The sequence below is a fragment of the Castor canadensis genome, chromosome 3, assembly GCF_047511655.1.
Source record: "Castor canadensis chromosome 3, mCasCan1.hap1v2, whole genome shotgun sequence".
Taxonomy (NCBI): Eukaryota; Metazoa; Chordata; class Mammalia; order Rodentia; family Castoridae; genus Castor; species Castor canadensis.
This window is the reverse complement of record NC_133388.1, coordinates 144,295,235-144,367,323: the sequence shown is the minus strand read 5'-3', so window position 1 is coordinate 144,367,323 and position 72,089 is coordinate 144,295,235. Positions and strand designations below refer to the sequence as shown.

General features: G+C 35.7%; 1 protein-coding gene across 6 annotated transcripts; it reads left to right on the top strand.

Moving 5' to 3' along the window:
* The first annotated feature begins 32,324 nt into the window (after positions 1 to 32,324).
* Positions 32,325 to 67,301, top strand: Snx16 (sorting nexin 16). 6 transcript variants are annotated; one of them, XM_074068774.1, is made up of 9 exons: positions 32,836 to 32,975; positions 33,942 to 34,417; positions 40,577 to 40,663; positions 47,367 to 47,515; positions 57,451 to 57,520; positions 63,587 to 63,624; positions 64,408 to 64,476; positions 65,064 to 65,183; positions 66,189 to 67,301. In XM_074068774.1, the coding sequence occupies exons 2-9, from the start codon at positions 34,043 to 34,045 to the stop codon at positions 66,283 to 66,285; spliced, it is 1,005 nt and encodes a 334-aa protein (XP_073924875.1). In that variant the 5' UTR covers positions 32,836 to 32,975; positions 33,942 to 34,042; the 3' UTR covers positions 66,286 to 67,301. The 6 variants fall into 6 exon arrangements, with proteins under 6 accessions (XP_020032311.1, XP_073924875.1, XP_073924877.1 ...); XM_020176722.2 differs by lacking the exons at positions 32,836 to 32,975; positions 63,587 to 63,624 and adding an exon at positions 32,325 to 32,463 and having other exon boundaries at positions 64,408 to 64,544; XM_074068776.1 differs by lacking the exon at positions 63,587 to 63,624.
* The last annotated feature ends 4,788 nt before the right edge of the window (positions 67,302 to 72,089 follow it).

Below are 72,089 nucleotides of genomic sequence, written 5' to 3'. Positions count from 1 at the left end.
GAACAGAATAGAGGACCCAGATATGAATCCACATAGCTTTGCCCATCTTATTTTTGACAAAGGTGCCAAAAACATATGATGGAGAAAAGAGAGCCTCTTCAACAAATACTGCTGGGAAAAGTGATTATCCATCTGCAAAAAACTGAAACTAGATCCATATTTATCACCCTGTACTAGTATCAACTCAAAATGGATCAAGACCCTAATATTAGACCCAAAACTGAAATTAGTACAAGAAAGAGCAGGGAATACACTGGAAGTCATAGGTATAGGCAAAGACTTCCTCAATAGAACCTCAGCAGCTCAGCAACTAAGAGAAAGGATGGATAAATGGGACTTCAGAAAACTAAAAAGCTTCTGCACAACAAAAGAAATGGCCTCTACACTGAAGAGACCACCTGCAGAGTGGAAGAAAATATTTGCCAGCTATACATCAGACAAAGGACTGATAACCAGAATATACAGAGAACTTAAAAACTAAACTCTCTCAAAATCAATGGTCCAATAAAGAAATGGGCAAGTGAACTAAACAGAACTTTCTCAAAAGAAGAAATTCAAATGGCCAAAAAACACATGAAAAAATGCTCACCATCTCTGGCCATAAAGGAAATGCAAATCAAAACCACACTAAGATTCCACCTCACCCCTGTTAGAATAGCCATCATTAAAAACACCACTAACAACAGGTGTTGATGAAGATGTGGGGGAAAGGAACCCTCGTACACTGCTGATGGGAATGCAAGCTAGTGCAACCACTCTGGAAAAAAAATATGGAGGCTTCTTAAAAATCTAAACATAGATCTGCCATATGATCCAGTAATCCCACTCCTGGGGATGTACCCAAAGAATGCAACACAGGTTGCTCCAGAGGCATCTACACACCCATGTTTATTGCAGAGCTGTTCATAATAGCCAAGTTATGGAAACAACCAAGATGCCCCACTACTGATGAATGGATTAAGAAAATGTGGTATTTATACACAGTGGAATTTTACTCAGCCATGAAGAAGAATGAAATCTTATCATTTGCAGGTAAATGGATGGAACTGGAGAACATCATTCTGAGCGAGGTTAGCCAGGCTCAGAAGACCAAAAAATCGCATGTTCTCCCTCATATGCGGACTTTGGATCTAGGGCAAATACAGCAATGTTGGAGACTTGGGTCACATGCTAAGGGGAGAGCACATGGGGATAGGGAGGAAACCCAAAACATGAAAGTGTTTGATGCCCCCACTGAAGAGGAACTGATACAGAAACCTTAAAGCGACAGAGGTCAATATGGAAGGGGATCAGGAACCATTGTAAAGATCAGTTAGAGATGAATGAACTTGGGTTGTAACACATTTGTACATGGAAGCAATGCTAGGAATCTCTCTGTATAGCTATCCTTATCTCAATGAACAAAAACACTTTGTCTTTCTTATTATTGCTTATGTCTTCTCTTCAACAAAGTTAGAGATAATGGCAGAACAGGTTCTGCCTGTAAGCAAAGGGTGGGGAGAGTGAGGAGGGTGTAGGGGGGAGGAATAGCCCAAACAATGTGTGTACATGTGAATAAATGAATTTTAAAATTTTTTAAATAAAAATAAAGGGCAGGTTTTTCCTGGGGATGGGTACCAGTGGGAAAGGGAAGGGCATAGGGAAAGGGTGAATGTGGGTGAATATAGTAGATGTATTTTGTATTCATATATGAAAGTAAGAGACTGAAACTTGTTGAAATTGTCTTAAGAAAGGGAGAGGGAAGAGGGATAATAATGAAGGGGGTAAATCTAACTAAGATATATTGCAAGCACATATGTAAACATCACAATGTGTCCCCTTGTACAACTATTATATGCTAATAAAATATTACATGCTAGGAAAATTTTTTAAAAATAAAGATCTAAATAAGGATAATGTTTGGACTTCCATCTGCTTCTTGGAGAAAAGAAGGAATATTTATTTCTTCTCCTCAACAAATACTAATTTGAGTCTTTCAATGACCCCCAAAAATTTAATTTAAGAGTCTTTCAAATTAAAGTCCATATTTTTCAAATAGAATGTCTTTAATAAAGCATAAGATAAATAATATCAACCTATCACCAAAGGTAAAGTGGTGATTTAATTACTTGTTTCAAAAACCAGAAACTACAATACCCAGCAAAAATTCAAATGATTAAAATTATATAGTACTAAGGAAAATAGCAAAATAATAGCTCTGCTGTTGTTTGGAGTACTTCAAAATATGTAGCAAAAATGGATATGTACATTTTAAAAACTACTAAATTATAATAGCTGATAGAATTTCTTCATTATGATTATCTATCCTGACTCCTCCATCATTTCTGTTTTTTCTGATTATCCTCAGTGTTTAAAGGTCAAAATCTGAAAATATCTCCTTGTGGTTAACTGTATATGCTGATTATTGTGTCTGGTAAATTAGCGACTGACACCAGGTCATCATGAATGATAGAAAGAAACATTAAACTCATAAGGGAATAAGACTCTCCTTGTTTTGTGTCATGTTTGATTTACAATGAGACATTTAAAGTATTTCTTGACATAGATATAGTATCCAGTGAATATTATTAGAGGTGAAAGACAGAAAATTATATTTGAAAGAAATATTTCTGTATTTACCTATTGAAAAGTTGCCAGAACAGTCAACAGAATTTGTACTGAAAGATATGTTCAAATAAAGACATGCTAGATAAGGGAAATCCTAACACAAAACACCACGCTGAACCTGGCATCATTCTTCCTACTTTTGTGGCACATATCTCTCTTGGATTTCATTCACCAAACAAATGCTCCTTTCATCAAGGTGTGAGCTAATCTGAAGCTAAGAACATATGATCAGTTTGTCCCAGGAAGGAAGCTATCTTACAATGAAAGCAGCATGGGCCTAAAGGACAGGGCATTGAGTAGATGAGACAGCTACATGGCTCTGCCAAGGAAACCTAGGATTCAAGGAAGATTCTATGCATGAACTTCTGTCTTAAAATGTGGAAACCATACTAAGAATTCTTAACAACCACTGCCCAAATTATGACCACACCTGTAGTCACTTCTTGGCTCATTCTTTGGCTTGCATTCAGTCTGTCCCCTTTGACAAAAACCTATCATTTGCATGACTCCATAATTCTCAGACTTCTTCATGCCTCAAATGCCATATGGTCCAGAAAGAGACAAGTGTCCCCTATACCCAAGTTCTCCACCCCACCCTCCAGTTTCACCTTTCTCAGGATGATTGACAACCGGAAAACTCCTTTCTTATGAAACTTCCTTTCCTTAAGAATATGAATTCTCAGTAAAGTCTAATCAAGAGTTATCATAGTCTCAGCTGCATTGTGCATAATTAAGGTTGGCCTGGTAATAATGATGCAAGTGAAAGAAGTTTCTCTTCCAAGAGCCCAGAGAGGATGTGAGTGTGAGAGTCAGGAGGAAAGAGACAGAGTTGGGAGAGTTGGTCATTGTGACACTAGGTGGAGTGCCAGGTTCATAATAACCAGTGGTCAGGAAGGCAGACATATAGGATCAAATGAGAAAGCCTGAACAGAAGAAACTGAGGGGTTTGTACCTGAACAGATAAAAGAAACCCAACACTCTGGGGACAGCCAAAAACAGCTGAGAATCTTGTTGATGAACCTCAATTCCTGACCATTTAGTTGATGAGAAATTTGCCATAATAATTTGTGTATAAGGACAGTGTTTGCTTTAATTTGGCAATTTAAGGTTTGGTAACTTAAGGCTTCATTATACTAAGGTAACCACCTGACCTTTTGCCCAAGCCTGTCCGGATGTATGCCTGTTGTTACAGTGTAACTATCAGTAGCACTAATTTTCACTACCAAGAGACCCAGCTTGAATGGTTGAGAATGTGGTCACTGTACCTAAGTATTGCATCGATGATATTGCTTCAATGACACAGAAAAGAAACACACAAATTCAGACCAAAGACGCCACTTATGAAGGATGACGAGTATATCCAAAATGAGTCTTGAAGAAAGAAAGGGCTCAAACAGAGGGGAAAAGTAATTATTTCATAAGAAAAAAGAACAGTATGTGAAAATAAGCCCAGTAAGTCATACATCATTTATGCTGACATATACTGAATTTTTACCATGTGTCATGCACAATTCTCTATGTTTTTACATGGATTACCACCTTTACTTCCTTAAAAATCACAATGAGGTAGATAGTATTACTAGTCTTTTTTTAGTGAGGTGCAATTTTTTCAGTTAATTTGAAATTTTAAATAATCACCTAAGGTACACAATGAGAAGGTTACAGAGCAGAGATTAAACACAGGCAGTCTGGCCCCTCAACATTGCCCTGCGTGACAGGGAATAAGGAGCAGACTTAGTCTGATAAAGTTTTTGATGAGTTAATAACGGTAGATAAAGTTGGTAAAATGGATTAAAGGGTCCACAATGCCTTGATACAGCATTTGTGCTTCATTCATTAGTGTGGAGCTAGTGAAAGGTTTTAAGGAATTTATTTAAGCAAGGCTTTCTTTTTATAAGATTTGTGTTTGAAAGTAGTGTACAAAAGGAACAGAATGAGACTCATGAGGTTGTTCCAATCACCAGTTTATCATCTCCAATTTATTTTGTTGCCCCTGCTCTGCACAGTATATGAACATATAAGACAACTTTAGAAACTGTTTGCAATTAAGATGTAGAAACTAAAATTAACAATTAGAAAATGGGGGAGGGGGAACTAACCAGGAAGGGGGTATATATGTATATTTATGCACACAAATACTTCTTGTTTACAGATAGGTATCTAAAACAAAGCTCCAAAGCAGAACATGAAAGTCATAGGAGAGGATTGGTTTAAGACAAAAGTGAAAAAAAAACAGCAGGCTTAAGACGTGGAATCAGTATTACAGGAAACATGAGGTTGTGCTTGCTAAGAGAAGGTCCAGTGGGTATGTTTTGAGGCTTTTATCCAAACCAAGAACAAAGATTTTCAAACAATCCAAGATGGTTCTATGATGTGGTTCTATGAGTTTGTAATCCTCAATGCCTCTAATTCTAAAAGTTCAACCTATTGAATACTAAACAAAAATGATATGGTTGAATATAAAATGTCCCCCACAAATTCATGTGCTGAAGGCTTGGTGTCCAGCTGATGGTCCTATTTAAGGAGGCTCTGGAAACTTTAAGAGGAGGGGCCTAGCAGGATGAAGTAGGTCACTGGGGCCATGTTCTGCCCCCTGCCTGTTTCCTCTCTTTGCTTCCTGGGTCCCTTGAGTAAACAACACTCCTCTGCCATGCCCTTCCTCCATGATACTTCTGCCTTGCCACTGCCAAAAAGCCATGGAGTCAGCTAACCACAAACTAAAACCTCTGCAACTCTGAGCCAAAATAAATCTTTCCTTCCTTAAGTTGTTTTCTCAGGTATGTTAGCAATGAAAAGTCTGCCTAAAACTATTTTCTCAGGCTGGTTTCGTGCCACAATCCTCCTGATCTCTGCCTCCTGAGTAGCCAGGATTACAGATACAAGCCACCAGTGCTCAGTTTATATCCCTTAAATTTTAAATCATATTAAATTATAAACTTAAAAGTAATTTACTAAAATTTATATGAAAATAAATCAAAATAAAATTATAAGCATTTTATTTAATATACATGTAAAAATAATAATAGCTTCACTTCCCTTGCCTGTATTTCCTTATAGACCAAAAGTAAAGAATAAGGCACCTGTCTTCTAATGCTTACATCTTATGTTAAAAAAAATTCTGCAGATGAACAATAAGAATATTTTCATTTCTGAATAATTTATTTTAGCAGAAAAACATCTAAAGGGTTTTCTTAACTTGTAATTTTAGGCTATATAATGAGATCATTATTTCTAGAGAATAATTCCTCTTTCCAATTGCCTGAAACCACTACCATAATAATTTGATTTAGAATGGAAAAAAACAATCATAGTCTCTTTTCAATTAAAAGACATATTTCATTTTCCAATAACTCCAATCATTTCATTTTTGCAAAAACTCATTACAAATGGAACAATTTTATTCAGCACAAGAAACTTTTATAAAAACAATCAAGGGTTATCATATAATTTGTAAAGTTTCAATGTTGCCCAACTTTTTCTTGGGAAAATTTTATATTAGCAGGTAGAAACTCCAACTTTGGGTATATTTCTGGAAACAGTACATCTGCTACTAAAATATAAAAACCATAGCTTATCTTCATTATTGGTGATAGAGCACTGACAAACTGTATTTTGTAAGACCCAAATTTATCAAAAAACTTAATGATTAATGTTATATTTTTAAAGAGAGAAATCTAAAGGAGGTTTCAAAAAATTACTATAATGCCAGATGTATAGATTTTTAAAGTCAGCAAAATCAAAATGCAATCTTCCAAATACATATTATTTTAAATTCAACCTATAATTTCTGAAGAAACTCTATTCTTCTGAAAATTTACTATTAAAACATGATTTAATAATAAGGTGTGTAGGGCCAAACAGGACTTTTACTTTAAAGTAATATATTAAAATAAAAATCTGATGAAGGAAAAGAAAAATAATCTAACTATAACTTTTTTTAACTATAACACTTAACTTCAAGTGTTTTATCAAACACTTTACATGTGTAGTTATCTCCTTTACTCTTTTCAACAATCCAAAAAGGTTGTTGTCATTGCCTTTATTTTATGGATGATATTTTTATAGCTGAAACAGAAAGACAAGTTATTTACCCAAGATCACACTACTAGTTAGGGGAACCTAGAATTCTAAGCCAGATATCAGTGAATGATCCTTTCTTATTGACACTGAAATTCTTAACAAATTACGCTACAATTTCCTCAAGTCAAAATTCCTCAAGTCAATCACATCAAAGTCAACTTTTACAGGGATGTAGGGAAATACTGTAAGGAATAGATCCATATGCCATTGTCAGTATCTGTAATAATTTTAAGTGATTATATCTCTTTACCCAGTAAAGATTAGTATGGATTAGAAATCCATACTAATCCATTAGTAAAGATTAGAAATCCATACTATAAAAATTTCTGCTATGCATAATTATCTTATTGCAGCATTACATCTGCTTGCAACAATAACTAATAACAACTTAATGTCTACAAATAGGGGAATATTTCAATATAATATAGTGTGTCATACCACAAATATCAACATTATAACAATATGTGGTAAATCTATATGTACTTACATAGAAGTCTCTAAGATATATTTTAAAAGTAGAAGCAAAACAGAATACTAATTTATTAGATCTAATTTATGTAATTACTTTAAAATGCAGGTAGACAATGAATGACAAAAAGATGATACCAGGGAGCCAGCCTGGAGATACCCTCCTAATGCTGCTCTCAAGTATTGCAACCTTAGGCCCAATAAAAAGCTTCTAAAAAAAAAAAAAGGAAGAAAAAAGAAAGATGATAAGAGATAGATAAACAGAACAAAGAGACCATCTAATGCTATATTTATTTTCATTTTGTAAGCATGATTTTTATTTTATTCCTAGAATATCAGCCTATGCTGCAAGTCAATGACCAAGAATGAAACAGTTCCATGTCTTCTTCTGTGTCAGTGATCCATAAGCCTTGAACTTCAAGTAGTCTTCTGTAATTATCATAAATTCTGAATTTAAGTTATTCATATAACTGCTCCAGTTTTTTTATTGATTTGTTGGGTGGGGTACACACTGTAGCATTTACAAAAGTTCTTACAATGTATCAAATATATCATATTTGGATCTGTTCTTATTTTTCAGCAGTCCTTTTGAAATCTTACTGCTTCTACAACACTCTACTGTGCAGTGTGACCACGTGGCAGGGCCTATAAGAGCTCCAGGACTAAATCCACCACTACCAAATTAATAACAAAGTACATTTGACATTTCCCATTTTAAAGCACTTCCACTCTAATTACCCAATTTGGCCCATACCATAACTACAACCTGTGTTATTCAGAGAAATTCAGCAGTGACAGAGTTATGGTATTCCACCATTTTGTTCCAGTATGAACTCAATTTGTACATTTGACAAGCATTTACAGAGGGTTTACTATAAGCCAGGTTCTCATAATAGATGTTGTCAGGGTAGAAAAGATGAAACAAATTAGACAAAGATCCTTCTCCAAATAAAATAAGCAGCCAAAGTATATTGTTGGAGGGGGTTGAGTATTAATATATGTGCATAAATAACATTATTTAAACAAAAGGTAAATGAATGTGATTTGAAAGGTACAAAAAAAGCAAAAATTATGTGTCAGTGATCTGTAAGTCTTAATTAAACTCAGGGAGCCTTAAAGAATATTGTAACTTCTGAATTTAAATTGTTCATATAACTGTACTTGCTTATTTTACAATAGTTATTTTGAAATCCTATTAATTGTACAACATTCTACTGTGCAATATGATCAAGTCAGAGCTATTCTACTCACTAGCCATTGACCAGAGGAGTTGATCCTCCCTCTAAGGATCTGTGTGGTAACTGTAACTTCTAACAGTGGCCACATCAGTGTTTCTCCTCCAACTTTGCCATGTGCCCCCATCAAGAGAAGTCAATTCAAACACAGCCCAATAGTAATTCATTTAATAGAATATAGCAAAAGTTAGTACTGCCATTATGCTCAAGACTATTAAAAACTGACACCTCTTCCCAAATCTTGAGAAAGATATTCCCATACAGATGCAAGAGGCATCCAGAACACTAAACAGACCCGATCAAAATAGAACTACCCCACAGCATATCATCATTAAAACAACAAGTACACTGGAGAAAGAATATTGAAGGCTGTAAGAGAAAAAAAACAAATAACATACAAAGATAAACCCATCAAAATCACAGCAGACTTCTCAACAGAAACATTAAAAGCAAGAAGAGCATGGGGTGAGATCTTCCAGGCACTGAATGAAAATAATTTCAACCCCAGGATACTCTACCCAGAGAAACTATCATTCAAAATAGATGGAACAATAAAAGTCTTCCATGATAAGCAGAAACTAAAATAATATATGAACACAAAGCCACCACTACAAAAGATTCTTCAAGGGATTCTGCACACAGAAAGTGAAACCCAACATAACCATGAAAGGACAGGCAGCACCAAACTACAGGAAAAGAAAAAGCAAGAAAGTAGACAGTAACCTCAACTTAGGTACACACAATCAAACCTTCAAACAACTAAGACAACTAAATGACAGGAATCACCACATACATATCAGTACTAACACTTAATGTTAATGGACTTAATTCATCCATCAAAAGGCACCGTTTGACGAAATGTATTAAAAAGGAAGATCCAACAATTTGTTGCTTACAGGAGACCCATCTCACCCACAGAATTAATCATATGCTTAGGATGAAAGGCTGGAAGAAGATTTACCAAGCCAATGGGCCCCGAAAACAGGCAGGAGTAGCAATACTTATCTTTGACAAAGTAGACTTCAAACCTACATTGATCAAATGAGATAAAGAAGGACATGCCATACTAATAAAAGGGGAAATAGACCAAAAGAAAATAATAATTACCAACCTATATGCACCCAATGTCAACGCACCCAATTTCATCAAACATACCCCGAAAGACCTAAAAGCATATATTAACTCCAACACACTGGTTGTGGGTGACTTTAACATCCCATTATCATCAATAGATAGGTCATCCAAACAAAAAATCAAAAAAGAAATTCAAGATCTAAAATATACAATAGATCAAATGGACCTAGTTGATGTCTACAGAACATTTCATCCAACTTCTACACAATATACATTCTTCTCAGCAGCCCATGGAACCTTCTCCAAAATAGATCATATCCTAGGGCACAAAGCAAGCCTCAGCAAATATAAGAAAACAGAAATTATACCATGCAAACTATCTGATCACAATGCAATAAAACTAGAACTCAACAACAAAAGAAGAATTAACCTAGAAGGTAACACACATGCACAGGAAATTAATGTGAGTCAACTCCCTGTATAGCTATCCTTATCTCAACAGCAAAAACACTTGTTCCTTCCTATTATGGCTTATACTCTCTCTACAACAAAATTAGAAATAAGGGCAAAATAGTTTCTGCTGGGTATTCAGGGGCTGGAGGGGAGAGGGAGGGGGCGGAGTGGGTGGTAAGGGAGGGGGTGGGGGCAGGGGGGAGAAATGACCCAAGCTTTGTATGCACACATGAATAATAAAATAAAAAAAATTTAAAAAGACAAACAACATGCAAACAGCTAGAAACTAAATAACTCATTACTTAATTAACAATGGGTCATTGATGAAATAAAAGAGGAAATTAAAAAGTTCCTGGAAGTCAATGAAAATGAAAACACAACCTACCGGAAACTATGGGACACAGCAAAGGCAGTCCTGAGAGGAAAGTTTATAGCCATGAGTGCATATATTAAAAAGACTGAAAGATCCCAAATCAATGACCTAATGATACATCTCAAACTCCTAGAAAAACAAGAACAAGCAAATCCCAAAACAAATAGAAGGAGAGAAATAATAAAAATAAGACCTGAAATCAACAAAATAGAAACCAAAAAGACCATACAAAGAATTAATGAAACAAAAAGTTGGTTCTTTGAAAAAATAAACGAGATCAACAGACCCCTGGCAAACCCGACTAAAATGAGGAGAGAAAAAAACCCAAATTAGTAGAATCAGGAATGGAAAAGGGGAGATAACAACAAAAACCATGGAAAGTTCAGGAAATCATCAGAGATTACTTTGAGAATCTATATTCAAACAAATTTGAAAATCTTAAAGAAATGGACAAGTTTCTAGATACATATGATCATACAAAACTAAACCAAGAGGAAATTATTCACCTGAATAGATCTAAAACACAAAATGAAATTGAAGCAGCAATCAAGAGTCTCCCAAAAAAGAAAAGCCCAGGACCTGATGGATTCTCTGCTGAATTCTATCAGACCTTTAAAGAAGAACTGATACCAACACTCCTTAAATTGTTCCATGAAATAAAAAGGGAAGGAAAACTGCCAAACACCTTTTATGAAGCCAGTATTACACTTATCCCAAAACCAGGCAAAGACACCTCCAAAAAGGAGAACAATAGGCCAATCTCCTTAATGAACATTGACGCAAAAATCCTCAACAAAATAATGGCAAACCGAATTCAACAACACATCAAAAAGATTATTCACCACAACCAAGTAGGCTTCATCCCAGTAATGCAGGGGTGGTTCAACATACGAAAATCAATAAACGTAATAAGCCACATTAACAGAAGCAAAGACAAAAACCACTTGATCATCTCAATAGATGCAGAAAAAGCCTTTGATAAGATCCAACACCATTTCATGATAAAAGCTCTAAGAAAACTAGGAATAGAAGGAAAGTACCTCAACATTACAAAAGCTATATATAACAAACCTACAGCCAGCATTGTACTTAGTGGAGAAAAACTGAAAAGATTCCCTCTAAAATCAGGAACTAGACAAGGATGCCCACTATCTCCACTCCTATTCAACATAGTACTGGAATTCCTAGCCAGAGCAATTAGGCAAGAAGAAGGAATAAAAAGAGTACAAATAGGTAAAGAAACTGTCAAAATATCCCTATTTGCAGACAACCTGATCCTGTACCTTAAAGACCCAAAAAACTCTACTCAGAAGCTCCTAGACACCATCAATAGCTACAGCAAGGTAGCAGGATATAAAATCAACATAGAAAAATCATTAGCATTTCTATACACTAACAATGAGCAAACGGAAAAAGAATGTATGAAAACAATTCCATTTACAATAGCCTCAAAAAAAATCAAATACTTAGGTGTAAACCTAACAAAAGATGTGAAAGACCTCTACAAGGAAAACTATACACTTGTGAAGAAAGAGATTGAGGAAGACTATAGAAAGTGGAGAGATCTCCCATGCTCATGGATTGGTAGAATCAACATAGTAAAAATGTCTATACTCCGCAAAGTAATCTACATGTTTAATGCAATTCCCATCAAAATTCCAATGACATTCATTAAAGAGATTGAAAAATCTACTGTGAAATTTATATGGAAACACAAGAGGCCACAAATAGCCAAGGCAATACTCAGTCAAAAGAACAATGCTGGAGGTATCACAATACCTGACTTCAAACTATATTACAAAGCAATAACAATAAAAACAACATGGTACTGGCACAAAAACAGACATGAAGACCAGTGGAACAGAATAGAGGACCCAGCCACACAACTATAACCAACTTGTCTTTGACAAAGGAGCTAAAAATATACGATGGAGAAAAAGCAGCCTCTTCAACAAAAACTGCTGGGAAAACTGGTTAGCAGTCTGCAAAAAACTGACACTAGATCCATGTATATCACCCTATACCAATATTAACTCAAAATGGATCAAGGATCTTAATATCAGACCACAAACTCTAAAGTTGATACAGGAAAGAGTAGGAAATACTCTGGAGTTAGTAGGTATAGGTAAGAACTTTCTCAATGGAACCCCAGCAGCACAGCAATTAAGAGATAGCATAGATAAATGGGACTTCATAAAACTAAAAAGCTTCTGCTCAACAAAAGAAATGGTCTCTAAACTGAAGAGAACACCCACAGAGTGGGAGAAAATTTTTGCCAGTTACACATCAGACAAAGGACTGATAACCAGAATATATAGGGAACTTAAAAAACTAAATTCTCCCAAAAGTAATGAACCAATAAAGAAATGAGCAAGTGAACTAAACAGAACTTTCTCAAAAGAAGAAATTCAAATGGCCAGAAAACACATGAAAAAATGCTCACCATCTCTAGCAATAAAGGAAATGCAAATTAAAACCACACCAAGATTCCACCTCACCCCTGTTAGAACATCCATCATCAGCAACACCACCAACAACAGGTGTTGGCGAGGATGCGGGGAAAAAGGAACCCTCTTACACTGCTGGTGGGAATGTAAACTAGTACAACCACTCTGGAAAAAAATTTGGAGGCTACTTAAAAAGCTAAACATTGATCTACCATTTGATCCAGCAATACCACTCTTGGGGATATAACCAAAAGACTGTGACACAGGTTACTCCAGAGGCACCTGCACACCCATGTTTATTGCAGCACTATTCATAATAGCCAAGTTATGGAAACAGCCACGATGCCCCACTACTGATGAATGTATCAAGAAAATGTGGTATCTATACACAATGGAATTTTATGCAGCTATGAAGAAGAATGAAATGTTATCATTCGCTGGTAAATGGATGGAATTGGAGAACATCATTCTGAGTGAGGTTAGCCTGGCCCAAAAGACCAAAAATCGTATGTTCTCCCTCATATGTGGACATTAGATCAAGGGCAAACACAACAAGGGGATTGGACTATGAGCACATGATAAAAGCGGGAGCACACAAGGGAGGGATGAGGATAGGTAAGACACCTAAAAAACTAGCTAGCATTTTTTGCCCTTAACGCAGAGAAACTAAAGCAGATACCTTAAAAGCAACTGAGGCCAATAGGAAAAGGGGAACAGGTACTAGAGAAAAGGTTAGATCAAAAAGAATTAACCTAGAAGGTAACACCCACGCACAGGAAATCAATGTGAGTCAATGCCCTGTATAGCTATCCTTATCTCAACCAGCAAAAACCCTTGTCCCTTCCTGTTATTGCTTATACTCTCTCTACAACAAAATTAGAAATAAGGGCAAAATAGTTTCTGCTGGGTATTGAGGTGGGGAGAGGGAGGGGGCGGAGTGGGTGGTAAGGGAGGGGGTGGGGGCAGGGGGGAGAAATGAACCAAGCCTTGTATGCACATATGAATAATAAAAGAAAAAGGAAAAAAAAAAGAAGAATTAACCTAGAAGGTAACACACATGCACAGGAAATCAATGCGAGTCAACTCCCTGTATAGCTATCCTTATCTCAACTAGCAAAAACCCTTGTTCCTTCCTATTATTGCTTATACTCTCTCTTCAACAAAATTAGAGATAAGGGCAAAATAGTTTCTGCTGGGTATTGAGGGGGTTGGGGGGAGACGGAGGGGGTGGAGTGGGTGGTAAGGGAGGAGGTGGGGGCAGGGGGGAGAAATGACCCAAGCATTGTATTCACATATGAATAATAAATAAATAAATAAATAAATAAATAAATAACTGACCCCTGTGTTGAAAGAGCATCCACTTTCAACAAGAGCACTCATTTCTATTATAAGCACTTTTGTAAATGTCAGTGATCTGTCACAATAATATGCTTATTTAAAAAAAAAAAAACCACTCACTTTGTAATCCATCCACTGTGCTCTCAAAGAATGCAAACTCACCAGTGTGAAAACACCACATAGAGACCTTGAGCATCTGCTTGTCAGCATCAACTGCTGGACCTGTGCTGGCAAGGCTTCAGGTGATTGCAGAGCCTGCCTTCACATCTCCCAACAGGGTGCCAGGTACTGTGGTGTAGAGACAGGCCATCCCTGTCTAAATTCCTAACCCACAAAATCCATGAGCATAATAAATGGTTGTTTGATGTCATTTGTAAATATATATATATATATATGTATATATAGTAACTGAAATACTTTATTTTCTCATCTGTAAAAGCAGAATACAAACAGTATTTGGAGGATTAAATGGACAACACAAAGTGTTTAGTATTATGCCTGGCACACTGTAAATACTAAGTGAATGGAATTAGTATTACCATGTTATGATCTTAAAGACTGTCCTCTTTACTGCATCCCACATCATTTTACTACCTCCTCTCTCCTCTCCCTATGTCCCTAGTAGAAAAGTTGACCACCATTCTGAAACTATGCCCCTATACACGTTCCAAAAAAAACCAGTTCTCATTTCATTAGGAGCCATGTAGATATTATCAAGAAATGTATATATCCCTAATACCTTCTACTAAACCTTAACTCTGAAGTTAAGAATTAACAGAGATGAAGGAAATAGACACAATAACCAATAATGGACAAAATTGGTAGGCAAAAAACTCCTTTGTGATAAGCCTACTAATTTTTTTCTGTTGTCATTTAAGCCACTGTGCCAGTGTATAATTCTCTCTGTCTCTCTGTCTCTCTCTGTCTCTCTCTCTCTCTCTCTCTCTCTCTCTCTCTCTCTCTCTCTCTCTCACACACACACACACACACACACACACACACACACACACACACATACACACGCACCATTTGATTTGAGCACATATCAGAAATCATGCTGATTGGCTGATTGGTATTCAGAGCATAAGTAAACATTTCCCTCTTTGTCCATTCCTTCCTTCATTCATTGGACAGACTATTTCTTAGCACTTTGTATATGCCAGGTGCTGTGTGCATACTACTAATTCAGTGATACATTCTACATAGTCTCTAGCTTTGAAGCTTTACAGTGTAAGGGTGAAGGGATACATGGCATGTGAACAATTAACACATTGAATGAAAAACACTTTTCATCCAATAATAATTTATCTTTCTGTAAGCAGAAACATATACTTGTGCCATTTCTATGGCTACATCTTTACATCAGCCTTTTTTTTTTTTTTGAGATGGGAGTCACATTATATTGCCCAGGCTGGACTGGAACTCTCAAGAGATCTTCCTATCTCAGCCTCTTGAATAGCTGGGACCAAAGCATGTACCACCATGACTGGTTATTACCATCTTTTAGTTTGTGGGTTGAAAAACATTTTAACTGCTCTCTTAGATTCTCTTGTTTCTCTTCTTCCTTCCTTTCTGAATCTGTTCTCCAAATAGCAACAAAAGGCATTTTTTAAGTAAATTGAAAAAAATAAGTAAATTGAGATTTCTGCCTCCAAAAAGAAAAGGTGGACTTACTTTTCCCTATTTCTCCTGTTAAGTACAACTAAAACCCTTGGACATTATATATGCAACAAACAAGTAGACTCAAGGACAGAGAGAGGTGAAATCAGCTAGGGTCGTTGAGATCCAAGGAAAAGACAGCAGTGAATGCCTCAGGTTTTCTTTATGCCTTTACAGCTGTTACATTAAATAACCAGAAGGCCATTCACCCGAGGTTATCCCCACATGTTGAATTTCTACATAAAACTGCAACCTAACATTAGAAGTATAATGAACAGTACAGTTTCGGCCAAACGCAAATAGCTAGATTTTAGCCAATCCAGGCAGCAAACTGATCCCATTAGACACAAATAAAGCAGAGAGGTCCAGCTCTAACCAATCAGGTAGTTTTTCTACTTTATCAATAAGCACAGGACAAATTTGGAGACCAGTAATGAAGGGAATGAGAGATCCAGAAGGACTGGACAGATCTTGGATGCTGAATTAGCCTGTTGCTTCTAGCAAGTTTTCAAAGTGCCAGTAGAGGAGGAAAAAGAGCAGGAGACCCCTGCAACTGCATGGTTACTTATACCTTGGCGTACATTATTGCTCTTCTTTAAGGGCTGTGTATTTGCTACCTTATTCAATTAAATGGGGAAGTTTTTATGAAAGACATGGCAGTTCAGGAATTAAAAGGGAAGTTTATTGAACTGCCAAGGAATCAGATGTAAAATTAAGAAACACTGCTTAAGGAGTCTATGTAATAATTGAACCAAAACAGGAAACTTAACTATTCTCAATGACATGATTACAATTAATGTTATGAAATATGTTGAAATATATACTTCAACTAAAATATATACTCGAAATTAAATACTGTATTAAGAAAAATCCAAATTCAATGCACCTTTGAAATTTTTATTTTCAAGGCCCAAATTAGCCCTGAAACTGAGTATTGGGAGACAACTGGGGCCTCAAAATGAGAATTATAAATTCACCAGTGACTGTCTCTTGCATATTTTAATCTAAGCTTTTGAAATTCTCAATAAATACCTTTGAATAATATTTGCCAATATTAAAAATCAACACTATATATTTCATAAACTATATTATGTGACTTTTATGCAACACCAATACTTTTCATTTTGCTATCCAATGGATTGAGCTGCTATAATTGTTTCTTTTAAAAAACATAAATATGATATGCTAAACTTTGTCACAAGGCAGCTCTAAATTAGCTATCATGTGAGCCGCTCTAAATTTAGAAATAGTATTTCTAAATACTCTTGAAATAAAGCCAATTTGGACAAAGGAAGAAAAAATCTGAAATATATATATATATATATACACACATTACATGTAAGTTATATACATACTATACATATTGTGTATAGTATGTATGGGGTGTGTGTGTGTATAGGGAGAGACAGAGCGATTGCTATCATAACTTACCTATTTAGAAGGTATCTATGTTCATGAGTACCTGTGGTAGAATATGTTACCTAAGGCAGCTCCTAAATTGAAGGTACCTTGAATAGGCTCTTTCATCACTATCTTGCAAACCCATTTTATCTCCTTCAGTTGTAAAATAGCATGTCTTCCATTTGAAGTCTAAAGCAGGGTATCATATAAAATTATTAAGGGATAACTTTACTAGCATTTGAGGGAAACCCAAAATACAAAACATTTATTCATTCACCCAATATATATTTTTCTAGTCTATATTCCAGACCCAACAAAAGATAGTATACTGTGGTGGTTAACAGCACAGACCCTGATAGCTATTTGGGAAGTGGAAATTGGGAGGCCAGGCAAAAAGTTCGTGAAACCCCATCTCAATTAACAAGCCAGGCATGGTGGCTCATGTGGTCCTAGCTATATGGAAAGCATACATAGGAGGATTTCTGTCTGAGACCAGCCCTAGGCAAAAATACAAGATCCAACCCAAAAAATAACTAAACCACAAAAGGGTTAGGGGTGTGGCTTAAATGTTAGAGCTCCTGCCCAGAAAGTGCAAGACCCTGAGTTTAAACCACAGTACTGCACTCCTCCAAAGAAAACAAAACTAGACACTGAAGCCAGATTATCTAGGCTCCAATAGTAGTTTCACTTTTGATTGCCTGTGTGATATTTGGTAAAATGGTAAAATACTTGTTACACCTAGATTTCTTCATATGGTAATGTAAGGCTGTCATGAGAATAAAATAACAATATAAGTAAAGGTCATAGAAGAGTGCTTGCTGTATATAAGTAATTTGTAAGTGTTAGCCATGATTACTAGGCACTGTGATAGATTTAAATCTCATCTGCAAATTCCCTCATACTCTCTCATTAAAAGTATCTTATTCCCTTTTCTTTCAATATGGCAGGGCTTAGAGAGGCATGCCTTATGAATAGAATTTAGTGACTTCCAAGAGTGGTTAAAAAAAAACAAACAGCTTCAAAGTGATCCTCCTTCTCTCTTAGAATGCCCACTCTTGGAGCCAACCCACCATGCTGTAAGGACACAAGGACAGAACACCGGAAAAGCCATGTGAAGGTGCTCTAGCCACAAGCCCCAGCTTGGGTTTCAAGCAGTTTGAGCATCAACTGGCAGACATGCAAGTGAATGAGACTACAGGTGCTCCCAGTCATAGCCTCCAAACCACACGCACCTATCTGTAAGGAGAACTGAACTGAGCTGTGTCTGCCAAGCCATACTCACATGGCAGATACAGGAGCAAAATAAGTGCTCCTTATTGAACCCATGCCAGGCCCTGGGTTCAATCCCTAGCACCACCAAAACTATTATAGTATTTGTATATAACTTATGCAATCCTACCATAAACTTTAAAATGTTAATTTAAAGCATAACAGTAGTTATGCTGTATTGTTTGGGGAATGGGTTCAAGGAAAAAAACCTGTACATGTTCAGCATGATTTCATTTTTTTAATACATTTTATCTAAGATTGGTTGAATCCATGTACATAAAACCCACAGATGCAGAGGGCCAATTATAATAATGCTTGCCATCTACTGACTGCTATAACCCCCACAAATCATCTCCCTGACTTCAGTCTTGCCACCCTTTGATTTATTCTGAACACCAGAGATGGAATAATCTGTCTGAAATGCCAATCTGATGTTGGGTTCCATTCCTTGTCTCTTTACTGTCCATTTTCAACAGTTAATTCCTAAACTCCTCACCCTGGCTTTCAAGGCACCTAATGGCATAGTCCTTCTTTGCTTCTGCTACATCCAGAACCTTCTCACTCTATACTCTGTGGGGTGGGCTCTGTAAACTTTTTCTATCTCTCTTTACAGCTCCTTCTGAAGCTGTAAAGTCTCTATGTGGTATCCCAGCTACTACTTGTCTCTGCAAGTTTGAATGTATACAGTAGATCTTAACAATGGGATTCTTAAAGGATGGTACTGGAATGGTGCAGAGAATCCCAGAAAAAACTACCTCTATCTTAGAATCTACATTATTCTCATAGTTATTGATTTAATGCCTATCTCTACCTGACTGCTTAGTGAAGCCAATTAATTACGAAGTATATTTTGTCTGGCCAGCACCATTATTGTACTTCACACAAATAAAATACTCAACAGTGTGGACTGTCACTGGGCACATTGGCTCACACCTATAATCCTAACTATGTAGGAGGCTGTGATTGGAAGGGTTGGTGTTCCAGACCAGCTGGAGCATAAAACATTTGTGCAAACCCATCTCAACAGAAAAAAGCTGGGTGTGGTGGTTCATGGCTATCATCCCAGAAATGGTGGAAAGACTAAAATAGAAGGATTGCAGTCCAGGTAAGACCCTACCTCCAAAATAACCAGACCAAACAGGACTGGAGGCATGTCTCGAGTGGCAGAGCACCTGCCTAACAAGCACAAAGCCCTCAGTTCAAACTCCAGTGCTGCAAAAATAAAAAAGAAAAGAAGAGGGAAGGAAAGAAAGAAAAGAAATGTGAGCTACCTGAATCAATGGGGAGACAAACGTGAGCAATTTTAATACACTGATTTATAATGGCCAAAAGTCCTACACAAAGAACAAACAGAAGCATAGATGAAGAAGTGTCAAATAAGATTAAGAAAGTTTTGAAAAAACATGATTTTTAATGTGAGTTTTATGAATAGGGTTTTTCACAGAAGGATGAAGTTCCTTTTCAGAAGGAACAAGGAAAGGAGGAATTTCACATTTATTGCAAATGATTCGGTAAGACCTAGACTAAGGAAACAGAAAAAGAAAATTAGGAATGATGATGCTAGAGCGATAGGCAGGACCACATCATGAAAATTCTTGGGTGACAGCTACCAGGCTAAAGAACTTTGCATTTCATCTCATAAGTGACTGAAATAATAAATAACTATGAGAAGATGAATAATAATTCAGATAGATTTATGTTCCAGAATGTCACTCCAGTAGCAAAGTAGAGAGAATGGATGTTCAGTGTCAAGGAGATTGATCTGAGTGTGAGTGACTAAGGAATGTATTTTCAGTGATGATGGAAGAGAAAATAGCTTTAGAAGATATTTACAAAACAATTCATTGGAATTTTTTCTGACCAGGGTAAGGAATGGATAAAGGGAAATCTAGGACAATCCCAAGTTTGGGGTTTTGGGTGACCTGATAGATAACAATATCACTATCAAGCACTATAGAAAGAAGAAGGAATACCTAGGTAGAGAGGACAGAAACACTGTAGAAATGATGACTTTAAAGAGCTGAGGGACATGCAATAGAAATGCTCAACCAGCTTTTGAAAATAAGCCTCAATCATGTGCTCGTTCTATTTTCTTTTCCACACAGTTTATCTCTTCACTCATTTCCAGGGAAATGGAAACTGGGGGTGGGGGTCTACATTATATGAATTGTTGTCAGCAGGCAGACTACAGATGACTGTTGTCCTCATCAGTAAGCAGCCATGATGTAGCCAGTACCTCTACCACTGGATCCTAGAGAGAAACATGCTTCCACAACCTGTTCTAGACACTACCTAATCTTACTTTCCACACATGTATACAGATCCCAATGAAAGTACAAAAGGGTCACTATTGAAAAGAAAATTTTCAAAGCTACTCCAATCTTTCTCTAAAAGCAGCATAATTTTACCTGTCAACTGAAACACTGTCCAAATTCTTCTGCCTCTTCTATAGGATTGAAGTATATCCCCGTTATTATTTACCCTTCATTAGGTCATTAACTCTCCTTGGAGAGAACATTATTTATTGTTTTCCAGCATCTATTCTCTGTTCTATGTTCTGAATAGCTTTCTTATTTCAATTTAGATATCCATCTCCATGCCCCATGTAACCATGGGTAAGGCTGATTCAAAGCCTCCAAACTCAACAGTATACCATGGTTAACTGTATGCTCTAATCCCCTAACCACAATCGCTAGGATATTGATGGACATGTGACTTAAGTATTCAGTTGGAACAAATATTAGAATTCTCCAGAAAGAATGTATTTCTCTTACTAGAAAAAATAGGGGAATGAATGTACTTGATTGCTATTAGCATCATCCTACATCCACAAGGCTAAATAGCCTAATGACACTGAAATCAATGCAGAACCAAAGTCTTGCAATCAACCAAACCTGAAACGTGCCATACTTCTGCATTTTCAGGTAATTGAGCCAATAAATTTTCTTACTTCAGTTTCAGCACGTTTGGGGCATAGTTTCTATTGCGTATGTCCCAGTGCTAATTCAGAACCTGGTATTAAAATGTGAAATGGACTGAGTGAGAGAAGTATGGGTGGAGCGCAACATCTCAGGATAAGCTGGCCATCCTGATTATAAGACTGACAAAAACGTTGGTTAAAGTATTAGCTGTTGTGATGAGAAGGAAATAACTTCTCTTTACAAGCACAACATTCTCCATAAGGGCACACATCCTCTCTCCTCAGGTCTCTTCTGATAGTGCCCAGGTGGTTTGGTGGTTGGGGCAGTTCCTCTCATAAAAGAATGTTAGAAAATATCACTGGCTTTAACTACTTATGCACTGTACCCTGAAGATATACAGTATTTAGCAACTTATATCCTCAGTTTTGAGTTTTAACTGCCATTTAAAGACAAAGTAGAGATCTGATTTTTCACCCAGTTGCAAATCCTTATGTTTATATCTATATCTATATCCATATGTATGCCTTTGTCTATATACACATCATCTGCAGCAATATGATTAAGTCTAGGTGTAAGTGTACAGATGCTGCTGCACACATAATACTCCATTGTTGAATCATTAAGTTTATTATAATGATTAAATGCATTCATATATGTAGGTGTTCAATAAATACTTGGTTTTTTTAAAAAATAGTACTTTATTGAATTGAGTTTTATTCATAGAAAAATGAACTTTAATCTACAACAAATGCCAGGTTATATAGCAGAAAGCAATTTTCTTATACTAATGGAAACATTTCTACTAAATGAAAAGATCCTTAAAAATATATTCACAAATATAGTACTCTATCTCAAAACATGACTATTCACAATACTAATACAAGGACATAACAATCAATCACTCTGTCAGGTTAAGAATAACAGTAATAAAAATATACAAAATCTAACAAATTACATTGAAGCCTTTTGTTACATCAAATCAAAAATGTAAATTTGTTACTAAGTATAGACAAAATGGTAAAATATACTTACATTGTAATATTAAATGTTACATAATGATAGACAATAAGCTGTAATAAATGCCAAAAATCTGTATGCGTATCTGAAAACTTCAGCCTTCAAAATAATCTTACCACCCAAACATTCCAAACATTAATGCTGTATTGTTTAATTTGAAGACATATGTACTTAAGACTTTCCTACTGTATCAGTTATAAAGTGCCATTTAATATGTAATGAAAGTTAGGGTGTAATGGAAGGAACAGTTGAAAAATCAACTTTGAGACTTCCCAGAACAGGTAGTTTGAAGTTTTTCACCTTCAAACTACGTCCCAGTCAGAGATCTGCAACTAATAAGCTATACAGTTTGGACAAATTACCTCTCTTTTGAGCCCCCTTTGCCTCAACTATAAAATGAGGGGGATGAATTAGCTACTGTCTTAGGTTATTTCCAGCTCTGATATTCCATGATTCCATTATATTGACAAAGAAATCCACATCACATTACATGTCTAAGAGTCTAATTAAAACTGATTATTAGGGTGGGAATAAGTCAACTGTTTCTATTAGGAAAGCTCAACTGAATTTAATAAGAATAAATGTTTTTGATAGGACTGGGGTTTGAACTTAGGGCTTTGGGCTTACAAAGCAGCTGCTCTACCACCTGGGCCACACCTCTACTCCATTTTGTTCTAGTTATTTTGGAGATGTGGTCTCAAGAACTATTTACTCAGGCTGGCTTGGAAACTAGATCCTTCCAATCTGATCCTCCCAAGTAGCTAGGATTACAGGCATGAGCCACCAGTACCTAGCTAAATTTAAGTTTTTTAAGAAAGAATTTAAATATTTCTAAGAGTTTGACCTATTTATCTATTGTTCAATAAATACTTGCTGAACAAAAAGTTCTTCAACATTTTAAGTTCTTTGCAAAGGCTAGGGATTATTACTTGTATTTATTATAGTAAAACTAATATCAACAGAAAATCCCAACTTAATTTTATCAATAGGAGATTTATTATATCAGGCAATTTCAAGTTCAGAAACAGTGACTTCAAGATATAGCACAATCAAAAGCTCAATGTTATCATCCAGATGCTTTATCCCTCTTCACTCTGCCATATTCAGATTTGCTCCATTACAGAGTGACTCCCTCAAAGTTCAAACATGACTGCCAATGGCATCAGAGCTATTTAATTCTTTGTTTATATGCAGTTGGAAAGAAGAGAATATTTTCCTCCAAGGCCAAGAAATTAGCGCTTTTCTTCTCTTTGTCTTTCTCTTGACCTGTTTCTTCACATGCCTATATGGCAAGCTCTGTCCGGTTTTTTTTAAATGATATTTTTCAGAGATACTGACTAGCTCACAGACATTCTAGGAACAATGGAGCAGGGAACAAAGCTTAAAACTAAACCACAAAGATAGTCTTTATCTATACATTTGCTGCAAGGGAGGCTAAGAACACAAGCATATGACATTTTAGAATTTTATAAAGATATGTGGGCTCTAACCTTTTACCAAGATATGCAGGGCAGGAATGCCCTAGAAAAGAGAGTTGGCAGCCAGTAAAGTCGGCTATGTAATAGTCACAAGAGCTTCTAGCAAATGAGCTACCCACATGGTATGGCACTCTCTGGGGGAAAGAGGACTGTTAACAAAACCAAAAGGGCTGGCTCACTAAATTCTGTTACATTTTAAGATTCAAGCAAAAGTGAAAAAGGCTTTTTCATTTCAATTAACAACTGACGGCTGCACTGTGAGTCTCTGAATCAACGGAGTCAGGTAACATTGCTGGAAGATCTCCAGCTTGCAGCCATGGTGTCAGAGTTAAAGTCAAGAGACACTGCACGTTTAATCTCTGTTAGGGCAAAGGCTAGTGTATCACTGTCCAGGCAAGCATGACTCAGCCAGCGGCAAAGACAGTGACAGCAGCTCATCCAGCAACAGAGACAGAGACCAATAACCAGAACAGGTTCCCTGGAGCATTGAATGTACCCCTAAGGACTCCAAGAATACTCAAGGAAGGGAAATTTTATGAGACCAGTATTCCTTAACAAGGAAGACAGGATTTGAAACCAGTAGAAATTAGGTATTAATGTTAAAAATCCAGTGTCTCAAGAACATATGGATCACATTTACCATTAAGGAAATATCTGGCATCTTATTTCCTGGAATCAGAGTTCTTAAGGAGTAGGAAAAGGGAGGACTTTAGCTAAGTAGCTTTGTTTCCTTTCTTCTCTTATGGAACATGTGAAATTGATTTCCTGGAAGGCTCAGCCACCAGGTATTTATAAGGTTGTTTACTTTGGCATTAGAATCTCAGCAACTCAAGACATATTTTCAGAGGAACTTGATTTGATGCCCCAACTTATAATTGCTTCACTCTCACCTGCCACTGCCACTCTTACCATATTACTCTATTTATTGTTTTCAATGAATATAACTGTAGCTAAATTCTTAAAACTTATTTCTTATGTTTATTGGCTATGCCTGCATAAAAGAATCTGAATTCCATGAGAACAGTGACCTTACATTATCTTATTTCTAGTAAATTCCTACACTTAGAACAGTACCTGACACATGTGGTAGGCACTCAACAAATATTTGTATTACATCCTCAGGCCAGAACCTTCCTTGGTTGAGGTATCTCTCTGTCCCCAATCCCAAACATATCAGTTTCACTTTTGCTCTCACAGCTGCTTACCTGTTGAGCCACTCCTATCAGGTTCAACCGCCCAGCCATAGTTTTTGCCTCTTCCCACAGTCTTGATTCTACTCCTGCCAATGGCTTCCACTACCTTGGGACCACTTACTTGCCCGCTGCTGCTCTGGCTGTCCCACTACTATCACCAGGTCTGCTTCCTAACCTGATAACTGCAATTAGCCCAACACAGCTCAGGTGATCATTCTGCTATTTCGAGAACTGCCTGTCAGCTGCTGCTTTCACTGTCAGTTCTGATCCCTGCTGTCAGCTCTACTGCCAGGGTGGCACCAGCCACCCCCCTGCCACTGTTGCCACCCCAGCTGATGCTTCTCTTCTGCATGTTACCAGCTCAGCTGTTCTACCAATGATAAGAATCAAAAGTAAGCAAGAAAGACCATTAAAGAGAAATCTATTGGACCTGCTGTTGCAATACCAGAGTGCAGTATAGGAGGGTATCTCCTGGATGCCACATCAAGTGAGCCAAGCAGTCTGCTTATATGTAAGAATGTGACAAGAGTGACTGCACCAATCATGACAGTTTCCTCATGCAAATGAAGGATTGTGGTCACACCAATCACGGCACAGTTCCTGTTACCAGTCATGGCAGTCCCTTATGCAAATGAAGGACTATGTTTTTACCAATCACAGGAGTCTACTGGGCCACCAAGAATTGCTTCCTCTCTAGCCTGGGTGAAAAGGGTGCAGGGTCATCTAGAGTACACGGAGGCTTGCAGTGGCAAAAAAGTCCAGCACAAGCCACTTCCTGGGGCAGTGCCATCAGGGGCCAGAGTAGTGACTTGGGTTTAAAGCACCCAGTGCTAAAATGCAAGCCAGTCTGACTGCCTGGCTGGCAGTCCTTCACTTGCAGTAGAGAAAAAGGAAAGAGTATAACATCTGTTAAGAAGTTAAATATCCAAGCCCCCAACATCTCAGCACACTTAAAGGAAAAATAAGCTTTCAAAAGGATTTTTACAACGAAGGATTATCAATAACAGTGCTTTAACAGTATTTAACAGTGCTCTAATGACATGGAACTCCTGACCTAGTGCCCTAGGGAGAGTTTGGTCCCTATCATCTGTTTTTAAGGTTATTTACACAATTAATACAACTTTTTATGTCTGCAAGCCTTTATTTCAGGTCAACCAATGTTGTCTTTCATTTTAAGTAATTTCTGTATAAACATAACTTACACCCTTTTGCTTGGGATATACCTCTACACAACTATGTTCAATCTCTGCTCTGAAAATGTACTTTACCTGGTCAGTTACTTCCCAGTCTTTCTGTTTCATCCAGTCTCTCAACAAGGAAAATGAAAGTAGCATCAGACCAATACCAAAGTGAGTCAGTATAGCAATAGAAAGCTGGAGAGAAAACAGTCACAGGATAACATTTATACGTTTTAGGAGCCAAGCCATAGTCAGGATGAATAAATCATGTTACAAGTAGCTAATGGTTCACAGGAAAGAAAAAAAGAAATAAAATCCCTTAGGCCAAATTGTATGTATATAAATAGATGTGAGAAACCCAGAAATTCCTGGAAGTAAGTACAGAGAGTTAATGTTCAACCAATGTCTTGCCAGCGTGGCTACTGAAGGGCCAGGGATGAAGAGTGTACAGTGGAGTAAGAATTTTAGCACAGGTTTTGGGGACAGACAGAACTGGGTGCGAGTCCTAACCAGGCCCAAGAGCATAACTTTTTTTCAAAATAACTTTCCCTAAAAAAGGACAAGGGACACAATCCATAAAATACCAAATATAATAATACTGTTTTGTGGAATTATTGTGAGGATTAGGAAAATTAATGCAATGCATTCATTAACTTTCACAATATGTAAAAATGTCAAATCATCACCATGTACACCTGAAAATTATACAATGTTATTTGTCAATTGTGTCTCAATAAAGCAAGACAAATAAATAAGTAAATAGAAGTCAGGAAAAGAAACAGAGAAATATGGGTAAAAATATTAATACATGCAAAATCAATATAGCAGTTCTCTATACAACTAATTGCTATTCAATAATTCAACATATATCTAAATATATTATTATTATCACTTACATCTTTTAAAAGTAGCTGATCTGCCTAGTTGACTCAGGAGAAAGTGATAATAGCAATTATTCCTTTCAGTGTTCCAGATAGTATACTTACCAATCACTTAACAAGCATGATCATTTTTATATTTCACAATAAACCCATAAGGAAGGTCCATTATTGCCCCATATTGTAGATGAAGATGTTCAGAAGTAACCCAAACAAAAGACTCAGGAGTAACACAGATGTTTAAGACCTCCCTGAGAACCCAAGCACTCTTAGAAGACAAGCAGGAGGCCTAGTGTTGACAGATTAGAGACTGACTGCCCTTCCTGGGCTCTGGCTTTTACATGGAAAATTCATTTCATTTTTGGAAGGATCTCTTATAAACTGAAATATTGAAAACCCTGTCATCAGGAACTCAGATAACATATTTCATTAACCACCCATATGCCAGGAGTTAAGTATATCTCAAACTTAAGATAAAAACTTAAACAATAATGCCTGATTCAGTGGTCTATTTCATTTCAGGAGCCAAGTTTCTTTTTGTTTTCATTTTAATTTTTCTCTGTATATGCCTTTTATGACTCTTAGTGCTGCTAAATAGACTATGGCATTTGTTTTCCTATTTGCTTCAGATTTCAAGTAATAGATATAAAGTGTTCCATCTTAAGTGGACCTTAGAAATCATTTATCTACTTCAGCAGTTACAAATTACTCTCAGCAATTAAAGAAATTCTTTATTTCTAACTACAGCTGTTTCACTTTTGTTTTATAGAGTCTCTATGTAATGCTTCTTCAAAACAAAATTCCACTGAGAATGTGTGTGTGTTTATATTAAACCACCAAGTCAATCTAATAAGAAAATTTTATTCACTCATTTTTATTCAGTTATTTATTCAGTTTGTTTCCACTGTGTGCCGAAGGTTCTGCCAGCCAGCAGAGAAGAAAAAGACACTGGCTCTGCTTGAAGGAGCTCATGTTCTAGTCAGGGAGGCAGACATAAAAAAAATAATCTATAGCAGAGGTTTGAGAAGGTTAGTATGGTACTTGTTGGAGGGATTGGGACAAGGATTGGAGAGGAAATGACTTAGAGCTGAGCCTCTTAAGAAGGGTGAAGCAAGTAGAATTACTGGCAAAAACATTAGCAAGCAGTAGAAAGAAAAAATAGCTCAGAATGGGAAATAATTGTTACAGCTGGACTTTGAGGTTCATTGCATACGGCAGAGCCTCAATAATAGCTGATTAATTGATTAAATAATTATTCTGGAATAAACATAAGACAATTCATGAAGGAGTTAATAGGCCCACTCAAAGTATGGAGTTTCTTTTCTTTCTTTTGTTTTGTAGTACTAGAGTTTGAACTCAGTACATACACCTTGAGCCTCTTCACCAGCCCTTTTTGGGTATTTTCAAGATAGAGTCTCGAGAACGATTTGCCCATGCTGGCTCGATCCTCCTGACCTCTGAATCCTGAGGTAGCCTGGATTATAGGCATGAGCCACAAGTGCCTAGCTTTCTTTAGGAGGTGAAATGCAAATATCAGCAAGGAGTTTGTAGGAAATGTAAGCAAAGGAGGACAGATGTAAAACAATAGAAATTATGGTGACTATATCTAATTCAGGTATCAAATAAGGCATATACTAACAAATGACCCTTGGGCCACACATAAATAAGTATACAGAATATTAAGTGATGATTGCCTTCATTCATGAACCAAATACAATAGGATCATATTTAATTCCATCTTGGATAATCTGGAAGGTATTACTGATGGGATTATATTTAAGATAGACTAAGGATAAGAAGAAGCTCATCTCTCTATTTCCAGCTATACCATAACATACGCCTTTCAGTCCATCCAGGCTGTCTCCTACCTGTCCATTCCACACTTCGATATATCCTTTTCCAAGCCTTTCACTGTCTGGAGGTCTCAGCCTCCCTCCTTTACTTATCCAATTCCTACCACCACCTAAAAGCCCAGTGCAGATGTTCTACACATAAAAATCCATGAAGATTAACCAGGCATCAAATGCTAATTGAGAATGTACCAGAGGCTAAACATATCGAAAAGTTGAAAGACACATAGGACATGACAGACTATCATTGTGCTCACAAAAATGTGCCATACTGTGTATACTGAGAAGGTTGCTAGTTTTGGAGCAAGGATTAACAACCTTCATGACCTCTAGAAAATATTCCATCTACCACTTTCGTCAGTTACTCTTGGTTATAAAATGGAGGCTCATCCTTACGATAATTGTTTCTTCTCATTCTAAAGTTATGACTCTATGATTTTGAGGAAGACTTTGATCACTCGGTTAAGTTCACAGGATTTCCACACACGCTGTCACAACTCTCCTTACATAATACGGTGAGTGAAAGATCACTAATTAATTATGGTTGTCATCTCTGATATTATAAATATCACATAGTGTCTCCTCTGGCTATTTCTCAGATTAGGATAAATTCAGCTGCCATGTTGCCACATTACTACTTTGGTCACCTCCTGTTACTCTGTAAGTAGACTATTTGTGGTTTGTTCTCTGGGCTCACACTTCGTAACAGTGAGAAAAATAAGGGCAGACAGAGTACAGATCCTAAATATTAAGATTAAATATTGCTTATGGAAAACAACATGCATACTTCTGGGAATCTATGATATTAAGCCAAAATAATTGATGGAGTAATTTTTCTGTTACTTTAGCTATAAGTTATTAAGCAATTATTTCTTCATGTTATATGTTTCTTCATTAACATGTGAAAATTATAAAATATCACACTCTTTTAAAATCTTAAACTATGAATTATTGACAGCTATTTGAAAAAATAGTAAGGCAGTTTATCAGCATCTATGACACATTTTTAGTTTGTCTTATTTCAAATTGCTGTATCACTCGTACTTTTAGTTTTAAGCAAATTATTTCTGGCTAGATGTAAGTAAAAAGTGAATATACTGAAAGAATATTAAGTGATCTCATAGAGTCCAGGGGAAGTTCAAGAAAGGGGAGGGAGCCAATCAATTCCAGAGAACTTAGCAGTGGAATTTTATGGGACCTCTCACCACAGAATTTTCTGTGTTTTGTCCTTAGCTCCTTGACTTTCCACCTGTATCTTTCCTCAACACTATCCCAAAATTTTTAACTCCTAGGAAAGCATGTGTAGGGCACAACTTAGGTCAACTATTCTACTTGGGCACAGCCAACTGTGATAAAAAAAAGTGTTACAAGAGTGATATGCTATAAATATGGCCCACCCTAATAGAGAAGACAGACCAATTCCTAAGAAGGGAGAAGTCTTTGGATCTAAAAAGCCACTTCAAAAGATGCCTACCCGTTGCATATGTCTTTTTCTGCTGTGGTTTTTACTTCTTCTTTCCCCCACCCACCAACTCTAATTTGCAGTATCTATATATGATGGAGTAAAATTATATCTTGGGTAAACTTAAAATATCCTGTAAAGGATATATAACATGTAACATGGCTCAAATGGTAGAGTGCCTACCTAAAAGGTATGAGGCCTTGAATTCAAATCCCAGTACCACAAAAAAGATATATAACATATAAAATTAAAATAATGAAAGGTACATAAAAATACTTTATGCTATCCTACAAGATAAAGTGCACACAATTTGATTGTGTGCATTTTATAGAGGCATCAGGAGCTGAACTAAAAAATATCCCATAAATAGAGACACACAAACAGATATGGTCTATGATAATGTAATAACTTGTACATTGGCCACCCACCCAAAAATATTCCTTCTTGATTATTGAATCTGAATCTGCTTAACCATTTCTGAAAAAATCTGGACACTTATCAGTACCAGAAAACATGTAGTATGTACATTCTCTGAGGTTCTGCTTAATAATCTGTGAAGGAAGTTCTTGGATGACTTCCATGAACTTTTCTAGATCTTTATCCTGCTTCTAACAGTGGTATCTGTACACTCTTCTTGAAAATTTTATTTTCCTCAGTTTATCAGATATTGGACTGTCAGGTTTTCCTCATCACAAGTCTCTTTTGCTACCACCTACAACTCTGTCCATAATTGAGGAAAATATCCCAAGGCTCATTTTACTTTGCTTTTTCGCTTTTCTCTTACACTTATTCACTGGCATAACTTAGGCCAAGACTGCCTGAAAATATGTTTCAGTCCTCTAATTCTATTTTTATGTTTAATTCACACTGAAAAGATAATATTTCTCAAATGAAAACCATTATTATATCACAAATCAGATTATCTTCATTTTGAAATTACCACTACCACTTTCCCACTCTTGGGACTGCTCCAAAGTCCCAGAAATCATAGAATGATCTTTAAATTAAATTGTGTAATTCTAATAATAAACAGCCCTGGACACTGATCTGAGTCTTGGCGCTCCTGCCAGGCACAAGTGACTCAGACCTCTAATCCTAGCTACTTGGGAAGCTGAGATCAGGATAGCTGTTTTAGGCCAATCTGGGAAAAATGTTCAGGAGACCTCCTATCTAAACCAATGGCTGAGTGCAGGCCTGTCACCCCACTGATGGAGGTGAGCTTAAAATAGGAGGATCTTGGTCCAGGCCCATCTGGGAAGAAATTTGACCCTATCTCCAAAATAAGCAGAACAAAAAGGACTGAGTTGTGGCTCATTCGGTAGTGGCAAGCTGAAGCCCAGTATCACAAAAAAAAAGTGTTGTTTTTTTTTTTTAAGAAGTTTTCCTATAAGCAAGTCTAGCCAGCCTAATATTGTATTATTTGGGATAAATTTGGTCCCCAGGTAGAATTTTAAAAAAAGAATTTCAGGACTCTCTACCAACAGGACTTGTGACTTAGGTAAAACGGATGGTAGTGTGGTGTTCTATCTGCCCACTCTATAAATCAATTCCCAGCCCTTACAGCGCTGCTAATTCTGGAAAATAATCTATAACCTATTAGAAAGCAGCCCAGCAGGCAAAAACTACAAGTCCCATGATGCAAAGCAGGAACTCGGGCCAATGTTGCTCATAATTCCTCCTGGGAATTGAAGTCTTCTAGTCCCCTGCTTGACAAACTAGATATCCAAGCCCCACTTCTCGGAAGTTCACTTCTGAAAAACAAATTGAGTGCCGAGGATGTTGATCTCCTGCCACAGGATTAGATTTAACCCGGCTACTAGACCGCCGGGGGCCGGACACTCCAACCTGCGCCTTGGGGACGCGCGTCCTGGCGTGACGTCACTTCCGGGAGCGGCGTCCTGGCCTCCCCTTCTCTCCTGCTGCCCGGGAGCCGGGCCGGGTGGCGGGACAGAGACGAGGGGAGATAGGGAGCAGCGACTTTCCTGACGGAGGCTCATAAGCGGTATCCCGGGGCTGCTGAGTAGAGTCCGGCTTACCTGTCGCGGGGAAGCGTACTTGAGTAGGACCACGGAGTGCGCTGAGGTAGGGACGGGGAGGCGGGCGCTGTCCCGGGCTGCTGGGCGGGTGACACCTGCACTCCCGAAGGCTGGCGGGAGGGTGGAGAAGCGCTGCGGAGAGACGACCAACCCCACCCCCAGCCCGGTCAGGCCACCTCCGACTCCCAGGGACGTCCGGGCGGCGGAGACGGAGGATCTCGGGCCCCGGTTGCTGCAGGTCTGGCCGCCCTCAGAGCCCAGGACCGTGGCCCGCGTTGACCCCGCCATGCCCTCCAAGGGTCCATCTGTGCCAGGTTCCTCCACTTTCTTCCCGCCGTCCCCCGGCTTACTTGCTCAAAATCTTGACAGCCTTATCTGCCTAGGTGGGATCCTACCTGGAGCACCTCCCTGCAAGGACGCTCCTAATGAGCACCGTGCGTCCTGACGTCCCGGCAGCGTTCACTCCTGAGGACGTTAGTGTTCCTTGGTGTGCCACCTTCCCCAGCTGGTGGCCTCGTGGAGTGGAGTGGAGTGGCGGAGGGCCTGGCGGTGCCACAGGCATGGAGAAGTTTCACGCTTTTTAATTTACGTCTTTTGAGGGGAGGCCATCGGGAGGAACCTAGGAGCAGTGAATCAGCAGCTCGAGTTTCTTGAGTCTTTGGTAACAGGGAAGGTTACCCAGAGACACGTGCTCGGTTAAAAATCCTGTTTCAGCGTCTTTCCAAGTCCAGGCGACTCGTTTCCTATTTTTCTCACCAGTAGAGTTGTGCAGGTGAAGTTGGGCGGGTAGATCCTTTTGCTGTGTGTCGACTTGTCATTTTGTTGGTTTGTAGTTACACTAGTCTTTTTGATAGCAGAGATGATTGAATGTGAATTACAAAGATTTGCTAAGAATTCTGTTTAATACAAAGCAGAATTATTAATGAAAAGTATGAAACAAACTTATTACTTAATATTATTGAATATAAGTTTAATATTCATTAGGTTGTAATTCATTAATTTGATCGAGTTTATTTTTAAATATATTTGACCCTGAATTTTACAAAATGTTACTTTTCTTCCTAGAATAAAGCTTCAGGAGGTACCTCCTCCTCCTTTCTTCCTTCTTCCTTTTCCACCTTCTTCATTCTTCTTGCGCTGGTGCTGGAACCCAGGTCTCATGCATGATAGGCAAGACTTTATCCCTGAGCTGTATCGATAACTTTTCTTTTCTTTCTTTTTTTTTTTTCGTTTGTGGTGCTTGGGACCAAGTTAGGTTAAAATGAACATTGCAGAAATCCTTCTTAAGGAAATAGAGTGGTTTTAAAAAAAGAAGAAGAATGTAACATGAGGGTCAAGAAAAGGGGTGTGGAGTAGTTTTGTTCTCTTCACCTTGCAAACAAGTGTCCTTAGAGATTGAGAGTAAAGGAAGTGAGATGTTTTCATTCAAGTAATGGAGTCTCACAAATTAAAAAGAACATTTTCTTTTCTTTTGGATTATGCTCTAAATTGAAGACTAATTTCATATTTCCTTCTTGTTTTTAGATAGTGAATTCCTAAGAAGAAAACAATGAATTGCATATTAGTTGCTCTCTAACTGTTTGGATTCAGCAGTGTACAAGTGTGTGTCACAAAGGCCAAAGAAGATGGCAACTCCTTATGTCCCAGTTCCTATGTCAATAGGAAACTCTGCTTCCAGTTTTACAACCAGCAGAAATCAGAGGAGTTCTTCTTTTGGCAGTGTCTCAACAAGCTCAAACTCTTCCAAAGGCCAGTTAGAAGACTCAAATATGAGTCATTTGAGACAGACAAGTGTTCCTGATCAGATGGATAGTACTTCATCTGTCTGTAGCAGTCCTCTCATTAGGACTAAATTTACAGGTACAGATTCATCCATCGAGTATTCTACTAGACCAAGAGAAACTGAAGAACAAAATCCTGAAACAGTGAATTGGGAAGATAGACCTTCTACACCTACTATACTGGGTTATGAGGTGATGGAAGAAAGAGCCAAATTCACTGTAAGTGTTGACTAATGTTCTACAATAATGTATCCCGTGCTTATAATTTCTTGAACATTAAATTCTATGGTTTTATAACACTAAATTCTATAATGCTATTGTAAACTTTTGTTTTATCTTAGTGAATTTTTACAAATCAGACACACCTCTGTAACTAGCACATAGATCAAGAAACAGAACAATATTAGTGTCTTAAAAGCTCCCGTGCTCTGCCACTCTGTAGTCACTCATCTAATACTTTTCTGTTAGCCTAGATTAACTTTTCCTACTTTTGTATTTTATATAAATGGAACTGTTGAGTATATACTCTTTGGGTCTGGTCTCTTTCCTTCAGCATTATGTTTGTAAGTTATTCTTGATCTTGCATGAATTGTAGATAGCTCATTTTTATTACTGTAGCACTCTATTATGCGAATGTAACACTATTTTTTTGAGGTTCTTTCAAACACCACTGCTATCAACATTCTAGAACTTAACATTTGATAAACACATGTATACATTTCTGTTTGATGTGTACTCTAGGAGTGAAATTGCTGGTTCACCAACCAGCTTTAGAAAATACTGATGAACAATGTTCCATAGTGGTTGTACTAGTTTATACTCTGCTGTGTATGTGATTTCACAACGTGTGGTATTTTCCATTTTGTGTATTCTAGTTTGTATAGAATATCACATTATGGTTTGGGAGTTTCTTAATAACTAATTAAAGAATTTTTAAATGTTTTTTAGTCTTTTTGACACTCTCTTGAAAAATATTCAAGATTTTTCATTTTTCTTTCAAGAGGTCTTCATTTTAATTTATCATTTTCTATGCATTCTGGACATAAGTCCTTTTATAGATATACATATTGTGACTATCCTCTCTGTTTTGCCTTTTCACTTCCTTAATAATGCATTTGATAAACAAAAATAATTAATTTTAATGCATTCCAATTTATTAACATTTTCTTTTATGGCTAGCACTTTTTTGTTTTTCGTTTTTTTTGTTTGGTTGGTTTTTTGATACAGGGTCTTGCTCTATCAGGATAGCCTGAGTATATAAAGTACTGGGACTACAAGCATGTATCATCATGCCCAGCTCTGACTAGCATGTTTTCAAATCTTTGCTTTCGATGTTATCCCAGGGCTGGCAGAGTGACTCAAGTGGTAGAGCACCTGCCTAGCAAGCGTGATGTCTTGAGTTCAAACCCCAGTACTGCCCAAAAAAAACTAAAGTTGTCATTCTATGTTTGCTTCTAAAAACTTCTTTTGTTAGGCTTTTCACATTTAGATCTACAAATCATCCAGAACTGATTTTTGTCCGTAGTGAATTAAGGGTCACCCTGTTTAATTTTTCTTTGTAAGATCAAATGTCACAATTTTATTAGAAAGACTACTGTATTCCTCTGTATTTGCAGTGTTGTTTATGACATAAATCATATGACCATAAGTGGATGAGTCTATTCTGTTCTGTTTTTCTACCCTTTACCAATTTCACAATCTTAACTAATTGTTTTATCATAGGTCTTGATACACAATAGTTTTAAGTACTTTAGCTTTGTTGTTCTTCAGGTTTTACTTGGCTATTGTTGGCCATTGCATTAAGATTTTGTCAAATCTATAAATTAGTCTGGCGAGAACTGACATCTTTACAATACTGTCTTCAAATGTATAACCCTAACCCGTTTACTTAAGTCTTTTAATTTCTTCTAACTAGTTGTCAATGCAGGTGCAATGGTTTTTCCTCTGTTGATTGGATTTATTTCTGGATATGGATGTTACTTGATATGGGTATTTTGTTTGCTTGGGTTTTTTTTTTTTCCTTTGGTTTTTTGCGGGTTTTTTTTTTTTTTGCAATACTAGGTTGAACTCAGGGCCTCACACTTGCTAGGCAGGTGCTCTACAACTTGAGCCACTCCGCCAGGCGTTTTTGTTTTGGTTATTATTTTTTTTCCTCCTCCCTCTGTCTCTCCTCACTTTTTTTCTCAGGCTGGCCTGGAGCACAGTCCTTCTATTTATTTGTGTTTCCCACCTAGCTGGGATGACAGGCATGTGTCACACACCTAGCCATTGGTTGAGATGTAGTCTTTACTGACTTTTTGCCTAGAAGGCCTCAAACTGGAGTCCTCCCCAGTAGCTAGGATTACAGGTTTAAACCACCATGTCTGGCTAGTAAATATATTTTTTGCTTTCTATTTGTTCATTACTAATCTATATTTTAACCTTGTATGGTTATGTATGTTTACTTGGGTATGTGTATGTATCTGTCAACCTTTACCAAACTCCCATTAGTTCAAAGAGATATTTTTTTCTTGCAGTACAGTTTTTATATTTACTTTAGTGTTTCATGCTGTAGGATTATTCCAGGATGGGAGGGCCTCCAAGGAAAAGCGTTGGCATAATTCATGAAGAATAGTCTTTTAAAATTATTATAAGACTTATTGGTGGAACTGCCTTTGAGAACAGTTTTATAATTTGATGGCTTATTACCTTACTTTGACGTTGCTTTGAAAGAGTGAGGACTTACTGAAGTAATGCTGTGGTGTGAATATTTATGTGCTCCAACCCCACCCCCTAATTCTTAAAATCCAAGATGATAGCAGTAAGAGGTGGGGCCTTTGGGAGGTGATAAGGTCATGGGGACAGAACCCTCATGAATAGAATTAGTACCCTTATAAAAGAGGTCCAGAGAGCTTCCTTGTGTGGCCTCTGTGTGTATCCCAAGACACAACTACAGGCCACCATCTATAAACCAAAATGTGGACCCTCACCAGACACCACATCTGTTAACATCTTGATCCTAGACTTCCCAGCCCCTGAAATTATGAAAAAAATAATTTTCATTATTTGTAAGCTGTCCCATTTATGATATTTTATAACCTAAATGGACTAAGACAGGTGATATGTGAGAAGAGACAAGTTTTAGCCAAATTTAAGGCAGTGCAATATAAATATAAAGTCTTTTGTGACACTGTAGAGGAAGTGCCAATCATCTTCCTCTATGGTATTAGAGAAGTTATAAAGGATGAAGTGAAATTAATCATATAACTCACATAACTCGGCATTTTTTATTACCTGTTTTGTGCCAGGCACCATTCCTGGTAATAGTGGTATAGCAACTTGAATGAATGAATAGGTGATGAGTAATACACTGCTAGTATGTTACATGCTGATAAGTGCTTTAGAGAAGTAAGAGGGAGGGCATTTCTTCAAAACTGATGTTGGGATTTAAACAGTGTTCTCAATCTTGGCCTCACAGGAAAGAAAATATTAATACTAACAGAGCACTGCCATGAGATTATCTGGGGAAAGAGCTTTCCACACATAGGAGACAGCTACAAAGTCCCTTGTGGCTGACAGCAGAATAAGCAAGGTGGAGAGGTATATGAAATGAGATAGCAGGTAAAGGTAGTGTCATGGCACACAGATCATTCATAGCATGTTAGACCATCATAAAAACTTTGCATTTTACTCCATATCACATGGGAATCTTTGTAAACTTTTTTTGTTTTTCTTTTTTAAAGAATCATTTTAATCTGACTTAATGTCTTCAAAGGCTCATTCTGGCAGCTGAATTGAGGCTAGCTTGTATGGGGAAATTTTGAGTGAAAGCAGGAAGCAGTTAGGTTCTTGTAATAATCCAAGGGAGGCATGATGGTGGAATAGATAGGATGCTAGAGGTCTTAAGAAGTCATTGGATTCTGGATAGTTTTGAAGGTAGTGCCAACAGTATTTCATGGCAGTGTGGAAGTAGAATGTGGGATAAAGAAGTCAAAGTTAACCTCACAGTTCCTGGCCTAAACAATGAGAAGAATAAAGTTGTCATTTAACTAGAGGGCAGATTTTGAGGAGATCGGGATTTGGTTTTGGACATGAGATGTCTAATAGATATCAAAGTGGAGATGTCCCGTGTGTGTATATGTGCCTACATACATGCATATATGTTGTGTATGTCTGTTCAGTGTGTTTAGGGGAAAGGCCTGAGCTAGAGATAAAAGTTTGAGAGCCTTAGATTTGCAAAATAATTTTCTCCTAGATCAGTGTTCCTTTGATGTCTTTGTACCTTTGATCCTTTGTTCCTCTGATCTCTCAACCTTTGAATTGGTCCTTTAACTGAAGAAAGTACTGGGACTGACTGTTAAGATCTGGTAATATATAAAATGTCAAGTCTTTAGGAAGAGTATTTAAAAACAAAGAGTGACTAGGATGGACTGTCATTAGGATTGGGAAGGAGCATGAGGGCTTCAATGGATAATTTTTTGTTTCTTGCTCTTGGTACTAGTTACCTATGTGTGTTCACTTTATAAATGAAAATTTATTAAGTTGTATGCTTATGATTTGTGTACTTTTCTGTATATATTTTACAATTCAATGTATGTTTCTATGTATCTTATAATTCACTTAAAAATCCAAATAAGTACTACATTAAAAAGATAGCATAAAGTAATATCTGTTAAGCTTCAAATAAATAGTTAACATAACTACTATTAGAACATAGACTGATTTAGTACTACATATGAAGATTTCATTGGAAACATTACTTTACCAAATATAAAGGTAGAAGGAGAGCTTCATAGAAAAGATAAAACACAAAGGTCTGTACTTTATCTTTCTTAGAGAAATAGGAGGGTTCAGGAACCACAGTGGAGAGGAGCTAGGTGGAGAGGTATTTTCTTAAATAAGAAAATAAAGTCAATATAGATTGTTCGTAGGCAAGCCTACTTATGTGACATTGAATTTTATCATTCATGAGACATTCATACACAAAAGTTTTGAATCAGTTTGTTTTGTTTTAACAACTCCTTAAAAAAAAAAAGCTGTTTTTATAGCCCTGTGGTTACTTTCTTATATCAGAACTTTCTGCAGTCTTTAAAAGGAGTTCAAGTCATGTTCTCTGTCCATATATGTTATGAAGATAAATGTTTTTTACTTCAAAGAGAAAAGATTCTTAATCCTTGCTGAGTCTCCCACTAAAAAGCTGAAAAGACAATGTATATGAGAGACTTATCTCTAGAGCAGCACTGTCTAAATGCTGAATCTGAAATGTGAATCACATTTGTAATTATTTTTTTCATGCACTTGCTTTACCAGCACTCTTAGAGCCACACCCATCCACCACCACCCACCACCCACCCCTGTGCCTTTGCTTTTAGTGTGATTTTCAGATAGGGTCTGGCACTTTTGCCAGGCCAGATTCAGACTTTGGTCTTCTACCTCCACCTCCCAAGTAACTGGGATACAGGCATGTGGCACTATGCCAAGCTGAGTCACATTTATAATTTTTAACATGATATTTTACTCAATTTAATATGTCTAAAACATCTCAATATGTAATCAATGTGAATGATTTTAATAAAAATCTGTGTTTGAAATCCAGTGCATATGTTACCCTCACAGTATATGTCATTTTGACTAGTCACATTTTGAGTGCTCAGTAGCTACCTGTGGCAAAGCACAGCTCTAGAGCTACAGTTGAAAATAATTGTACAGAAAACTAAAGGAAAAGAAGTTAGTTTTATTAAGTTTCACTTATTCAACAGATACAGAGTAGTTCATGTTATTTAACACAGAATCCTGTACCAAAAACTACTAGCAGATGTTTCTGTTGAGATTCTGTGCTAAGTAAGAGTTCCTCATAATAAATTCTAAACTTATACTTTCAGAAAATGGGATCTATGTTTTTCTAATGTTCTTTTTTAAAATGTTGACTTGCTTCAACCAAATCTTTCTGCTTGATAGCCTCGACTATTGTATGTAATTACAGAAAGGTAAACGTCCATGGGTAATTTTTTTTTAAGTATTGCATGCTTATATTTCAACGTCAAGGACTAAGATAGTATTGAACTTATTTGAAAATTTACCTTAATAGATATTAAGTTTAAAAATTAAATTATCTGCATAGGATAAAAATGGCTATTTTTTATAGTTCAGACATGATGACTTACCAATTTTAGAATATGTTGGCATGAAATATTTTGGAAGTTGATTAGTTGTTATTAGTATGTATGAAGAAATCATTCATCTCAATTTTTTTATATTTCTTTAAAAATTCACTGATTTTTCTGTACATTTAATGATCTGAATGATTTCTATAATTTTTTGTGCAATAATTATGGTTTGGGTTATCATGTAAATGTTTTTAAATATTTGGTTTGAATACTTTCTTTCCCCCCTCCCCAGGTATATAAAATATTAGTAAAGAAAACCCCAGAAGAAAGCTGGGTAGTTTTCAGAAGATACACTGACTTCTCTAGGCTTAATGACAAAGTAAGTACTTTAATAAAATCCCAAACTGCCTTTTTAGTTGTGAGTTACTTACCTGTTCTACTTTTATTATATTTGTAACTTTTCTTTCTTATTCATTATTCAAGTCAAGTCAACTTTTACTGATTCATAAGAAAATTAAATGTTTCATTTCACTGTAATGGCCTTAATTCTCATCTTTATACTTAAGTCCATTTTTATGAAAAAAATTATTTTAGTGTAAATTTGAAATCCTTAACATTTAATATATAAAATTTTATAATCTTATAAATAAGTTTGAAAAGACATATATAATAAGATCACTTGGGCTGGAGGCCTGGCTCAAGCAGTACAGTGCCTGTGGAGCAAATGCAAAAGCCTGAGTTTAAAACTCAGTGCCACCAAAAAAATAAGTAAATACATAAGTAGATATGATCACTTGACTCACAAAATGTCTTGAAGAGAGTGAACAAAAAAAAGTTAACAAATTGTATTTGTTTTCTGTTGCTGCCTACCATTATCTCAGTCACAACCAAATTAACACCCATTTATTAGAGGTTTGGGTGAATTCCACCTGATTTGCTCTTTAGGCTCAAGCATGTTCAAAGTCAAGCTTTGGAGTCTCTGGGGAAGAATCAGCTTCCAAGCTCATTCAGGTTGTTGGCAGAATTTAGTCTCTTAAAGTTGTAGGACCAAGGTGCTAGTTTCCTTGCTGGCTGTCAGCCAGAGATCATTCTTACCTCATAGTGACTGCTTTGTTCCTTATACTTGGCCCCTCCATCTTGAAAGCTAGCAACAGTAGACCAAGTCCTTTTTGTGGTTTAAATCAAACTTTCCCTTCTGCCACAAGCCAGAGAAAACACTCTTAAGGGCTCATATGATAAGATTAGACTCACCCAGAAAATCTCTGTATCTTAAGGTCAACTAATTAGTAAACTTACAGTGGCAAAATCCCTTTTGCTGTATAACACAACAAAATCAAAGAAGTAACACTAGAGGTAAAGGTCATAGAGCCATCTAGAATTCTATCTACAGCACATATGAAACAGGATAATAACAAACCTCAATTTTTAAGAAGTCTTAAGAATAAAATTAAAAGTTAATCCCAAAACAAAAGCATAATAAATGATATAAACAGAGTAATTCACCTAAAAGTATAAATGACCAATAAATGAAAAAACACTGAATTTCACAGATACTCTAAGAAAAGAAAATAAGAAACCATTTTTTGTTTGTCAAATTGACAGGGATTTAAATGTTATTACCTAGTATAAAAAGAGCAAATCTTTTTTTTTTCTGTATTCATTTATTCATATGTGCATACATTGTTTGGGCCATTTCTCTGCCCTAAGAAGCACAAATCTTCTATAGGACATAAAGTTTTGTATAATTTTGACACAATAATCACATTTTTAGGATTTGTATAGTCGTGAATATGGGAAAGATAAAATTCTAAGTGTACTTATCATGATGCTTTATTTATAGTGGTTTTATTCTGTGTTCTAGTTTGTTTTTAATAATTACAAATTAGAACCAACTTGATTTAGTAACAGTCAGCAATCAGCTAAGTAACTTGCAGTTAGAGTGTAATAGAGGTGAAGAGCAGAACCCTCTATGGAGCTTGAGGAAAATCAGGTGGGAGGTAACTGGTATTTTGGAAGCCAATAGATAGATGATTTTCTAAAAGAAGTAAGTGATTTGTAATGCTTTGAAGAGGCCAAGTAAGATGACGTAGAACATCCCAAAGCTATTCCCCTATTTTGGCTGACATTTAATAAAGAAAGATTGTCACACTCCCTTTCCTCTTTTCTTGGATAGTCTTATAATATTGGGTTCTGAGAAGTTCTGTTTATGTGATTTTACAACTATCTGGCTGTCTAAAAGATAAAACAAATAAATTAATATTTTTTCAACAGGCAAAATACAGAATGGCAAACTATTTTTATCTTTTATTAAGATGTGGTAAAGATGCATTTTTGTAGTACAGATTAAGTTTTTGAATTTCAAAAACTTTGAATTTGAAATTCAAAGTTTTTGAATTTCAAAAACTTTGAATTTGAAATTCAAAATCCTAAATTTTTTGAGTGCTCACTTGATGCCACAAGTGAAAAATTCTGCCCCTGACCTCATGTGACGGCAGGTCATGGTCAAAATGCAGGCTCACTAAAACTATTGTGTAAAACAACCTTCAAGTGATATATACCACATATATGTGTGTACATATGTATGTATATATATGTGTGTATGTGTGTGGACCCACACACACATACACGTATATAAATGGCACATGTGAGACATAAATGAACTTTGTGTTTAGACTTGGGTCCCATCCCTAAGACATCTGATTGTATACATGAAAATACTCCAAATTTCAAAACACTCTGAAATCCAAAACACCCTGGTCTCAAGCATTTTGGATAAAGGATGCTCAATTTATATGACAAAATATTTCAAGTGTTATTTTCAATGTACTTCTGCAGCTTACTTGTATTTTGTTTATTTCTGAACTTCATATATTACATTGGTTAATTAAAATCCCCTAATTCTGTATTTTTAAAATTTTTTTAATGATTAAATAACAGGAAGATCAAAGCAATTCATAAAGATTCCAGATACCTAGAATTCTTAGTTTCTTATGAAATTGCTATTTTGTTCTTTTAGATTAATTGTAAGCAGTTTCAATTTAGAGCTATTTAATCCTTTATGACTTCTGTTAGTTTTGTTTTGTTTTTGAGACAGGGAGAGTCTCACTAGTAGCCCTGGCTGACCTTGAACTGGAGATCCTTCTGCTTCAACTTCCCTACTGCTGGGATTACCACTCCTGCCTTTCTGTTTTTCATTTAGGGCTCAGCTGTTATTTAGTGTTTACTTCTCTTTATCTCTCTGGATTAACCTTTATTGCTAAAATGTTTCTTATCTTCGGCAAGCTGAGATTTAGATAACTTAAGCACTTTGAAAGAAGAGGTTAATAAAAATTTAATTTACATCTACTGAATATGTCTTTGTTCTCTGTGTTGGATAATTAAATTTTCTCTTTTTTTTTCTGTAGTACAGTATATAGTACTATCCCCTTACCCTCTGAAGATACATTCTAAGACCCCCCCCCAGTGGATGCCTGACACCTCAGATAGTACCAGACTCTATAATTTTTTCTTATGTGTACCTACCTGTGATAAAATTTAATTTATAAATTGGGCATAATAAGACATTAGCAAGAATAACTAATGATAAGATTAATAATTGTAACATTATAATGTAATAAAAGTTACATGAATGTGGTCTTTCTCTTTCAAAATATGCCTTACTCAGTCTTTTTGTGATAATGTGAAATGATAATGCCTACATGAGATGCAACTGGAGTGAGGTGAATGACGTGGGTATTGCAATACCTTGACAGTTAATTTGGTAAGCAAAAGGGCTGCTGAGAGACTTAAAGGGTAGGTAACGTGTACAGTGTGGCTACATGGACCCAGAGATGCCTCTCACCATTGCTGTAGCAGGATGCATGAGATTTCATCATGCTCCTCAAAATGGCACATGATTTAACATTTATGACTTGTTTGCTTATGGAATTTTCCACTTAATAGTTTTTTAACACAACTGATGGGGGGAACTGCAACCATGAAAAGCAAAACTGTGGATAATAAGGAATTATAGTAGATACCAGAAAGAGCTGTACCCATCACTTACTTTTACTGACAATATTAAAAGATGTATGTCAAATACCACTAGGCACACAGTTTAAATTGTAGTTACTAGTTTTATAATTGTTAAAAATAGAGTAAAATCTTAGGATCTTTTATAAGATCAGTCATGAAGTATTTATAAAATGAGTAATTTGATTATAACAGTGTGCTAGAAATTTGAAATAATATGGAATATAGATATTATCCTAACTAAGGAATTTGCATTTCTTAGTTTTCTGTAGTTCTGAAGAAAAACATAGCTACTTGACATACTACAGTTTTTTGACATAGTACAAACAACACTGATTAGACAGAAATTTTTCTATAGAACACTGAATTAATTTTGTTTTCTTAATCTCCTGAGTTGTAGTCTGACTTCAGCTTGTCTGGGAGTCTTATAGGCTCCTCTGCAGAAAGTAGTCTGAGTGAGTGCTGGGATGTGAAGGGCTTACCTGAGTTGCAGCCTGCAGAGCAAGGATGGTAGGGTGGGCTGAGTGATGCGGTGGTTGCAGAAGTATGGCCATGAGGAGTGGGATTTTCTGTAAATTTTTCTTGAGAACTCAGTATTGTCCACTTGGGAAGAAGCCAAGTTCATAGAAGTATCAGGGCTAGACACCTAGAATCCTCACATTTAGTTTTCCCATCAGAAAATCCTGTGTCAGTCCTCGACCTGCCTGAGTCACACTGCTCTGTCCTGAGCAGTTAGCTCTAGTGTATGGTACGTAAGTGGCATCCTGAGATTGCCTACCACTGTCTTTCCGGGGGAATTTTAACTTCTTTCCTTTGATGGATTTTGCTTTCTCTGTCCCAGGTCTTCCTCTTTCTTGAATTAGTTTTGTAACAATTCCCTTTTATCTTGTGTAATTTTTAAGGGGAAAAAAATTAACCATGTATTTGGACATACATGACATTTAAATTGTAAAATTTTTTTATTCATTTGTTCACATGTGCATACATTGTTTGGGTAATAAAAAGACTTTATATTTCCTCCTCATTACTTTTATTACTTCGTTTTCATTGCAGACATGTTAAATTACAGCTCCAAGGCCAAAATATCTGTTTATATCTTGAAATCAAATCAGTTTTCAGTTATTCAAGTTAGTTTGGGGGTTTTTGTCATATTTTTCCTTCAGGTATTAATAGAAAGGATGTTGAATTTTACATTTTTAATTAACATTTTACCCTGTACATTTTTCTCTTTTGTTAGTCTTTTTGCATAGCAGATATTTAATTTTATATTTAAATATAGAAATGTGAGTACATGTAGATTCATTTCATTTACCTATTTATTGAACATATATTGTTGACCACTTTTACATGACAGGCACTATTCTAAACATTGGGGATGCACCTATGAATAAGGCATAATAATTGCAGTGTAGTGAAATGGTTCTCAATATTAACCGCGTTTTCTCCTACCCTGGAAAGCCGTTTATAATTGCAGTGGCCTGATAGCACTTAAACTAATTAAATCCTAATATTTTGGGTGTAGGTCACAGTCATTAATATCTCTAAAACTTCTTGAATGATTCCAATGCACAGCCAAGATTTAGAATCACTGTTCTAGTGCAAGAATCCAAAATTAAGTGTTATTCAACTTTGTGGTAAATAGCACTGTAAGATAATATTAATGAATTGACAGTGTGTAGCAGAACATCTTTCCTAAAAATAGCAACATCATGTCTTCAATCCCATATATTCATTCTTCCAGAATCTGCCACTGCCCATCAAGAGGTAGACTCTGTTACTCCTCTCCTTCAACTGGGATGAACTTCTGATTACTTGAACCAATAGAGGACAGTGAAAATGATGCTATGTGACTTTCAGGACTAGATTATAAAAAGTGTATAGTTCCATCCTGGCTTGCTTTCTTGGGATGCTCCCTTTTGAACCACAACCTCCATGCTATGAAAACATCCAGGGGAGAGGCCACTGTTAGACTTGTGGCTGATAGACCTGGCTAAGGTTTTGGTCAACAGCCAGGATTATCCACTTGTACTTGTGTAAGTGAACTTTGGGGTACTCAACTCCCAGCCTTGAGATCTTCCAGCTGTAGACCAATTCATTATAGAATGAATTGCTATACTTGGTATGAATTACTGGGCCACAGAATCCATGAGTTTAATAAGTAGTTTCTTAACACAAAGTTTGAGATAATTTGTTGCATAGTTACAGTAAGTTGAACAAAAGGTATAAATGGAGATTTAACCTAGTTTTGAAGATTGGGCAAGTCTACTCCAAGAAAGTAAAATTTAAGCCAAATGTACACAATGGATCATAAATCAAAATATAAAAGTTAAAACTATGAACTTATAGGAAAAAGCATAGTAGAAAATTTTTGCAGTCTTGGAGTGAGCAAAAGTTTCAGATGAAGCAAGGCATGGAGTGATATGCACCTGTAATCCTAGACTTCAGGAGGTAGAGACAGAAGGATTATGAGTTCAAAGCCAGCCTGGGCTACGTAGACTCTATTTTAAACACCAAAATTGTTTTTTTTTTTTCTTATTTAAAAGTACATAAACCAGCAAAAGAAAAGTGGATGAATTAGCATTAAAATTTTATCTGCTCTGATAGGACTGTTGAGGTCAGACTACAATCTGGAGGAAAATATTTGTAATACATGTATCTGACAAAAGACCTGTGTTTGGACTAGATAAAGAATTCTTATAACTTAATAAAAAGACAACCCTATTTTTTTAAGTGGAGGGCTCAAAATAGGTAATTCATGAGAGAAGAGATGCAGATAGGCACATGAGAAGATACCCAACATTGTTTATCAACAGAGAAATGCACATTACAGCCACAGATAACTATTACACACTGAAGTCATTAACAAGAAGATAGACAGTGCCAAGTTTTGGCACAGATGTGGAGCAACTAGAACTGTGTACAGGACTAATAGAAATCAAGAAATAAGGCATAAAAACTTAGCTGAGCTTATTTATTTTAAACTTATTTCATGAATGATTTCACAGTCAACAGAAATTTTACAGAATTGATGATACTGAATTGAACATTGTATTTTCTCTTTTCTTTTTCAGTTAAAAGAAATGTTTCCAGGCTTTCGATTAGCACTTCCACCAAAACGCTGGTTTAAAGATAATTACAATGCCGACTTTTTAGAAGATAGACAATTAGGATTACAAGCATTTCTTCAGAATTTAGTAGCTCACAAGGACATTGCTAACTGGTATGTAACAAATTGATAAAAGAGATCATAAAAGCATTCCAACGACTGGCTTAAACTAAAGAATAAATCTAAGCCCATGTTATTTGAGCATGTAATATAAAATAGAGATATAGTTACTCATCTTTGGTAATAAAGTGGTGACGTGGGATTTTCTTTCTTTCAATTAAGGATTTTATTTGGCATTTTATTTTTATTAAAGCTTTTAAAAAGTCAGTATAGTGAAAAACTCAGTGTATGATGTATTCAAACTACCCAAATGTAAATTTGATTTTAGTACTTAGCATTTTAGCAGTTGTTTAAATAAAATGGCTCACATATTAGGCAGTTTTGGGGAATATGACACTATAATTTTCAGATTAGTATTTTTATATCACTCAAAAGTAATGTAAAAAATATTAAAATTGTGAAACCAGGTTAATATATATTGAATGTGAAGTGAAAATGCCTAAAACCATTAAAATGTAGGAAAAAGATCTACATAGGTTTTTTGCTTCTCAATATAACAGAATTGCTTAATGAGTCGATACTAATTGAGTATCTCACTTGGGAATTCACTTTATCAGATAAAAAATGTAGAGAGCATTTACAGTACAGCAGTAGCACATGGTATATGCCTATAAATGTTTGACAGTTTTTTCCTAAAGATTGGAAACAATTAAAAAATACTCTGTCTCACTTTTTCTACCTCTTTTTCTCAGTCTGTCTTTATATATACCACCCTGTGTAATTCATACAACACACATACCATACATGCACATGTGCTACCTAAGCTTCGGACTTCTCAAGATCCCTGCCTTCCCCTCCCCCTCATTTTCCTCTTAATGAGGAGCTACAAGCCCTTCTCTCTACTCATACATATATGCAATGGCTGTTGCCAGTGGTTGTGGTATTCCAGCTGTTCCTCAGTCCTTCGGATGCAACAACTAAGATTTGGACACTACTTCAGATGCAGCAAAAGAATAGGAAGATAATAAGGAATGATTTATTAACAAAGTGAAAGTTCACTAACAGATAAGAGGTGGGCAGTTGGATAAAGGCCAACTGCATCAAAGCTATGAGAAGTCATACGCCTGCACTTTTGAGTGGATGGGGACAAGCACCTGTGTGTTTGATCCTCTTGGCCTCTTCCAGTTTAGCAACTTCAAGTAAAAGGTCATATAGCAGTCTGAGGCACTCAAGGTGCATGCCCAGTCTTGATATGGGGAGGGAGTTTGCTCTACAAACTGCCAGTTATTGGTCCAGGGTGTCAGTCTTGGGTTTTAAAATGGAATCTTATATTCTGGAGCCGAGCCTTGTTTCTACTCAAGTCTACTTAGCTGCCCACTAGATAGACTTCTCCTCAATAGCTCAGGACCTTTAATTCCTTCAGGGGTATGGATAATGAGATCAGTCTGGCTCCTTGACATTTCCTTCAGATATCTCAAACCTAAAACAAAAGCATATTCTCTAAATAGGCTTCCCCTAATTTTCAGCATCACTGTCTATCCAGAACCTGCAAGTCATCTTTCACATATCCCTCACTATTTTTATTTCTTCCACTCAGACTTGTCTACTTTTCTCCATCCCTGCCGTTACTCCTTAATTATTGTAAAAGTCTTCCCACTGGTCTTTATATCCACTCTTATTTCAATAGCTGACTGGAGCCACATTTATCTTTTATGATGCAGTCTGATAAAGTCTTTCTGGTCCCTTCCTACTTGCTTATCTTTCTAACCTTGGATTTTGTTATTCCTCCCTACCCCATTCTCTGTATATAGGCCATATTAGTCTTTTTATTCTCCAAGGTTACCTAGCTCCTTTGTCCTTCAAATATGCTGTTTCCCAGAAAGGCAGCATTTTACATTACTACTGCTACTACCACCCCCACCCAGCAACTAGCTAACATAAACTCCTAAACATGCTTCAGTTTCTAATACAAACTTTATTTCTTTAGGTAACTGACCCTCCTAACTGAGCCCTTCCTTACCCACCACCACCAAAGACTAGGTTTCTTGTTTCGTTGTGTTAATACCAGACTTTATCAATGGGTTAGAGAGCTATCTCCTGATTCCTTAAGACACCTATTGTAGGTAATGAATTAACTTCTCTCCTATACTTCTAGGATGGTAGTAGCTATATACTAGTCTTGAGAACTAAGAAAATAATCTTATAAATCATCATCCCCACAGTTTAATTCTCTCATGGAATCCCAACTGAGAAAGGCTGGTTGGTACTTGACTTTCATAGAAATATAGTTTATAATTATTTCTCTGATTATTTTGGTTGTGTTTCTCCACTGTAAGACACATAACAGGTCATGTGGCTATTTTTTTTTTATCATTCAGTGTCCATTGCCTAGCACAGTGCTAACATAGTCGATTCAAGTACTTGAATAAATAACAGAACTGTTGAAATTTACTATTGTACTGTTTGTTTAAAAAAAGATTAAAGCAAATAAGACAAACAGTGATTATGTGGCCAAGGTGATGGGAACTTAGGTGCTCTACTTTTCTATATATATTTACATAGGTCAAAAAAGAAAAAAGATTATTATTAATTCATGTAAAGCAGAAATAAAACCAAGAAATATTAAAATCATAGAGAAAACCTTTGAAGAAGATTTATTTTATGCTGTACCATAAAAGGCTTTTACAAATAAGGAATCAACATATCCTTTCCCCTTTCTTTTGTCCCTTAATCAGTAAACCTTTATGTCTTTGTATTGAAAATGTTGTGATGAGTTACAATCCTATTTATTCTCTAAATGACCCTATACTATTTTATCTAATCAAATATTAAATAATATGAGCCACTGTGGCTCATTCTCTAATCTCTTGATTTTTTAGGTAGCAAAAAATGTATCTTAGCTGAAATATTCAGGTGCATCTTTGAAATCAGTTTTAGACCCAAGGCCCAAACTCCTGAGATTTCATATGCCAGGTCCAGCCACCTGCCCCTAAATGCCAAATAAAGAGGCATGGTGAAGGCAGAGAAAGAAGATTTATTATAGGGCTTAGGACATGCCATGGGAAGAAGTAGAGTAAGCACTCAGCTCATCTTCAGCCATCTTCTTGGTATAGACATGAGCTATAGGTTTAAGTGGACAAAAGAACTGGGGGCAAAGGACAGAGGTATGCATAGTTAAACAATCTCAATCACAGGTGTGTTCCTTCTGGTCAAACATTATCTCAGTTCAAGGGTTCCCAGAGGGGTCATCCCTGTCATCACTTGAAGGGAGTGATCTGGTTCCCATGAGATGATAATGATTGCTCCTACTCCAGGGTACAGCCTTATCCTTATAGGTAATTGTCCTCATTTGGAGGGGTTATCTGTCCTACACATCTCCGCTGTTCCTTATGGGAAATTTTAACCCCTTGTCATAAAGATGTTATCAGTTCTTTCCTTTCTGGAATCCAAGATGATTGCAAAGTGACTGCAAAGAGAATGGCTTAGAGCAAAGACAGATACAAAATAGAAGCAGGGATGCCAAGCTAAGAGTCAGTGATTTTCCAGCAAAAGAAATTTGAGCACCTCTTACATATTTTCTTCTGTTTTAATTACTGAAAATAGAACTCGGTCCTTAAAAGTTGGACATTACTGCCTGTAATTCCTATAATCTTCACGTGGAGGCAAGAGTTTGACATTTGGAGGCCTGACTGGGTTACATAGTGAGACTCTGTCTCAAAAAAACACACAACAACAATAACAAAACTCATTAAATTTACTATCTCTATATGACTAAATAATCATTTGATATTAATTGCATGTTAATGTTAATTGTTCTTTTACTGTCTTTCTTAATATCCTTTGTAATTTACAACACAGTTGTAATTAATTAAGTTGTAATTAATTTAGTATTTCTTAACTTCAAGTTAAGTTTGCCATTACAAAACTGGTAGCTCTTAATGTAACAAGGCAGTGGTGGAAGAAAATAAGAACTGAAGGGATATTAAGAATTCATTGTCTGAATGAATTGAGAACATTGCTTTTGGGTGCATTTAAAAAAATAAAATAACAAAACATTTTTAAAAACTTTTCATGATAAAAGGATTGCTAGAGATTTTTATCTATTCAACAAATACTTATTTAGAGCTTACTGTATAAAAATTGTGGCTACACAAAGATGAATTAGGTGCCTATCTTGTTTTTAAAAATCTAAATGGAAAGAAGGCCTATTCCCCTGCCCCCCCAAAAAAAATGATAGTTGATAGAGTTAAATTTCCTTTGGAGGAGGAAAAGACAAAACTTTTAACTGAGAACTAGAGAAGGCTTCCCAGAAGATGACATTTGATCTGAACCAAAGAATTAATGATACTTAGACTATCAAAGAGAAGGTGAAGAAGGATTTTTCTAGATGAAAAGGAATATTATAACCAAAATGCAAAATCAGGAAGGTGTGCAACCTACTCTAGCGTGTATCTCAGTTTGTCAAAGTAAAAATATGTAAAGATAGTTTTATATTCCACAATCTGTCATAGTTAAATTTTAGCTATTTGTTTTATGCTGTCTTGTGCTACTTTGAGATCATCATTAATCAGCACAGCAGTATTCTCTATTTTCAGAAGTATTTCATATACTATTTATCAGTATTTTTCTCCTTTTAAATTCTTTAAAATTCAAATTAAAACATAATAAGCCCTATGAAAAGGACTTTCAAGGCACTATTCATAGAATAACAGCATATCTAGTAGAGGGTAGAGAAAAGGCTTTCACAAATAGATAAAGATAAGCTGAGTCATGAAGAATAACTAAGGGTTGCCACACAGAAGCAGGAAGGGGATAAGCTAGGGTAATAGCAGCCAGCATAAGTAAAGGCATGTGTAAGCACGGAACTTCACTACAGGCATGACGATGTACTGTTGCTGGAGAGCCAAATAAGAGAGAAAGCTAGACTTGAATACAGCAGGTACTTTATGCCAACTCCAAGAGCATAGTCCTATTCCTCTTACAAGATGAGTCCTACGTGGTATTTTGAAATATTCTAGATTAGAAAGGATAAAAAACCGATTGCTAGAGATACCAGTGGGCTGAAAGTATCTAGGTGAGAGATAATAGGATCTAAACTGGGCCCCTACTGCCAGGCTTAATGTGGGCCCTCCAGCCTCATATCCACCTACCCTTCTCATACACTGTCACCATCTCTGCCACCAGCCTTTGTTCCTGAGTCCTCCTCCACAAGTTGTATTTAATACTTTTTTTTTGTTGTCATTTTTTTTTTTCTCTTCTGTTTGAAGTGAGATCCTGCTATGTTGCCCAGGCTGGACTTGAATTTGTTATCCGCCTGCCTCAGACTCCCAAATAACTGTGATTACAGGCATGTGCTGCTGCATCCAGCATTTTATTTAGTTCTTAGTGGGACTTAAGAATTGTAGCCTAGTTTCAGGATTCTTTTTTTCCTTTTCTTTTAAAATACAAACTGAGAAAAGGCACAATTAGCTATTAAATTATTGATCTTTCAAAAAAACTGGTGAAGTATAAGCAGATATTTATGTATGAAAGAACAAAAAGGAAGAAAAAACAGCAGTAAATATAAAGTGGAAGTTCACCGATGGAATAATTTTTAGGAACATAGCTAAAAATATAGTAAGATTCTCTTAAAGAGCACTTTCAAGATGATCAGAGAGGGTTCAAGTGATGATATAGATTTGCACGAGAAATAAAACAATGGACCATCTGTGATCTTCTTATCTTCAGGCAGTTTAAATCGAGTTTTCCCACATACTTAATAAAGAAGGTTCTGTAGGTAATGAAAGGAGCAGGTTGTTACAGAATCTTTGCTTGCCTTTGAAGTCAAGATTGTTAAGAGTTTTCTCTTAGATTTCTCCTGATATTTTTGTTATCCATCCAATGTCATAGTCAAACAGAAACAGAGATTAGGACAGAATGGAGATTAGGGGGCTACATTGAATCTATCAGTGAAAAATGTTTTAAAAGGAGTAAGACTTTTTGTTAATGTAGAAATGACTTCCATTTCATCAATATAGCAGTTAATAATACAGACTTTGGTGTTTATGTATTATTAAAACTCCCTTGATTTGTTTATAAAGCAGATATTAATAATAAATAAAAATCTCATAAAACCATGGCTCACATAACTAATCAATAAATATTTATTGACTTTAAAGAAAGTTTTCAGACAATTATTCCCAAGCAGAAGTGAAGACTCCTTTCCTAGAGGGAAAAAAAAAAGAAAAGCATTGGAATTTCTGTTTTCTCAAACACTGCCATTTCTCAGAGACTCTTACTTGTCCACTCCTTGGGTAGGAATTCAGTTTGAAGCTACTGACTTTCTTCCCCCACCAACTGAGTCCTATTAAAGTAGTTAAACCACTGAAAAAGTCAGCTGGGAAATAAATCTGTAAACAGTTTAAAATTTCATTCCTATGCTGCAGATTTTTAAAAGTAGGGCATGGAATATAACCGTAGAAAAACTTAGGGAATCCATTAGATTTCATTTAAGTAGAACTCTAGTGAGCAGCCATGGGTCATAAGAATTTTTAGGGAAGGAGAATGAAATAGAGCAATCACTCAAAAAAAATAAAAGATGAACCAATTCAGGTTTTATTATATATTAATACATATATTTTAATATATAATATTAATATATATTAATACACATATTAATACATAGAAATGTCACAATGAAGCTCCCTGTCTTTTTCAAAAGCAAAGAACAGAAAGGTAAAACAGATCCTGTCTTAAGGGTTGGCATCAGTGGGAGGGGGCAGGGTATAGGACGTAAGGAAAGGGAATAGGAGGACAGATATGGTGGAAATACTATGTACTCATGTATGAAAATGGAACAATGAGACCTGCTGAAACTGCTCCAGGAATGAAGGGGGAAGACAAGGAGAATGATGGAAGGAGGGAATTCAACTATGATATATTGTGAGCACTTTTGTAAATGTCACCGTGTAGCCCAGTATAATAACATTTTTTTTAGATCTGTTTCCCCAGTATAAATAAGGTAAATCTTTAACACATACTCATTTTTATAGTTGTTTTAAAAATGAAGTTTTAGTTATGATTTACTGGTTTTTGAAAATTCTTTAGAACATGTTATCAGGGTTTATTCATTACAGGAAAAATAGAACAAAATAATGTTCTTCAATATTCACTACATAGAGATAGCTGTTGCTAAATTTTTGATGAATATGTGAGCATTAATCAATAAAAATAAGCTTTAAAATGAAAAAATAATTCCTCCAACAGGGTGCCATGTTAACATCATTGTTGATCTTAGCTAAATTTCTACAGTAAACTGAAGGTATAAAAGAGGGTCTATATCTATTTATAGATACATAGATATATAGCTACATATATATGTGTATATATATATATATATATATATGTGTGTGTATGTGTGTATGTATCTATCTATCTATATATATATATACATATATATATACACTCCTTTACTGACTTTTCCTTTCCAAGCAACAGCAAATTCAATGATTAACTTGTGAACATAAAATTGTTAAAGAGTTCACATGTACTGGCCTATGCCTGTAATCCAGCACCAGGAGACAAAGGCAGAAAGATCTCAAATTTGAGGCAGCCTAGGCTACATAGAGAGTTCCAGGCCAGAATAGACTACTTGTAAAACCCTATCTTAAGAAAATAAATAAATAAAAGTTTAAAAGTAAAAATGTTATTCAATTATGAGGAAATCTGGAAAATATTTCACATTGGGTTGTCATTCACTGGAAGTATTGAACATTGATATGCTTCCTACTGTTTTCCTTTCTTTCTGAAATGCTATTTTCAGATAGCATCAGATAGCAAAAGTATGTTTCATCCACACTTTTGTCCTCTTAAGCCCAAGAATAATTTTATTTCCTGAGGCTCATTTTTATCTAATAGTAGGTACTCCAATATATATAAAGTGGGTGGGTGTTATTATAATACCTACACCAGATGACCATGTGGTAGTCTTGCTCTACTCTGCTATTAAACCAGTTGCAATATTCTAAACACCAGGATTAAAGATCCATACATACAAGTTGAGCATGTTCATGGCCTGAAAGGAGAAAGAATCCAAGAACTAAGACATAAGACAAAAGAATTTAAAGCTGGAAAAGAACAGATATTTATACTGAGAAGACAGATTTAAGGTCCACCTCTACCACTTGCACTATTTAATACTGGGCAAGTAATTCTATCTCTCTGAACTTTGATGTTATTTGTAAAATGGATATATTAAGACTATACTAACCTTGCATGATTTTTGTGAACATGTGAAAGCCTTAAGTGTGCAAAGCACTGTGAAAATGTTACGGTGTTAGTATTGCTTCTTGGAGATACAAGGAAATAACATTCTTGAACAATGTTTAGTGTTACCATGTAAAAGAGGACTTTAGGTTACCCTGAATGGAATCCCCCAAAAAAGAAGTAAGACTTGTAAATAGAAGGCACAGAGAAAAAAAATTCCAGCTTAGTGAAGGAAAGAATTTTTAGTTTTATACACACAGGATGACTTATAAAAAAAACCAAAGAGGAAAAATATCACCTATCTCTGGCATTGTTTAGATATACTCTTGACTGAATCTTGACTGAATCTGTAAAAGGAGAAAAAGTGTACTATGTCTGATTTACATTTAAGATCTCTTCCTGATTATGAATACTGTCTTTCCCCAACTCCTCTGAATATGTATTCATTTTTACCTCTGTTGTTAAGATTTATAGTCCAAGAGTTACATTTCTGGGTGCCACATCACCACCAATTTCTTTGGTCTATTTATGGGATCTTCTGGGGTGGGGGGTACAACAGGGGTTGTTTTGGTGTTCTGGATATTTTTTAACTCAGGGTCTCTCACTTATTAGGCAGGCGCTATACCACTTGAGCCATACCACCAGCCCTTTTTGATGCTTAGGCTGGCCTGGACCATGATCCTCTATTATGCTTCCTATGTAGCTGGTATGACAGGCATGCTCCATCACGCCCTGCTTTTTGTTGACTGAGGTGGTATGTCCTGACCTTTGCCCAAGCTGGCCTCAAATCACAATCCTCCCCATCTCTACCTGAGTAGCTGGGATTACAGGCTTAAGCCACCATACCCTGCTATATTGCTTTCTTGACACTACTTCTCTATATTAATTCATATTGATTTTCCTGTAGGAAAGACTTCACGAAATATCCCATTTATCTCTTCATGATCACCCTGTCATCATAAACCTATCTGGCCCAATCTGAACCCAAAAGCCCCATCCTCTTTTTAGTATAGTTCATATCACCTTTATGTCATATGTCAATTAATCATATTCTTGCCCCTTTACAAATGAAAAAAATTAAGGCTGCACATTTGCGTTATGACATGCACATAGAGTTCTCTCAGTCAAAAACTTGTTTTTTGGAAAAGGTGGGATATTTCTACTTTAATTATTTTTGGTAATTCAATAATGGAATGGCCAGAATTCTTTCTCTTAAACTATCTGAGAAGATTTAAGTATGTTAGCATAATCATGCCACAGTCCATCATCAAGTTGTTGCAGAGTAAATGCTTTTCAGTTACTTTAAAAGCATCTACCAAAGGAGAAACAAGATGGAGTATAAATTGTAACTCGTATGTATTCATAGCAGAACAATGACTTTGTTAGACTACCTAAGGCTGACATTGTTTTGAAAGTCAAAAAGAAGCTACTCACTCCTAGGATGGTCTTCTGTACCATGATTCAGAATTATGTTTTATGTTCTGTAGTTTGTATCTAATAATAAATTTGTCATTTTTATTTGTGTTCATAAAATCTTAGAAAATGACTTTAAATATTTGTGTTTTCTATAGCTTGACATTTGAATTTGGTTACTTACATGAAGACACATACCAACTTGCATATTTTAGTGGATCAGCAAAACCAGCTTGCTTAAAACTCTATGTAATGTCCAAGTAACTTTTGCTTTTTGCTATCTGTTGTAAACTTATTTGTATGCCAGCTAATTTTTTTTAACCTTTGAAAAGCCTTGCAGTGAGAGAATTTCTTTGTCTGGATGATCCACCAGGTCCATTTGATAGCCTAGAAGAAAGCAGGGTAAGTGCTGTATTATATATCACATGAATGAGGAATGAATAATACAGTACAATTACTACATTGTTTCTTGAATGAATTAGCAAAAACAAAATATCATTTCAGGCTATGTTAGTTTTTCACAGAAAGCTTTTTAATGTCTGAGTCAAAGGTTTCTTTCATTGAAATGCATAGACATAGTTCAGTGAAAAACAAAAATCTCATGCATGTCAAATAATCAATGAAGATCAAAAACTAAATCCTGCCTTTATTTTTGCTGTTTCAAAAATAAATAAAAATATGTGGGAATTTAGTTTTACTACATTTAATAGTATTATTTGTATGCTGAGTTTTCTTCCACCTAAGTATTCAAGTAAATAACCTACTGTTAAATTCAAATTTAAAACTTTTCTTTAGAGGTGAACTGATTGTCTTTCTACCAATTCAGTTCATGTTTGATACTACTCAAATTACATTAATTGACGCATTAGATGGCCTATTTCTTCAAGCAATAGGCTAGATTCACAAAACAGATTTGGAAATAATAGATTAGCTAGGATTTTATGCAAGATTTTCCCCAAAATGTTTAATGGTATAAAATGGAACCGATTTAATTGGTAGGTTTGTAATGTTTTTCAGTTAAACTGCAACAATTCTTTGTGCTAGAATAAATGCCATAGCTTTTATAAAACAGCCTTATTTGAGTAAAATCATCGTGAGGTCATCCTTTATAAATATGCAATTTAATGATTTTTAATAAATTTATAGAGATGTACCCCCATAACCATAATACAGTTTTGGAGTGTTCCCATCACCTCAAAAACCAATTGCTATAAGCCAGCTTACACTAATTCTGTACTCCCAGCCTAAGGCAACCAATAACCTGCTGTTAGACTCTACAAATTTGCTTTTTCTGGATATGTAATAGAATCATACAGTATGCAAAGGGGCTGTATGTATATAATTAGTATATAACATACATAATCTTTTATGTATATAGTATGAGTAATATATAGTCTACAGTAACTATAATCTTTTGCATCTGGCTTCTTTCCCTAGGTGTGTTTTATAGTACCTATCATTTTTCATTATTTTAAATTAACTGAATTGTGTGCATGTACCATATTTCATTTATCCAGTTACCACTTTAGAGATACTTGTATTGCTTCCAGTTTTGTGCTATTATGAATCATGCTGTATGAACAGTTTAATAAAATACTTCGTATGAATGTATGTTTTCATTTCTCTTGAGTTGATGATCCCTAGGAGGGGAGTTGTTTTGTCATGTAACAAGTTTTTGTTTTAACTTCTTAAAGAATCTGGCATACTTTTCTAAAGTGGCTATACATATTACATTCCCACTCCTAGTGTAAGAGAGTTTCAGTTTCTTCATGTCCTCACAAACATTTGCTATTATGATAATTTATCCGACGGGTTTTTTACTTCCAGCACTTTGAGTGTGTCATTCCACTGCCTTCTCGCCTCTGTTGATTCTGATGAAAATTAATCTTTAGTTATATTGTTATGTCCGTGTACATTTTGAGTCATTTGCCCTTTTTCGCTTTCTAGATCTTCTCAGTCCTTGACTTTTAACAATTTGATTTCATGTATCAAGATACTAATCTCTTTGTGTTTACCACACTTTGGATTCTTTGAGCTTCTTGGACTTGATAGATTGATGTTATACATCAGATTTGGGAATTTCTTACCCATTATTTTTTCAAATATTTTTCCAAACCCTTTTTGTCACCCTTCTTCTTTGACTCCCATTATTTTATCCCTTAGAATATAAAATTAAACTTAACTCAAAAAAGAATAGAACATCTTGTCTTGTCTCTAAACTACTACTCCCAGCCCCCATTGAAGGCAGTCATTTCTTTTTTTTTATTATTCATTTATTCACATGTGCATACATTGTTTGGGATATTTCTTCCCCCTGCCCCCCTTCCTTACCTCTCCCCCTCACCCTCTTTGCTTCCAGGAAGAACCTGTTCTGCCCTTATTTCTAATTTTGTTGCAGAGAAGACATAAGCATAATAAGGAAGACAGAGCATTTTTGCTAGTTGAGTTAAGGATAGCTATAAGAGCGATTCCTAGCATTGCTTTCATGTACAAATGTGTTACAACCCAAGTTGATTCATCTCAAACTGACCTTTACAGTCGTTCCTGATCCCCTTCTCATGTTGACCTCTGTCACTTTAATGTTTCCGTATTAATTCCTCTGGAGTGGAGACATCAAATACTATCGTGTTTTGGATTTTCTTCTTATCCCCATACCTCCCATATGTGCTCTCCCCTTGTCATGTGATCCAAGTCCAACCACATTGCTGCATTTGCCCTAGATCTAAAGCCCACAAATGAAGGAGAACATACAATATTTGGTCTTCTGAGACTGGCTGACCTCACTCAAAATGACATTCTCCAGTTCCATCCATTTACCTGCAAATGATAAAATTTCATTCTTCCTCATGGCTGCATAAAATTCCATTGTGTATAAATACCGTATTTTCTTGATCCAATCATCAGTAGTAGGGCATCTTGGTTGTTTCCATTAACTTGGTCATTGTGAATAGCACTGCAATAACATGGGTGTGCAGGTGCCTTTGGAGTAATCTGTCTTACATTCCTTTGGGTATATCCCCAGGAGTGGGATTGCTGGATCATATGGCAGATCTATGTTTAGATTTTTAAGAAGCCTCCAATTTTTTTTCCAGAGTGGTTCCACCAGCTTACATTCCCACCAGCAGTGTATGAGGGTTCCTTTTTCACCACATCCTTGCCAACACATGTTGTTGATGGTGTTTGTGATGATGGCTATTCTAACAGGGGTGAGGTGGAATCTTAGTGTGGTTTTGATTTGCATTTCCTTTATGGCCAGAGATGGTGAGCATTTTTTCTTGTGTTTTTTGGCCATTTGAATTTCTTCTTTTGAGAAAGTTCTGTTTAGTTCAGTTGCCCATTCCTTAATTCGTTCATTGATCTTAGGAGAGTTTAGTTTCTTAAGTTCCCTGTATATTCTGGTTATCAGTCCTTTGTCTGATGTATAGCTGGCAAATATTTTCTCCCACTCTGTGGGTGGTCTCTTCAGTTTAGATTAGAGACCATTTCTTTTGTCGTGCAGAAGCTTTTTAATTTTATGAAGTCGCAGTTATCCATCCTTTATCTTAGTTGCTGAGCTGCTGAGGCTCTATTGAGGAAGTCCTTGGAAGGCAGTCATTTCTATGCCCTCATGTACCTGTACTAAAAGAGGGGATTAAGGCTAGGACATAAATTCAGTCTACCTTCTTTTCGAGAAATCCAAATCTATTACTTGTATAGAGATAATTGGAAGAAATAAGGTCTTACCATACAAGCATTAGTAAATAGCTTATAATTAGAAATAAATTATTTAAATATTTTAAGCAGCATGTTATGAGTACAAATTATTAAAGCTAACATCCCTAAACCTTCTATTCTCCCCTTAAGTTCAAATTTTCACTTAGTGTACAGATTAAGAACTTAATTTTCTTGTTCCAAGTTTGAACAATCCAGGAAGGCATGTGAACAATGCAATCTGGTGGAAAGTGGATTATGAGAAGCCTATAAGGACTTTAGCACAGCTGTACACAATGTTCTGTAGGCTGAATTCATCACAGCCCCAACCACAGAATAAGGCTAAAGTAAGATGCAGAGCAGCTGCTTTTCCTAAGATGTTTCTGCAGGCTGAGATTGGCACAGCCCCAGCCACAGAAGAGGAAAATGCATAATACCTGCTTTTCCTAAGTTGTTTATTTCAGAAAAGTAGATCGCAGGTTCCTATTGTTACAGTGTCGTGCCCCTCCCCAAAACTGCTGCTCCACCCTGTTTACCACTCGCTGAAGGAGGATGCGAGGCTTTTGGGTTTTGACTTTTGGCTTTTTGGATGTGGGAGGCTTTTGGAAGTGAAGATTGCTGGAGCAAGATTGCTAAAGGGGGAAAATGAATGGCTGAAGGGAGGATTGCTGAAGGGAAAAGAATTGCTAAAGCTAAAGAGAGAACATGGGTCAGTGTAAGTCTGCACCGTGAACTTTATACATAGGCTTTAGAAAAGCTAAGCTAAAGAAAAGCCAAAGGGAACATGGGACAGTGCAAGTCTGGGGGCAAAGACTTTTTTTTTTTAATGTTCTTTAATTTTCTTTTTTTTTTTAATTTTTATTTTATTCATATGTGTATACAATGTTTGGGTCATTTCTCTCCCCTTTCCCCCACTTCCTCCCTTACTCCTTGCTACCAGGCAGAAACTATTCTGCCCTTATCTCTTAATTTTGTTGAAGAGAGAGTATAAGCCATAATAGGAAGGACCAAGACTTTAAGAGAGATTATGCTAAAGAACAGCTAAGAGAAAACATGGGATGGAGCAAGACTAAGGAAAGATGTTTTAAAGAATAGTGAAGCTTTTTAAAGAAGACTTTAGAAGCAACGTTTCAAAGAACTATAAAGGAGTAAGGCCTTAAAGAGTAAAGATAGAGAGAAGCAGAGTAAATGAAGAGAATAATAAAGAAAAGAAGCAATGAGGCTGCTGTGCATCTCCATCTGAGGGCCCAGCACACCTGGCCCCAAATTTCTGTCTGTCTGACTATCCTGTGTCCTTTCTGAATCTCCTGTCACCCAGTTAGGCCCAGTTAGGTTCAGTAGTAACAAGGGAGCAAGAAAAAGCTTGCTTCACAATCTGAGTTGTAATAAGTAAGGAAACTTACTTGTTAGGATTTGCTAGTAGATTTTTTAATACTGATGGAGCAGTTTGATCTCTTTCACAGAAGAAAGTTATATACATCACAGATTCTTTAATTGACATAATTAATTGCATAATACAGTTTTTATTTTTATTTTTTTCTAGGAATATGAACTATTTATAGTGCTAAATAGATCAGCATTTTTCTAATGAGTATTCTAAAAACAGTCTCCTACTCCTATGTACATATTTCCTAAGATAATACTTGGCACGGAGATGATTTTTAATCTTGGAAGAAACCAAAAGACATATATATGAGGTATATTCCTAGGAGTGGAATTGTTTGGTTGTTATGTCTTCCTCTTCAACTTCAGTACATTTGTGGAATTACTCCCCAAATTTGTTGTAGCAGTTTACACTTTTACCAACTATATTTTTCTCTTACTGTGTATCATCAACACATAGCTGATCTTGATTACCAGCTGACTAAGACATCTTTTGTATGTTTAGAAGCTGCTTAGGACTTCTGTTTTCTGTGTTTTTGTTTCTCACACTCCAGAACATGAAGATAATCTCTTAAAGTATTTTCTAGTAGGGTAAACTTTTACTTTTCACACTCAGACTCAAGTCTTTTAATTGACTTAGCTTTTTCTATATAGGTATTTTATTTTTTCTATGAATTTTAAGTCAGTTCATGAGTTCCTTGAAAAATCCTATTGGCATTTTGTTTGAAATTATAGTATGTTAACTGATTAATCTTAAAACATACTGTCTTTATAATATTGACTCTTATCAATAGATCTTTGCTTACATAGGTCTTTTTTTTAAGTCCTTCAATAAGGGCTTAATTTTTTTTTCTTAAACTTCTAAGAAAGGCCATAGGATTTATTCCTGTCATCTTGTTGATATCCTATTTGGCACTTTTAAAAGTTACTACTATTGAATTATTTATTTTTGCATATTTATTTTATGTTACACATTCTTGCTGAAGTCTCTCTTTATAGATCTTTTTGGGTTTTCTGTATAATTAATCATATCCCTTACAGTATTTATTTATGTTTTCTCCTCTCTGATCCATAATATCTTTCATTTCCTTCTCCTATACTATCATGTTAACTATGATCTTTGATATAAATTATGAAGCCATTATGGAAGGTAACTTTCCTCTCTTCCTAACATTAAAGGAAATTAGTCCTATATGTCACCATTAGATATGGTGTTTTCTAAACTGTTCATAGTTGTGAATTGTTTAGTAATCTTAGTGGGGTAAATTACATTCATAGATTTTCAAATGATAAATTCATTTTTTGGAGTAAGTCATAAATTCCGCATGCTTTTTAATTGCTGAGTTTGTATTAGAATTTTTGAGACTAATTTTTCTTTTCTGTTACTGATGTTAGATTATACCAGTTTTCGGGCTGGAGGCATGGCTCAAGAGGTGAACTTTTCTCTCTTCCAGAACTGTTTGTATGTTAAGTGTTCCTTAGCACTCACTTGTAAGACAACTTGGGTCTGATATTTTCTTTAGTTTGTTGTTTGTCAGATTTTTAACAACGGATTCCATCTTTTTAATGACTAGTTTATTCAGACTTCCATTTTGGAGAAAATCAATTTTGATAATTTGTATGTTTCTAGAAACATTTTGTGTAGGGTTTTGTTTTTTTTTTTACAGTACAGGAGTTTGAACTCAGGACCTATACCTTGAGCCACTCCACCAGCACCCCCCCCCCCGCTTTTTTTTTGTGATGGGTTTTTTCGAGATAGAGTCTCATGGAACTATTTGCTCATGCTGGCTTCAAACTGCAATCCTCCTAATTTCTGCCTCCTGAGTAGCTAGGATTACAGGTGTCAGCTACCAGCACCTGCCTTCTACAGGATTTTAAATATAGTCATGTTTAGGTTTTTGAATACAGTCATTTTAGCCTGTTCTATATTTTTACATGGTTTTTTAAAATCTGTTAATACATCTATAATTATGTATCTACTTTCAGTCTCACTGGCTTACTACTGTAATAATTTCAAGAAAAAGAACTTAGGGTACATAGGACGAAGAGTCAATATAGGAATGGTATAAAAATGAGTATAGAGAGGATAGATCATTTGGGTTGAATACATGATATTTTGATTTTCTGTGTTCCTTGACTGTGCATAATGCTCATGAGCAATATACTGCTTCAGTAAGTAATTTTATTCTTTTTTTTTCACCTGTTTCTTTTTTAAGGCTTTCTGTGAAACTTTGGAAGAGACTAATTACCATTTGCAGAAAGAACTACTTGAAAAACAAAAAGAGGTGGAATCATTGAAGAAACTCCTCAATGAAAAGCAGCTTCTCATAGACACGTTAGAGAACAGAATCAGGTGTATTGTACTTGCACTTGTAGTCTGACTAATTCAACTTCCAATACTCTGGGTTAAATGCCCTTTAGATTTTAATAGTATTTATGAAACTTCTGATTCTGAAAGTCAGACTCTTTGTCTACTTCCTTGTAAATTGGGATATTGTCTCAATTTAATTTAGGAAGCTGAACATTTGAAGGATGGGCACCAGGAAAATAAACCTGTAGATATTCCACAAGATAAACTATTGTTCATTTAAACAAATTTATATGGGTTTTTTTTCCCTAAGCATGTAAAACTAACTTTTCACATGTAAAAGTTCCAATTTACCTTCTTACCAACATATATCAAATTGCTGCTGAAAATCATCTTAAGTCTAGCTCTGATTTCTCTGTTGGCTCCCACCATGAGCAATGTATTAGCCATGTGATTGTATTAGGTTTAACAGCTAAAGACTACCAATGCTGCATGTATTCACAGCAGTAAACATATACCTATTTCATTCATGGAAAATAACATTTTGCTGTAATATGCTTTTAGAACATTGTCTTTAGAACCGAAAGAATCATTATATGTGTCAGGAACAGATGGTGGACAGCTCCTAAGGGTGGAATCCTCTACACTTGAGGTTGATCACGGTGTCTTGGATGAAGAATCTAGGTGTGTAATACTTAGTTTATTATACCCTAATAATTTGAATAATTGGGGAGAAGTTTTCTGGTACTCTGCAAAGAGTTATGACCTCTGTTACTGTATCAGGAATCTGCTAAACAGAGAAAGATTGTGTTTTAGGATCTCCCTAAAAATATGTCTTTGGCATCAGCCTATAAATTTTCTCATTACTTTGAAGCTGTATATGAATCATATGTATATATATATATATATATATATATATATATATATATATATATATTAATTGATTCTGTCATATATATTTGTTAATTTTTTAAATCTTGATAAATTACTTTAATCTCCTTAAATATCATCCTTTTTATGTTCAAAAGTAGAATATTATGATAGCAAACCACCCTGCCTGCCTAATAGGAATGATGAAAAGATAATGTGTTGAAAAGTACATCGAATTTTTATTGCATATAAATCAAGGTAATTGTTGATGCTTTAGTAGTAATGGTTGAGCTATGATTATGAGAAAAATATTTATGTTGTTAAATGTAACTACAAACTAGATTTTTATTTGTAAATGGTAGTTTGGAAAGCTGATAGAAAAGATAGGTAGGTAGGTAGATAGGTAGGTAGGTAGATTGATTTTATTTGTAAATAGTAGTTTGGAAAGCTGATAGAAAAGAAACAAAAACAGAGAGGGGAAGAGGAGGGGAAGGGAGAGAAGGAAGGGAAGGGGAGAGGAGAAAGAAAGAAAGTTCAGGCATCCAGCCTCTTGGGAGGCTGAGGCAGGAGGATCCCAAGTTTAAAGCCAGCCTGGGCAACATAGCAAAACTTCTGTCTGTCTCAAAAGATAACATCTCCAAAGGTGTTTCCTGACAGCTGCTACCTAAAAATACTAAATTATTGATTGACTATTTGATTACTTTTACATTAATTATTTAGGTAATCTTTTAATAAGGTAAAAGATTTTTAAGGCTGATAATAAAGTGAAGTAACATGACTCCAGTCTCCTCATTGGCATGTGTTTCTCTATTTTTACAGAGCTAATAGTAAAGCACACTTAAATCCTAGTGAACCTGAAAGTGCTACACCAGAGATAGAAGTAGCAGAATTGGCATATAATGGTGAAGAAGACTAACACAAGCAGTTTCCTCCATCGTGATGTTTCAGCAAATTTGGAATAGAGTGGCACATACTCTTTAAAAAGAAAAAGGACTGTGAAAACACTTCCAGAAATAAGCAAGAATGCACATGTATAAAGTTTACATAAAGAAAAATTTTCTAAATTATTGCTATAGGAAATATATTCATTGCTGCTTTTAATTGTCTTCCATCTAGCCTTGTATTTAATACAGTGAAGAAAACTCTAGTTAGAATTCTGTTATCGAGTCCCACATTGTTAAGTACTATGCATAAATTATTACCATGTTTTGCCCTGTATATTGCTCCAAACTCATACATGTGTGTGCATTTTAAAACATCATTTTAGTCAAATGAAAATTAATTGCATGTTTCTATCTGAGTATAGATATTTTTTGTATCTCTGACATGACATTTTCATTAGTGGTTTAAGTCAATGAACATTATAGTAAAGATAAAGATCCTGAGTTTTAAATGCTGACATGTTTATCGTCTCTAAATAAAAATTGCTTATTTGCAATGTTAATATTATTTAAAAGATGACTTTCTAGTACCAAAGAAAAACTATTTTAAAGAGCTATAATCATATATCTAAAGTGACAAAATAGCCTTGATTTTAAAAGCCAACTCATTAATATTGAGATACTATAAGCATCCTGGTTTATTGGTATGTTATACTTGGTTATTTTCCACATAATCTCCATCTTGAATCTCCACCTGTAGATTCAGTGAATTTGCCTCTTTCAGTACACTACCTCTTTTTGCTAATCAAGGCATATTCTTTGGAACATATAATATAGATTCTACACAAATAAGGAGTTACACAAAAAAGAAAACAAAATGAGAAGCCATATATACTGCAAAGGTCCTAACTAGCTTGACTCCTGGCATTGCATTTTTATTTCTGTGAATGTGAAAATGTTTGTTCTACTGTATTATTATGGCTAATTTTCTTTTTAATGTATTTAGCCAAGTGATGCACTTTATGATAATTAAAATCTTTGTGCCAAGTACAATTGGTGAATTTCTTGAGTCAATAGAGATAGCTGAAAAAAATTATGTAGTGCCTTTATTATTTTCACTTTTTACAAAAGTCTTCTAGGGTCTTAGTGCCAGCTTTATGAAAAATTATTTATGTTTATTTCAGCTTTGTGTATAGTTATTGGAAGTGCCTTGTTTCATTTTCAGAGTATGAAGTTACTAATTTATTCTCTGTTTCTGCTATTTTGCATATTGCTTTTAATATGCATTATAATCATATCATTTTGAAATCCCAGTTGGTATGGTGAACACTATAAGCATTGTAAAATCTAAAAGAATCTTACTGGGAAAACAGGATAACAATCCATTTTCTTCTTTGCTATCTAAAAGTTTATAGTATCTTAATATACACGTTAAATTGTGGTTATTTAAAATTATACTGACATGAATCAGCACATCCAGTGGCTGTTGTTGACCTTAGATCTTACAAGGAGACAACTTTTTACCAAAGTATCCAAAATTTTAAATCTTTGTCAAAATGTACAAGTGTGCCCTCAATAATCAGAACATTTCCAAAAGCATATTAGAAATGTACTTGTTATCCTCATTCACAGGTGAGCATAATAAGCTGGTCTGCTTGTTCATTTTAAATTATTCTAGACTTTCCAAAAAGCTGAAGAAGAACAATCACTCAATACCATTTTGAGTCTAATAAAACAAAATGATCTTTGCCAAATTCCAGATATTATAGTGCTGCATGTCTTTTAAAGGGAACACACACTTTTAAAATCTGACTTTTCAGAAGATTGTATTTAAAGTTCTGGTTGGGCAACAAAAAACTGTTAATTAGTAAACCACTATTATTTATATTTAGAATTTACTTTTGTTTTGCTTTTATGATGCATTTTGCTCCCAGTATTATGTTCATTTAATAAATTATCTTTTCATTACAATAGCTGTATTGCTCAGATATTGAATACCATTTCTTCTAATTTCTGTGTTCTTCACATCCCGTCATAGTAAATTGAATTATACATAAGAATTGCATCTCACAGATGTGGAATGAGTCTGTGATTTGCTTTTTAAGTTTATACTTTATATTCCTGAGCGTCTCTTAAAACTTCGTGAATAAGTGTGGTACACTTCAAATAGAACCAATATTAATGAAAAAAAATTGAACATAACTGAAACAGAAAACACTTTTGTACATAATCTTGTACTTGAAGTTTTAAGAATTAAATTCACATAGATACTATAATCATAAAACTTAGTACTTTAAAGTGGATTTTATCTGTCCTCTATACTGAGATTTTCTACTTAAAGCACACTCATCTAGGGAACTATGTTCCTCAGATAAATCATCTTTGTAGTCTAGTTCAGCTGTTTGTAATATTAGAAGGGAAGAGTGACCTTAGGTTTAAAAATAAGTTGTCTGGTTTTTAAATGGATTTTACTACTTCTAGGAATAGAAGAGGTTTTGAATTATGCTTAAAATGAGTTTGTTTCACCAATTCTTTCTTCTGCTAGTTCAAGTTCACTGTTGAGGTCCTTTACTAAATATCGCATTTGACTTACTTTCTATTTAATTACAAGATTCCCATTTGACATCGTTTCATTCCTGTGTCCTTGTGTATATTCTCCACTTGAGGGGAGACTATCATACCTTTATTTCATTAATTAAGTGTAGTTTCCTTTAGTTTTTAAACTCTTCTTATGACAGGTCTTTTAAAGTGATATTCTATTAAACCTGATATTTGGGTGTGTCAGTAAATGTTGCTCGTGAAAAAAATTAAATGAAATTGTGTGCCCAACTAGAGGAGGGAAGATTTTTATCCTCCAGATCTTCAGAGATCTACATATTTGCTCCACATTTTGGCTCCTCATAGAATTACCTTCAATATAGTGTAAATTTTTTTATGCTGTTCACTTCTAATAGCAAAAACAGTCCTCAAAAGTTACATTTTCCACACATGTGTTTGTAAGACTACTATATCCAGTGTACCCTTTATGAAGAATGAGAGGAAGAAATTATCCTAGGTCTCAGTAGCAGTAAAACCTGTGCTTTTCCTGAATGGTTGATTTTTTTTTTTTTTTTTTTTTTTTTTTTTTTTTTTTTTTGGTGCTAGGCAGGTGAACTTACCTGTAGCTACTATATTGGATTGTATTGCTTATGCTTTTGGGTAATAGTTATGGCTTTATCTTATTATCTCAACCTCAGTTTTCCCAATTTAAGCTATTCCATTAGAACATGTGTGGTTTTATTCTGATAAAGACTTGAATGAAATTTTACACTGCAGTTGGATAAGAAATGTCATAGTCTATGCTTGATCTAACACAGTTACTACCACCAATAAGTAATGGAAGTGATTACAAAAGCTAAATTTTTCTTTCCTTTAAAAAATACCTTAAAAACGATGTACGCACATGTGAATAAATGGATAATAATTTTAAAAATACCTTAAAGAGAGACCAGTGAATGTGGAATGCAATTCTAGGAATGCTTAGCAACTAGGTAGGCTATTGGCCAGAGCACAGTTACGAATAAAGGCGTGATCATAGTTTCAACTGCAGTCTCAAGTTGGAACATACCGCACTTGCCACTTTCTTATGTTTGGCATTTACAGGAATTATCTTTATTCAAAACAACAAAAAATAGTGCAGCCAATGTCTGGTCAATAAATGAAAGGCAGTGCTTTTGTAGTAGATACTGATAAGAGCAAGTACTAACCTTAAATATCTAATGTATTTGCAGACTAGCTAATTGTAATCAAAGAAGCATTAGCATTACTCACACAGTAGCTAAAGTCCTTTGCTAAAGTATGAAATGTGAAGCCCTTGAGTGGGGTTGTTAAGCTCGTTCTGCCAATCCAAGCTTCTAGTTCCTTTAGGCAGCAGACACATCCTGGGCTGACCAGGCATATTTATTTGCATTCCTCTTCTTCTTTGCCACCAATAAGACAAAAAAAATTGAAAAACTAAATACTTTTTTTCTTGGCTTCTCTTGCAGCTTTAGAGACTGCCATGGTTACGGTCAATGAGACAAATGGGAATCCACTGGCCATCTTCTGGGAAATCTTTTCCTGTAGGAAGGCAAGCAGACCTCACATGATGTTCAGAGATACTGCAGCAACCACCTTTTGAGCATGCAGTGTGAGAAACATGGGAGAGGGGAAGAGCGTCACAACTGGCCACTTGTGAAGCCATTAGAAGTTGTTAATTACACCAAGATAAAATTTATCTTAAATTTAGATTGTAGATTGTCAACTTTAAGGGGGAAAAACTTTTCAAAAGAAAACTTTCCTGCTATAATGATTTTCTACATTATGTTAGCAAAGAAAAAGTTAAAGTGCTTTCTTGAAATTTAACAGGGAAAAAACATTTATTAGATATATCAAATGTCCTTTTTCAGAATCCTTTTGGCAAATGAAATATATATGAAACAGAAAGCAATCTTTTTATATATACATATACTTGGGCAATTATAAGCCACAGACTGGGTGACTTAACAGTAGGAATATATTTTGTTATAGGTCTAGAGGTTGGAAAGTCCAAGTCCCAGATCAAGGTGCTGGTGAATTGGTTTCATTCCAAGGCCTTCTCTTGACTTGTAGGCAGCCACTTTTATTCAAATGATCTCTTATATGTTTTGTGCAAGATTCAAGCAAGCATTCTGGTATCTCTTTTTTTAAAGGGGACCAATTCAGTCAGGTCAAAGCTTCACCCTATGATTTCATTCTACCTTAATTATTTCCTTAGAGACCCAATCTTCCAACATAGTCACAATAAGTGTTGAGTTTCAACATATGAATTGGGGGAGGGGAGGGACTGGGATGGGTATTCAGTATAGTATGATGTGACATCATTACAAAGGTGTTTCTCAGTTCAAAAGATGAGATAGCCTATTCTTTTATCCTCTCAATAAACATTGAGCATCTACTATGTGTTGGCACTGAGTTATAAAAGCTATTAAAAGAAATGTGATCTCTTCAAGGAATTTAGAGCCATACAGCTTTTTATACAGGCTGGTCTGTATAAAAGAAGGGGCATCCGCCTTGAACAGAGTTTTAACATTTTATTAGAGGAAAAGGAGAAAAGTTATTTTCTCTTTTAAGATAAAGCAGAGAGACATATCAAAGGTTTCTTAACTTTTGAGAACCCTTCAGCAAACGACATGTGATTGTGCAGCACTGTGGTAAACATGGAATTACAGATGTTCATGGTGAATTACAGGAGGTGAAGGCCAGAAAAAAGGAAGAAAATTAGCAAGAAGTAGTCTATTACTTTGTTGGCTCCTTAAAAGTTGACTAGAAGGATGTACCAGGCAGACAGGCAGATGAACTCCAGCCTATGCAAGTGACAAGTGTCACTCCTTCCACTGCAACAAGTCTCTCCTTCAGCTCTAGCTCCAGAATAGAGCAGCAGCTCACATACCTGATGCGATAGGTCAGAGAGGAACACACACACCATGATGCTTCCCTTAAAAATTTCATTTTAAATTGATACACATAAACATTCACTTACCAATATTCTGCTAGGGGTCTTCATGCATAGGTTCACTAAAGAAAGTTTCCAATCATCTCAGTAAGCCACATCCCTAATGCCTTTTCTAGTACCAGCTCCAGTGTATGTAGAATGAAGACTTGTGGAGGAATCTGCCAGAATGTTCAATGTTTACTACTTTTTCCAACCTTGTACTACTAGCTTGCCTATACTTTTACCAAGTCTTTGCAAATCATTTGACCTAGATTTCCCTAGAAATGATATTTTCTACTCCTACTTCTTTATTTCATGCGCTATTAATAAATTTAAATTTCAATTTTA

Excerpts from the sequence above, each read along its gene's own strand:
- Snx16 (XM_020176722.2), top strand. The coding sequence starts at position 34,043 with ATGGCAACTCCTTATGTCCCAGTTCCTATGTCAATAGGAAACTCTGCT. Across the intron at positions 34,418-40,576 it reads AAGAAAGAGCCAAATTCACT|GTATATAAAATATTAGTAAA; the intron begins GTAAGTGTTGAC and ends CCCCCTCCCCAG. Across the intron at positions 64,545-65,063 it reads ACGTTAGAGAACAGAATCAG|AACATTGTCTTTAGAACCGA; the intron begins GTGTATTGTACT and ends ATATGCTTTTAG.